The sequence below is a fragment of the Hippocampus guttulatus genome, chromosome 5 (assembly GCF_054856545.1).
Source record: "Hippocampus guttulatus isolate MCC_2025c chromosome 5, RoL_Hgut_1.0, whole genome shotgun sequence".
Classification (NCBI taxonomy): Eukaryota; Metazoa; Chordata; class Actinopteri; order Syngnathiformes; family Syngnathidae; genus Hippocampus; species Hippocampus guttulatus.
In genome coordinates this window covers 718,184-779,556 of record NC_141265.1, presented here as the reverse complement: position 1 = coordinate 779,556, position 61,373 = coordinate 718,184, and the positions used below count along the sequence as shown (strand labels likewise).

At 50.5% G+C, this 61,373-nt stretch overlaps 4 protein-coding genes across 6 annotated transcripts; 3 read left to right on the top strand and 1 right to left on the bottom strand.

The window, feature by feature from the left end:
* The first annotated feature begins 1,944 nt into the window (after positions 1 to 1,944).
* On the top strand, positions 1,945 to 13,597 carry znf608 (zinc finger protein 608). The gene is made up of 9 exons (XM_086111068.1): positions 1,945 to 3,897; positions 4,420 to 4,687; positions 5,047 to 5,134; positions 6,283 to 8,596; positions 9,661 to 10,099; positions 10,669 to 10,718; positions 10,824 to 10,974; positions 11,488 to 11,544; positions 12,002 to 13,597. Exons 1-9 carry the CDS (start codon positions 3,859 to 3,861, stop codon positions 12,019 to 12,021), a joined length of 3,426 nt encoding a protein of 1,141 aa, XP_085967194.1. The 5' UTR covers positions 1,945 to 3,858; the 3' UTR covers positions 12,022 to 13,597.
* Positions 13,598 to 13,721: 124 nt separating this feature from the next.
* On the top strand, positions 13,722 to 25,171 carry cep120 (centrosomal protein 120). 2 transcript variants are annotated; one of them, XM_086111072.1, is made up of 18 exons: positions 13,722 to 14,864; positions 15,463 to 15,619; positions 15,823 to 15,937; positions 16,006 to 16,150; positions 16,747 to 16,907; positions 17,028 to 17,447; positions 17,766 to 17,895; positions 17,971 to 18,133; positions 18,229 to 18,378; positions 18,507 to 18,692; positions 18,800 to 19,046; positions 19,143 to 19,232; positions 19,518 to 19,610; positions 19,699 to 19,860; positions 20,630 to 20,752; positions 20,854 to 20,952; positions 23,904 to 24,049; positions 24,654 to 25,171. In XM_086111072.1, exons 1-18 carry the CDS (start codon positions 14,816 to 14,818, stop codon positions 24,850 to 24,852), a joined length of 2,835 nt encoding a protein of 944 aa, XP_085967198.1. In that variant the 5' UTR covers positions 13,722 to 14,815; the 3' UTR covers positions 24,853 to 25,171. The 2 variants fall into 2 exon arrangements, with proteins under 2 accessions (XP_085967198.1, XP_085967199.1); XM_086111073.1 differs by lacking the exon at positions 13,722 to 14,864 and adding an exon at positions 14,897 to 15,363.
* A 517-nt stretch (positions 25,172 to 25,688) lies between these two features.
* On the bottom strand, positions 25,689 to 50,144 carry prdm6 (PR domain containing 6). Of its 2 annotated transcripts, XM_086111092.1 has the most exons (11): positions 50,006 to 50,144; positions 46,197 to 46,328; positions 44,626 to 44,774; positions 42,778 to 43,331; positions 38,824 to 38,975; positions 37,894 to 38,052; positions 35,570 to 35,697; positions 34,268 to 34,392; positions 33,785 to 34,145; positions 31,530 to 31,706; positions 25,689 to 27,363 (listed from the first exon to the last, which is right to left on the bottom strand). In XM_086111092.1, the coding sequence occupies exons 4-11, from the start codon at positions 43,316 to 43,318 to the stop codon at positions 27,240 to 27,242; spliced, it is 1,767 nt and encodes a 588-aa protein (XP_085967218.1). In that variant the 5' UTR covers positions 43,319 to 43,331; positions 44,626 to 44,774; positions 46,197 to 46,328; positions 50,006 to 50,144; the 3' UTR covers positions 25,689 to 27,239. The 2 variants fall into 2 exon arrangements, with proteins under 2 accessions (XP_085967218.1, XP_085967217.1); XM_086111091.1 differs by lacking the exons at positions 46,197 to 46,328; positions 50,006 to 50,144 and having other exon boundaries at positions 44,626 to 44,828.
* Positions 50,145 to 50,164: 20 nt separating this feature from the next.
* ppic (peptidylprolyl isomerase C) lies at positions 50,165 to 53,425 on the top strand. The gene is made up of 6 exons (XM_086111168.1): positions 50,165 to 50,311; positions 51,399 to 51,512; positions 51,599 to 51,692; positions 51,889 to 51,956; positions 52,206 to 52,322; positions 52,399 to 53,425. The coding sequence occupies exons 1-6, from the start codon at positions 50,207 to 50,209 to the stop codon at positions 52,525 to 52,527; spliced, it is 627 nt and encodes a 208-aa protein (XP_085967294.1). The 5' UTR covers positions 50,165 to 50,206; the 3' UTR covers positions 52,528 to 53,425.
* The last annotated feature ends 7,948 nt before the right edge of the window (positions 53,426 to 61,373 follow it).

Below are 61,373 nucleotides of genomic sequence, written 5' to 3'. Positions count from 1 at the left end.
TCGGATGACTTGACTGGACAAAGTCGCGGACTCACTGGCTGACCTCCGAACTGACTAAGCGACAGACCGACCACTTGTCTAACTGCACAAAGGAACTCGCTGCGACGACGAACGAAATGACTTACGAACGAGCCCAATGAACTCGCTCGTTTCGTGACATGACCAACTGAAGGAACAACTTAGTTAGCGCCATACGCGCTAACTAATAAGCTGCGGCTAGAGCGAAGGAACTTGCCGTCAGACTGACGAGCCGAGCGAATGTTTGCGATGTTTAAAGTTGACATGATCAATAGGTCAGCGTGTACGTCATCAATCGCCCTCTTCCTGTCCCACTTGCCTTATCGGCCATCAGTCATTGACGACTACACACGCAGTCCCCCGACCCCCCAATTTTCAAAAACATGCACGGCAGATTCGCGGAGCTAACTAAATTGTCCCGTGGTGTGATTGTCAGTGTGACCGTTTGTTTGTCAGCGCGTGGCCCGCAATCGGCCGGCAACCTGCTCGGGGTGTACCCGAAGACGGTTGCGGGAGGCTCCGGCACACCCGCGCCGTCCCCCTTGAGGCAAAGCGGCTCAAAGGAGGGATGACAAACGCGGACCAACGCTCGCGCGAGCGCTGCCTCAAAGGTGGCTGACGTCGCAGCCCCCGCTCGTGCGTTAGTTACGCCGCAGCGACCCCCGGTGGCGGACAGAGTTTCCTGCGTGGGGTGTCCTGACACAATCTGACCATCTCGAGCTGTAAAAACATGTAAGACGGGCGAAACTGGCCATTCTAAATCCGCGTACTGTACGTGAAGAAAAAAAACAACAACAACGGCGGTGTTTCCGCTTCATCTCCGAAAACGTTCGGCAATCGCCGTCCGGGAAGCCCCCCCTTTTGAAAGAGAGAGGCCGTTTCAGCCTTCGCAGACGGCGAGATTCGCTTCCATTCGCCAGACATGTTTGCGGATCGCGTGCGATTGCGCGCTCGGGACGGCGCCGTGCCTCCGAGAGTTACGGCAGGAAGTACGACAACGCGCCCGGTCGACTATCGGTAGCGTTGCCAAGCAACGCCGCCGAATCCCGCGCCGTCCCGTTTTGTCGCGCCGGCTGTTGGCTTCCCGCCATTCGTTGTCACTCTTTGGTCCTTCCAACAAAGTTGACGTTTCGAAAAGCGTTCGTTTGAGCAAATGGAAAATGAAGGACCTGAAAGCGCCGAAAACCCGATTGGACTTTTTCCGCAGCGAAAGTCGTGAGGAATTCGGACCTTCTCCTCCTCTTTCTCCGCCTCCTCGTCGGTCTTGCTTTCTCCTCGCATCTCCCTCCTCGGCCGAGCGAGCGCGCTGCTCTGAGAGCGTCTGGGAGGGGGGCGTGGGGGGTGGGGGGTGGCGTGGGGGAGAAAAAAAAAAAGATACACATTCGAAGAAGAAGGAGGAGGAGGAGGAGGAGGAGGGGGGCCGGGGAAGCCGAAGCCGCGCACCAGGACGCCCCGCACCTGCACGACGCCATCCATCCGATCACCCCCCCCCCCCTCACCCCACCCCCGTCCTTCCCTTCCGTCCGCGGATTGCGGCTTTTCGGCGCTCGGACGGCCGCATGACGACGTCGGCCGCGCGGCCAAGAAGCACCGAGGAGGAGCCCACACGGTCAGTATGAGAGGAGGAGGAAGAAGCCTGAGCTCGGGGGGGGGGGGGGGCTGTGAAGGCCACGGCAGAGGTGAGGCTTCCTCCTCCTCGTCCTCCTCACACGACGCTGTGCTATTGTTGTTTGGCACGTGCGCGCTTTGTCTGCGAGAGGAGGCTGCGTGTCCTTCGCTCTCCTTCCACGCCGCCTTCTTCTTTGCCTCACTTGACATCCTCGCGTGACGTCACGGCTCCAAAACCACAAGAAGGCGAAGCGGGAGGACGCGCGCGAGAGACGGAAAAGGGGGGTTGGGGTGGGGGGGGGGGGGGACGTCGTTCTTTTCATTCATTGACTGAGCGAGGAAGCAAAGATGGAGGAACACGCGTGGCGGGAATGACAAGTCGCAATTCGCGCAACAACACGGGACGCGGAAGAAAATCTTTTTGGGACGGTGTCGCCGTGCCGTTCTGGGGGCCGGCTGGGTCTCCGCTACACGTGTGAGCGCGCGCGCGCGCGTGTTTGTGTGCGTGTCCGGTGCTACTGTGTTTGTTTGTGTCCAGCACAAGTTTGTCTGTGGTGTGTTGTCTGCCAGTGGCGGAGGCGGACATTTTGGGTCTTGAGGTGAAGCCGCGACGCGAATCGGGGTGGCCCAAACGGTCCCGAACGCCGACTGGTGGTCCGCGCAAAAGAAAGTTCCAGTACTGCCTGTTGTCGCAATTGTGCGGGACGTTACTCGGTTTCAAAAGAGCCGTCCGCCTCTCGGCGGCGAAAAAGGGCAAACGTCACTTCTGGATGAAATCGGTCGGAAAGGAAAGCATGGAGTGAATGCCGCAAAGGAAACTAAACAAAACGGAAATCCAAGTTGATGGCAAACCTCAGCAAAAGACAAAGAAGACCCGGACTTCTTTTGCCTTCTCCCTCACCTCCTTTCAAGCATTTTTTTTGTTTTCGCTTGTCAAAGTTGGCGGCCATCTTTCTTTTCACGGAGCCCGGCGGGTAAAGCGAGCCTCGAAATTCAAAAACCGCATGACTCAACTTGTGTTTGGTGTCTGCAGGGCAGAGGCGGAACGCTTGAGCCTCTTTTGCCGCTGCGTCCTCCGTCCGCAACCCGGGTCCCCTTCCGTCATCGTCCTCCGTCCGTCCTCGTCCTTCATTTCAGACTTCCAAAGAGTTTTGACCAGTAGAGGTTTCAAACTAGGGCTTAGGGGGTTTAAGGCGATCACGCAAAACCCGAACCAGACACGGCAAGGGTGCCGTCACCGGTCCGGGAACGTTGCGGAAGCCGTACTCGGCTGCGCTGCCGGCTCCTCCCGCGGTCGGTTGCGCTCGTCCGTCCATGAAATGGCTCCGTGTGGAAACGGCGGAACAACAATTGCGCAAGGTCCACGGCGAACCGCGTTTGTCCATCATCTCATCTGTCGCCGGCTTGACGGGGGGCGGCCGAGGGGAGCGCTCGGCGGTGGCCGCGGCCACCTTTGGCCACCACGTAGCTCCGCCCCGTGGCGTCCGGCGTTTTTCGTTTTTTTCCGTTGCCTCCACGTGTGTGTTGCGTTCGGCGGCGCGTCGTGCCGGTGTCGTGGTTTTATTGCGGGTGCGTTCCAGCGGGAATCTCGGATCTGCTCTGATGATTGTGTGTTGTGACCGACGAGGCCTTTGCGTGGAGACCGTTGCGATTGTGCCCCGATGGCGGCGGGGTTGCGCGTTTCCCGTTGTGCCATCGTGACCCTCATTAAGATGGCGTTCTACTCTTGTTTCGTGTTCTGCTCATCGCGTTAGCGTCGTCTTGATTGCGCACGCGTTTGAGGAGCTATTCCGTCGTCCCTTTTAATGCCTTCAAAGTCATTTTCACTTCCCATACCCACGAGGGGTTGAACGCGGCTATAGAGGGAATACGCAAGAAAACACACGCGCACACGCACACGCACTCGCACGTCTGGTGTGTGACAATGAAAAGGAAGATGATGGCGGAACAAAAGGGAATGTCAGGACACCGCGCGGGGGGGGGGGGGGGGGGGAAGAAGGGAGGATGAGGAAGAGGAGGATTTGGGGCGCTGGGAGTGGGAAGAGGTTGATTGACGGGACGGGAAAGGCGATGAACGCAAACCGCAAGTGGATGAGAAATACATCGCTGAGCTATTATGTTGCTATGGTTACCGGGGCGGTGGGAATCATGACATTCCGATAACAAGCATTTGTAAACAGATCAACGGCGATAGGCGACGATCCTTTTCGATGAATCTCTTCACCATTTCAAATGGGCACTTTCCGAGAAAATCACGATGCCCCGTCAACGGTGATATTATTATTTTAACACTTAAATATCGCCAAATGTTGACATCGCAATGCTTGCCCGCACTCAGATATTGTGACGTTTTGATGTCATGGTCACCGATGTCGCAGTATTTTTCAATTGAGAATACTTTTAAACAGTCATTTGCCTAAACGATATTTTTTCGGTTATCACGATACAACGCTACCAGCACTACATTTTGATATCATGATATTTGGATACCACTATATTTGCTCTCATGATTTGGAATGTCACAGTGATTTGATATCATAATATTTTGCTCCAAGATACTTTTATACCTCGATAATTTGGTACCACGATGCTTTATATATTGCAATACACCGCCATGTTTTGATACATTTTCATGCTTGCGATGCAACCTTGATAGCATTTTTACATTGTGATATGATGATCTTGATATTAGGTCTCCATACAAGCCCGGAAACATGAAAAATGATGGTCGACTGTCGTGAGTGACCCAGTACTTTTGTCGAAACATCATGCATATGTTGCTGTGGCCTGCAGGTGGAGTCCATGTTCACTCCACCTGGCGGGGCCCCCACTCCGGGCCAAGCAGGGCCTGCCGGACCATCGCTGCCTTTGTCCACCACTTCCTTTGCACCTGCTTTGGCCCCGCCCAGTTGTAACGCCGTGAGGACGCGCTCCGTCGGCACCAACACGCAGGAAGTGGTCCCTCCGTCCATGCCCAACTCGGACGCCGACTTCTTGGGGCCCTGCCAGCCGGGTACCAGCGTCAACCTGGAGGGCATCGTGTGGCACGAGACCCAAGAAGGTGAGGCAACCCGTGCAACATCTGCGCTTGGAGACTGTTAATCAATCTATCAAACTTTATTTATATAGCACTCTTCATACATCACACTCTTTGAGCTCACAATACATTTTTGACATCCTTTCTTGTCACTATAAATTGATATCATGACCTTTTGATACCACAATAGCACAACAGCTTCATCTCATGGTTTGATATCACGATATCTTGATTCCTCGATTTCATGATCCTTTGTTATGATGACATTTCATATGGATGTACTTTGATATTTTATATCAATATCCTTTGATCTGACCATAATTTGATATCATGATACTTTCATATTGCAAAACTGTGTGTGTGTGTGTGTGTGTGTGTGTCAGGCGTGTTGGTGGTCAACGTGACGTGGAGGAAGAGAACCTATGTGGGAACACTGTTGGACTGCACCAAACTCGACTGGGCTCCTCCCAGGTGATGATGTCACATGTTTGTCAAAATGAGGTCAATGATTTTTAAAAATGGTCTCCCAATACTTTTGTCCAAACTTCATGATCTGTTCTTTTAATTGCACGTGTCAGTTTTGTTCAGAGTCAATATTTTCTTTCTTTTCAGGTGTCCCTTTATTTAATTTACGCTCCAATACCTTTGGCCAAAATGCCGCTCCCCCCCCCCCCCATTCCTTTTTCATTTCCTGTAGGTGTCCACATCCTATTGTCCAGACATCACTTTCCTTTGGTGTACCAATACTTTTGTCCAAAGTCCACACTAATTAATCTATATAATTGCCTTTTATTTGCGTTGACTGTGAGAAAGGTTAGTGTCTGATCTCAATTGTCACTGGTTGGTTGCTGCCGCCGGTCGGTAGCTGTTGCCATGGCGATGACAAATTCATCCGTGGTCTGAATTGCTTTGTGGACGTGCGGCACATAAATAGCATTACAACTCCACTTTGGTGATTGACGAGCACAATTAAAGTCGAGCGCAATGTCGATGAAAACAAACAACACCGAGATAGGATGACACCGGTCGGCTGAACAACAGTTTCTGCTTCTGTAGGTAGGTCGGAAGGGGAGGAGTTTGTTGGTAGGTAGTTCTGGCAGCTGGTCAAAAAAAAAAACTTGGGAGTTAACTATTTTTTCCACTTTTGGTTTGGTCAGTAGGAAAAGTCGTTGGGTCGTATTGTACTGTAGGTAGCTACTGTAAGCCTGTAATCATCTGGGGAGTATCGAGAGGGTGGGTAGGTAGGTAGGTTAGGGGCATGGGTTGTATTGGTAGCAGGTGGTGTAGTAAGGAAGGTTGGAAGGAAGGTAGGTCACGGTTGCATTGGTAGGAGCTGTTAAGTAGGTAGATAGATAATGCCTCCTAGATTAGGAGGCTGTCGGTAGCTAGGTAAGTATGAAGGGGTTGGATAGGTTGGAGTTTGTAGAGAGGTACAATGTAGGTAGGTAGGAGTTGGGTAGTTACGTAAGTAGGAAGCTACATTTTGGTAGAGAGGTAAACTGGTTGGTAGGAGTTGTCTAAATATGTAGCTTGAATGTGTAAAAATGGGTAGGTAGGTAGATATTATATGTAGGTAGTTGTTTGCATCGGTCTAAAATAATATGCTCCTGTTTCTTCAGGTTCTGCGAGTCTCCGTCCAGCGACCCAGAGATGGCAGGCGGGCGCGGCCGGGGGAAAAGGTTGCGTCTTGCTTTAGCAGAGCGACCCTGCGGGGATGCGCCGCCGCCGGTCAAAGTGCGAGGCCTGCCGCAACACCGTAGCCGGGGCGGGGGCGGCATGGCAGCCTCGTCGGTGCACAGCAAAGGTCGGCGTGGAAGCCTAAAACTCCTCGCCACCTGCAGAGCTTCTCCGCCGTTCTTCACCACCGAGGAAAGCAAACCTTCCGACCGAGCCTCCGTCCTCCCATCCGGCAAGCGGAAGAACAAACCGCCCGCTGACTTGGACCTCAGTCTCGTTTCCTCGGCGGACATTAAAAACGGGAATGGGAAGAGGATTCGAGCCAAATCCCGCAGCGCCCCGTGTACACCGCAGGGCAAGTCAGACCCCTCCTTCCTGGACCCAGGGGGTGGTTGCGCCTCCTCACCTCCACAGATCCTCATCGACTGCCCTCACCCCAACTGCACAAAGCGCTACAAGCACATCAATGGCCTGCGCTACCACCAGACGCATGCCCACCTGGAGGCAGAGGAGCAGAGGAATCCCGACACCGAGGAGCGACTGTCAGAGTGCGAGGACGCCATCTATGACCTTGCGGAGTCCAACAACAATGGCACTGCTGCCAACCCCTCGTCCAAAAAAGCCGCCCCGTTGTACAAGGTGACGACGGTGGGCTCGCCCAAGAACCGGCGGCTTCTCCTCAGCACCAAAACCAGAAGGAGCTCCCTACTGAAGGACGGCCTGATGGACGACCTCAGCAACCTCCCCATCATCTCCAATATGACGGTGGTTCTGGAGAACTGCATGGTGCCAGACCGTAGCACCACCGTGGAGATGCCCAAGCTGGAAGCCGAAGGTCTGATCGACAAGAAGATCCTCTCTGATAAGAACAAAAAAGCCAATGGTAAGGTAGATAAGCTATCCAAGTCGCGGGCCAACCGGCTAATTGCTCCAGCCCCCACGCCACCGAAGCTTGTCGCCATACCCGCTGCGGCGTATCCGATGGACAGTGTCCCCTCACAGCAGCCTTCCCCCGTGGCGGCTGTTGGCCTAACAAGCAAGAACTCGTCCTTGAAACCGATCAAGCCCAAGCTCAGCGCAGTCGTTCAACCCAGCCTGGTCAAAGCCACACTGCTGACCTGCAAAGAGACCCGCAAGAAAGAGAAGCGACGACTCAAGGACAAGCACAACCGCGACACGACCGCTCGGACGGCAAACGGTGACACCATTAAGGTGGAAGACGGTGCTTCTAAAATGGCCACCAAGGAGATCCCAGGTAGCCTCCTGAAGGAGCACCTGAGCAAGCAGGACGTGACTAATGGGCACAGCGAGAGCCAGGAAAGCAGAATGGCGAGTATCCGCGCCGAGGCCGACAAGGTCTACACCTTCACAGACAATGCCCCCAGCCCCTCCATAGGAAGTTCATCGCGACTTGATGCCCCCAGCGGTTGTCTGCTGTTGGGGGACAGCAACGACAACAGCCCCGCCTATTCCGACATCTCGGATGCGGGAGATGATGGCGTGTCCTCCGAAAATCGTCTGGATGGGCTCAGATCCAAGTCTGGCTCCTCCGTATCGTCTGAAGTCAACTTTAATGGTAACCATAGCAGCGCCAGGAAGACGCCGCCCACGGTGCCCGCCCCGCCTTCCACTAAAGAGCCCCTGTCCCCGTACTACCACAGCTTTGAGCCATACTACCTGCCGGGTTGCGTGAAGGCGGACAGGCAGAACATATACCACAAAATTTCCTCTCATGATTCAAAAAGTAAAGATCGAAAGGAGGAGGCTCACGGTGATGTCGACTTTACGGACTGTAAGAAAGGTGACGGGCCGGTTGCACCTTCTCAACTGCAGCTTGCCATGAGTCAGACCCAGACCGCCTTAGCCCAGTCGCTGTATTATGGACAGTACTCACGAGGACTTTACCTGGACCAGAAACTCCTAATGGCCTCTAAATGCTGCGAGCTAAAGCAGCGTGCAGAGCGGGGGCCAGCCGGGCGAGATAGTGACGGGGACATCAGACACACCGGCGGTGCTAAAGGTCCAGAAGGTGCTAAAGCCTGCTGTCCCAAAGCCATCCTGTCCTACTTGGAGGAGAGGGGGGAAAGAGGGCTGGCTTTGAAGGTGGACCAGCACCATGTCTCGACCAAAGACTGTGAGGACATCAAGTCACCTTCCTCCTCCTCCTCCTCCTCGTCCTCCTCCTCCTCTTCATCCTCATCGCACCACAACCCCAACACTCAGACAGATCTGGACTCAAACGTTTCCTATTCCAGCGTAAGTTTTTCCCTCTGTCTCTAACCGCCGTCCATACTGTTGTGCTTTCATGAACAATCGTTCATTCGATGTGTACAGACGCTCACGCCCAAGCTTGAGACCGACTAACTCGGCCGTTGTTTTGTTGCACGTGTCGTGTGATCACGGGTAAATGTCAATGGGCAACTTTTCCACGTGTTGCCATGTGCTGCCTGCACAGATTCTTAAGCGTCCCTTTGGACGTGCCAATGGGCACCCGCCATCATCCTCCTTGCGGTCAAAGCGCCTGACAGGTGGTCTCTGATCACGCAGTGTTTCCTCCATAGATCATTTCGAACAGTTTGTCGGGAATAAATGCCAGGGTACTTCCAGATGGCGGACAAATGAGTGGCTACCGCTGACCTGATCTAACGTAAAAACAGCAAAACCTGTGGGGGAGGTGATAAATACAGTGGATAACACAACTGTTTAAAGGATAACGACAAATAGGTCATCATACCAGAGTTCATCACTAGACAGCCTTGACTTGGCCAGACCTTCCTTGATCCTACGTCTGTATTTACACCACGTCCATGTTTGATGAAGTATAAGTTACAGATGCTGTTCCGTCTCGCCTTCTGGCACTTTACCTCGACAAACGTCTTTTGGCCGAGGCTTCACAGATTCAAACCAGAGCAATAAACCAGAAGGAAAAATCAAATCATCACCGAAACCATTTCCCCTGTTTTCCTAAAGGCTCTGCTTTGATCAAATGACACACAGTACACGGTTTTGTTTTGTTTTTGTTGTTTTTTTTTTTGTACTCGTGGCGCTGTCGAAGCTATTGCCGCCTGGAAGTACGGGTGACATTATCATGAAAAGGTCTATAGTGGTCATTCAGCAGAGGCGGGCAGAAAACCAGAGGTGCCAAAATCAGATCGTGATCCAAAAAACATAGATTTCTGTCTGACCTTGATGAAGGTCTTTGGTATTTGGTTCGGCTCCTGGACAAACATGTGGACTGACCTCAAATGACTCCCGCCCACCATTGTTAAAGCAGACTTATAGCCTGGCACCAGCACCAACACTTGTCCCCATCAATTTAGCCCCCAGACGGCTCCCTGTGGCCCCACCGCCTGGCTCACAGCAAATTCTCAGAGCTGCAGAGTCCTCTCGGCGAGGCGGCCGATGAGGGGGACACGGAGAGGTCAAAGGAGTGGGGGAGTACTACCGAGTCAGCCGGGCCCAAAGTGACCTCAGCGGGAGGAGGCATCGCTCGCGATGCTAAAAAAGTCCACGGACCGCTCAACCTGCCACCCGCCGCTGACCCGGACGACTCCGATGGCCTGGATGGGCTACAGGAGGAACCAATGAGGATCCTGTTGGGGGAGTCTCAAAGTGCACGTGCGGCGGTGTCCCCTCCAATGACCCCCCAGAAGCCCTACATGTACCAGCACTGCTCGTACCCGCCCTACCTGGCTATGTGTGAGAGCGGCGGGAGTTCCTATAGGGGGCCGTCACCCACCCTAGTCCACAACTACCCAGGTAAGGAACAAAACCGGACACGTCTGTCCATTTTCTTTCCGACCCAACTTGACCATTTTTCTGGCATCCGAGGTCATGTCAAATGTATAATAAGAGCCAAGACGGTCAGCCTGAAGAGTTTAGTTCCCAGCGCTCGTTTTCTCCAACCCCGTTCTTGCTCTACTGTGTCAAAGACGCCGAGATCAAATTAGGGGTTGAAGTTGATCTGACTTCGAAGGTAGGATGCAACGGTGTCAGTATTGCAGCTGTGTGAAAGGGAATTTTGGAAGTTCGGGACTGGGACCGGGATTGCGGTTTCAAGTTGTAACACCTGATACTTATTTCTGAGGTCGCTGATTCGTCTGAAAGACACCGACACCAAATTGGGGATGGTCGAGTCTTGATTTTCCCGGCTTCCGAGGTGGTATCTCTGGTGTAACAGAGGCAGAAATGTTGGCCGTGAGAAATGGAAAAGCTCGCCTGTGTCATGTTAACCACACAACACTTCACCAGTGGTGGCAGTCCTGTGTGAAAGGCATGATCCATTTTGGGGGGGGATGTGTACTGAACCTTGATATGCGTCCCCGAAGGCTTCCACTACCCTTTGTACGGCAAGACGGCGGGCCGGGAGGAGTCTGAGGTAAGATGTTTTTTTTAAATTTATTTTTTATTTTTTTAAGACGGTCATGGCAAAAATGAGAGAATATAAATGGATGTATATGTGTGTGTGTGTGTGTGCGCCTAGCCGAACGAAAAAGGTTCCCACGAGGCGGAGCGCGAAGTGGACCAAAGCGACCGAGGCCACACGACGTTGGGCCGACACCTGCACACACACCATCACACGCACCTGGGACTCGCGTACAACCTGGTGGCGGGACAGTACGACATCTACCCGGGTAGGCGCAGCACAACACAACGAAATACACGTCAATACGCAACATTCAACAAGTAAGTACACGCCACACTAGGTCGGGTTGCCACCTTGCAGATCTGACTGAGCGACAGAAAAGGTTCTCCGGCAAACTTGGCATTTTGCCACTGACGCCGCCAAGCCAAGTGTTTGCGCAGAACAGAGGAGAACACGAGGCAACCTTTCAGCACGCAACACAAAGCACAACAAAAACACCACACACAACGCTAATAAAGAAGTGTCACAACCCACAATGCAACACACACGCTAAGTATTACACTTAGGATAGTCGCGAGGCTGACCGTCATGCTGCATATCATTAGCGTTGCCAACGCGCTGACGACGGCGTTGAAATATTTGACGGATAATACTGTTTACATAGGTGGGAAATGGAAAGTGATACTATTTTGTGCTGCGCTGTGATCGGTTGATCTCCGTTTCGTGGGTGTAGCTTAGCAATTTTACAGTAAGATTTACTTGCTGCCATTTTGTGTTAAAGGTTTAAGCTCCAGGTCGCTGGTGCCTGGTCCACAGGTGGCAGGACGAACTGCGGCCGGTACGTTTCGCACACGCACACCTTCATCAATTGATCATTGTTTAATTATTAATCATTAGCTCTTAGCGCTGGCTAATGATGATTTGACCATAATTACTCCACGGTTGTTAGCATGTTGAACAAAATGCTGATGTACGCAGTGTTGTATAAATCATTTGTTGACCAAAATGCTAAATGTGCTCCCAAGGAAATCCTCATTGCTCCGATGGTCAAATAAACTAGGGATCGTGTGTTCATCTTCTTCACATTAATAAAGCTGTTTTTTATGGCTATTGTGACATATCGATGCTGGTTTCAGTAACCCGCCGACTGTATGTTGTTTCCTCTTTTGTCAATTCATGTGCGAGTGAGAGCTCGTGTACATAAAAAAATACAATAAAATAAAACCTACGTTGAGTGTATGCGCTCGTAATATATCTGTTGGATTATATAACATATCCTTGTCATGTTTCCACAGAGAGCGAAATGAAGAAGTAGTGACTTGGCAGAAGGAGAAAAAAAAAACAACAAGTATCATTTCTTACTAGCGCCACCTACAGTACGTACATTGTTTCGTACCACACCGGAAGTGGACTTTGGAGAAGGACAAGTGTATAGCGGTGTTTGGAAACGCACATTATTGTTCTGACTGAATGTACTGATGATGAAGATGATGACAATTATGCTCCGTTTGTATCGCTAACCGCTAACTCTACGTGTTGATTATATCGTCCTGCCGTATGTGAGCGTAGCCCTTCTCCTTCGCCCCGCTGTACATAGCGTTTCATAGTCATGCGCTCATTAGCGTGCACTCACCGCCACTGGATGTGCGGGAGGAGGGGGCGGGGCTTCCAGGGGATGCTGCGTTCAACAAAAGGGGGAATACTGATTTCCTATTACGAAAAGTGAGCTAATTGAGCGAGGTGGCGTTATGTCACGTTACAAAACAATGCCGATAGTATTTGGAAGAAAAAAAAAACGATGTATTTGAATTTACCTGACAAATAGAGGTCCTCACACCTCGGTGAGGCCTCGCCACTGCACTTCCAACCGTGCGGTACTTTGAATAAAGCAGTTCACTGGTACGGATTGCGTTAAATGTGACATTTCCGACTTCCCGGCAGCCCGTGAACGCACCATTAGATAGCGTCAGCATCCAAGAGTAGAGTAAAATAAGCTTTTATAAGTAACTTCGGTGTATCTTATGCCCATAAACAAGGGATCTTTTTTTTTTCCAGAGCGACATATTCCACCATAGTTTCAGCAAAGCTCCTGACGCCCATGGAGGAGTGTGCCCGCGATGAGCGTGCTCGGGAAGGTCCAACAAATGATCGACAATTTGTCGGTCACGCATTCTGATTGGTTGTTTTTCTTCGGCCGGTGTGGTTTCTTGCAAATCAAATTAGAGCTGAGTGAAATGTTCGGCCTCAGGACTGCATTTATAACGGCACATCTCGAGCAAAAGCGGCACACCTGAACTGGGACTCCCACAATCTTTTGCTGTTGCCCTAATCCCCCCCCCCCCCCAACCCCAACCCTAATGTGCACCCACCTCTTCCTCCAGTGAACTACCTGAGCCTGTGATGCTGGATTTCAAGTGGCCAATAGTGATATGAAATATAGGATGTGGTGCTGCTCTTCGACTTGAGCCCCCCCCCCACCCCTCTCCCTTTGCAGCCATACTCTCACGTCAATGATAATCTTTAAAAAGTAGCAAAATGTAATGAATCCAACTTGAAATGATCATGTCATGTGTTATGATGTTATGTGTCCTCCAGCAACAGCTCTGCCTCACTCCATGCAAACGACATACGTAGAAACTATGTCGTAATAATACATAACGGTACATACATGCTACTTGAACATGGTGATACGATGTCTGTTTACAAAATGCTACCACGGGGCACTGTTGTCGTCGTCATCCAGTGGCCGTGGTGTATCCAATGAATATAAATTCATATATTATAATTAATATTGCTCTGAAATCAACATAGAACCTGCTGTTGCTTTTTTTATACTGTATATGCCTTAATTCATATGTTTGGCAATCACGATTAAAGGATGTTTATGTGTGTGTGTGTGTGTGTGTGTGTGCGTGTATATATATATATATATATATATATATATATATATATATATATATATATGAAGAGAGAGAGAGAGAGGAGTGTTTTTTTCTACTCAAAGCATCTTAATCAAATTTGCGGATTTTTGCTTGCATCTCATCTAATTACAATAGTTATTGTTGTAATTGTTTCCAATGTTTAATTTTAGGATCCTGCAATTGGCTGGCAAACGTTCAGGGTTCAACGTTCATATTACAATATGTTCAAATGTTTTTACAAATCCAATACATCCTGTCAAATGTAAAATATCAACCAAATGAAAATGTCCTACATGGAAAAAATACTTCAGCAACATTCATTCAGTCATAATCCGAACCGCTTTTTCCTCACGAGGGATGCCGGCATGCCGGAGCCTCTCCCGGCTGTCTTCAGGCAGTAGGTGCAGGACACACTCAATTTGGTTGACGGGCAATCGCAAGGCACACATAGACAAGCAACCATTCACACTCACAGTCACACCTCTGGCCAATTTAGAGCGTTCAAACAACCTACCGTGCTTGTTTTTGGAAAGTGGGACGAAACCGAAGTACCCAAAGGTAACCCACGTAGGCACAGGGAGATCATGCCAACGCCACACCGGAAGGCCGGACGCCGGAATCGAACCTTTGACCTCCACACTGTGAGGCGGGCGTGCTAACCGGTCGATTCTTGTGTCGCCTATAGTAACTTTTTTTTTCTATTATGTTTGTTATATATTTGTATTTATTGTTACTTTTATAAGTCTTATTATTAACATTATTAAATCATGATTTTCAAACTTATAATGACTTAAAAACGACAAAAATAGCGTAAAAATATTTCAAGAAATAAATACATGTAAAAGAACAACTTTGTTAAATGTCTGACACATGTATGTGTATCATCGTAATATTATGTCTGCAGTTCCAACGCCAACCAGTTGAGGTCAACCTATCCCCGAGAGGCTCCACATCTAACTTCCGTCTCCAAAACCAAAAGGAGTGGCGCCAAAGCTTGACAACAAAGCGGCTTTTCCCTATTTGCAACGGGCGATCCCGAGAAGTTTTCTTTTCTTCACAAATCTCATCCTCAACGAGTTGTCCCCCCCCCCCACCCCGTTTTTTTCACACTCCCCTCGACAAATGCGGACTTTATAACGACAAAGTCTCGCGAGTGTTCCCAATCCTTCTGCCCGTCCAGATGTCAACATGGCTCGGAAGAGCGAGCAACTTCTCATCGTGTTATCCATCCTGGAAGGTGAGCGAGCGTCAATTGTCAGCGCCACTCCAACACTAACATTTGGAACCTGTTAAGGCACTTTTATCTTCTTCTTTTCTTGGTTTTGTATTAGTCGTGCGTCCTTCCTCGCGCGTTGCTTTAGCAAGCTAACGCGGCACAGCTAATAACTTGTTTCGAGTGTCAAAACTCTCATCCTAAAAATAAAATAAAAAACACGACGGACGGCAATTTATTACGACAAATATGAATATCGGCAGGACAATAAAGTTACAGTAATTTTAAAATTTTCACCAAAACCGCTGTCACCAGAATGAAATGGGTGGGGAAAAAAAGGAACACAACGGTCTTTAAATCGTCAATATGTTAAGACTTAAGAGAGTTACACCATTTTCAATAAATGACACGAATTTGTTAATATTCAATTAGTTAGACGCAATTGAGTTGACATATCCCTTTGTTGGCGCGGACAACTGGCTTCTCCCGGTGGACGGCTCTCCTGCGTCTCCCCCCATTTCAGGTTTGGCAACACACAATTGGGCAATGTGCTCTGTCATGGTCTTCGTCACGGTAAAAATTGGATTGGAACTTGTAACCGTAATTTGGACGTTGCGGACAGGTCGCGACTTCCCCAAGTGCCCTCGGCTCAGCCTGGAGGTTCAGGCGAGCTTCGACGGCGAGCAGCTCACCACCGACCCTGTGGAGCACCTGGACCAGCCGCGCTTCAGTACCGAGCTGGCCTGGGAGCTGGACCGCAAGATGCTGCACCAGCACAGGTGTGTGTGTGTTGGTGTCATGATTTGGTCTTGGGGGGGAAAATGGACTTGGTTGGAGGTCGAGATTGATGAGGAACAGGGTCGAGAATGAAATGGAGTCAGACGCCAGATTAAAGGCCTGATCTGAAACTGACAGTATATTGTGATGGAGACGTGACGGTCTGACGCCATAACGCCGTGACTAATCCCGTGAGCGTGTGCAGACTGCAGAGGACCCCCATCAAGATCCAGTGCTTCGCCGTGGACTCCAGCAGCGACAGCAGGGACAACGTGGGCTACATCGTGCTGGACCTCAGATCCGTTCAGGAAGTCCCGCAGGTCCGTCAATCGCCGTGGCGACCCGTCACCGCGCCCCGTCGCCCCCTTTGACGTCGGTTTCGCCGCAGGACCCTCGCTGGCACACGCTGCTGAGCAGCAAGTACACCAAGAAGAAGCCGTCGCTGCTCCTCAGCATGGTGCTGGAGAACGACGGCAAGGCCACGCCGCCGCCGACCGCTCCCCGAGCGCCCCGAGACAAGAAGGCTGTAAAAGGTGCTACTTCCTGTTTGTTGTCTTTTGTTAAGCCACGTCCCTCTTTTCTGTCCTGAAACGTCATTTTCGCTTTTGTGCGTGAAACGCCTTCAAGTGTGTATCCACTTGAAAAGGATGATGAAGGCGCCGTCGTGTGGCGTCTTTGTGCCAAGGAACTGTGTTGTAGTGTTGAGGAGCTCCATCGAATCAACAGTAATTGTTTGCGGCACCTCATTTGGGGGGGGGGGGGGGGTCGGTTGAAATTAGGAGTGCAATGAAGGATTGTGTTCATCATTTGTTTTGGTTTCGAATTACTTTTGCTCCCCCGCCTATGGCATTTTGCGCTGTGCATTAAATTTAAGCTACACAAACTTTGACGAGACAAAATGACTCGAAATAGACAATATGCGAACCGAGAGTGGCATGAAACAACTTGAAGCACTTGCTTGAATCCAAACTTGAGGTGGAACTAGGAATTTTTCGGACGGCAGCAGGGAAGAAGGCTTAAATGGACTTTTCTAGGGACAAAAGAAGCCATGAAGGGAACCCTTTTTGTTCAAGGAACTGCAAGCGGTAAAATGCTTTTGTCATCCCGTGTCCCGTACGCGACTCCCCAGCGCCTGACTGCGGACGCCCCCCCGCCCCGCAGCCGCTCCCGGACAAGCTGGAGGCGGTCCTGGTGCCCGAGCGGGGTTACCATCAGGTGGGACCCGACAACGTCGCCGGCGACATGTTTGTGCTGTCCGTCACCGTGGCCTTTGCCGCCAAGTTGGAACAGGTGAGAAGAATCCCGCGCTTGCGGCCGGCAACTTCCTGCCGCGTAATCGTGAGTGCGGTGACCTCTGAATGGTATTTGAACTTTGCCGCACTTGTCCGTTTGGGTCGCTCGTGTTCGCAGTTAATCCCCGGCGCGCTCAAGCCGTCATCGGAGGACGCCGGCTTCTTCTTCTTCTACACGCTGCTGGGCAACGACATCACCACCGAGCCCTTCCGGAACGTCCTGGCGCCGGACTTCCGGCCCGAGCGGGCCTCCTTGCGCATCCGCAGCAGCGCCGGCGCCGTGCGCGCCTTCCTGTCTCAGCAGCCCCCCTTGCGGATCCACCTGTGCCGCGGCACGCGCTCGCTGGGCGGCGCCGAGGTGCCGCTGGCCGCGCTGGCCGGGCTCCCCGTGGACCTGCGGGAGGGGGCGGCCACCGTGGAGGGCGTGTTCCTGCTGCGGCCCCCCGCCGGCGTCGGGCCGTCGCCGCCCGCCGACTTGCAGTCCAACGTCAGCGTGGCCGTGACGCTGCGCCGCGAGGACGTCGCGCCGCAGCTGCAGGTGAGCGACGCTCGCTAACGGTCAACCGAGGTTTTATCAAGTCGAGGAAGTTCAGAAGATCGACAGCGGTGCCTTTCGATACGAATGACCTGACTGCTCGATCCTTTTTTCTTTTCTTTTTTTTAATAATAATACCGCTCCCAGGTGGAAAGAGCAGCACGATTTTCACTGAATTGAAGCAAAAAAGGTGGCGAATTAAAATATATTTCTTGATCGTTTTTGGGCGCTGTAAAGTTTGCACAATGCAACTTTTCTTATTCCAAACACGTTTCCATTCATTTCAGTGTATGAAGACTTTGGTTGTCTTTCTGCATCCAGAATTTGCCCCTCCAGGAAGGACGCAAGACAAACTCGTTGACGGTCGTCGTGCCCTCCGCCGAGGACCAAATGGCCAGTTCCACTCCGCTCCGAAAGCCTCCTGACGTGATGCCGTCGCAGAACGGGCAAGGTCGGTCCCGCTCCATCTGCTGACCTCTCGGCGCCGCGACGCTCTGACCCCGACGCTCTGACCCCGACGCGGCAGACGCGGAGCCGAGTCAGGCCCGGGGCGACGGCGCCTCTTCCTCCGTCCTCGTCTTCGCCCCCAAAGCGTCCATCCCGCCGTGCGCGCATCGCTTCTGTTTCTCTCTGGATCTCTGCGGCCTCAGACAGACGGGACTCACGCACCCCGTGGCCGCTATCGTCAGGTGGGGGCGCCACGCCGCGCGCTTCGCAGCAGTTTCCCCTCCGATCAAGAAATACACGCTTGCGGAACGTCGCCGGTCTCGCGTGTCCCGGCCAGGTACTCGTACGAGTTCTTCGGCAGCGCGGCGCCCGTGACGACCGGCCGCCCGGTGGAGCTGCGCAGGAACGCCGACGTGTCTCCGCCGCACTCGTACTGCGCCTTTGACTTTGCCGCCGTGCCGCAGCAGCTGCAGGACACCTTCCTCAGGTCGTGACGCCACCGCGCGCGAACGCACGCGACGTCGCCAGCGAGCCGGCAGCGGTTCTGCTTCGCCGCCCTCGCGTGAGCAAAGCTGCTTTTTAGCGATCCGAATGTTTCTCCCGCGTATGCGCCAGAGTGCCTCTGGTGTTGGAGCTGTGGCACCGGGACGGCGACGGCGCCGCGGCTCTCCCGATTGGCCGAGCCTCGCTGCAGCTGTCCCGCCTGCTGGCCGCCGAGAGGAGCCGACACCCGACCGGCGTGAGGGAGGCGGCCTGGCGCCAATCTCACCGGGACCGAGTGCCCTTTTTCTCCACCCTCAGGTGCTTCCGCCACTTGACGTTCAGCGCGTCATCACCCCCCCGCCCCCACCGCGGCCCTCTGGCGGGCGTACAACTAAGCGCCGTCCGTCTTCTTCCCCGCGGGTTAGTTCCAACGAGAAAGTGGCCGAGTTGAGCTTCGTGGCCACGCTGGACGACTTCGGACTCGTGAACGCCGCCGACCTCCCCGTGTGCGATTCCGCACCGAAAGAGGAAGCGGGCGCGCTGCCGGCCGAGGCGCCGGCGCCCGCCCTGCCCGCGGGCCCGCCGCCGCCGGCCCGAGATACCGCCGAGTACCGCGCGGCCCTGGAACTGGAGATGTGGAAGGAGACTCAGGAGGATCTGTTCAATGATCAGGTCCGCATCCATTTTGTGGTCGCCTACCGTCCCAACCAGAAATTTCCGTCGCGCCGCATAAAAAGACGGACATGCGTCGTCGTTGTGCCCGCGCAGCTTCGGAGGAAGGAGTTCAGCCACATGCAGGCTCTGGCGGAGGAGTGGATGCGACGGGAGAGCGAGAGAGAAGCCTGGGTGAAGAAAAAGGTAGGGCCCACGCATTCCAGTGTCGCGAGTCACGGCAAAAAAAGAAAGAAAGAAATAAAGTCAAACCACTCGCAACTCCGGCGGTCCGAACTTTGGACATCTGGGAACGGAAAGGTGACGGGACAGACGCCGTCTGGAGAGTCGTTCACGCCTTCCCCGCTCCCTCGTCCTTTTCGTCACTCGCATGTTATTATTGAACTAAGTTCATGATGTCATCAGCACCAAACGATTTTGGGGAGCCAAACAAAAAAACCCCACATCTCATCGTGACTTGGTGTGCCGTAGGAAATGGAGTGCAGTCGTTTGGAGGAGCAGCTTCAGAAGACTCTGTCCGATCTGGAGACAAAGGAGAAAAATCTGGTGGAAGCCGAGCTGAAGGTGCTCCTTCACTCTGACGCGTCCTCGGCAATGTTTGCGACGCACCCCCCCCCCCCGTCCTCGCTGACATCTCGGCCGCCTCCTCAAGACACAAAGGCTGCAGCGGGACCTGCACGCCGAACACAAGCTGGGCCAGAAGGAAGCGCAGGAGACCGTCAAGAGGCTGCAGCTGGAGTGCGACCACCGGGTGGCGCTGGAGCGCGACAAAGTGCGCCTGATGGAGGAGGAGCGAACGCGGCTGCTCAAGCAGGTACCGCCGATACATCGCCCGTGGCAAACTCTCAAGGCCGTCGGCGTTTGGTTGCCCCCCGTCATGAAAACATAAAAATGCAGCTGCAGTGACGTCATCTGAAACGGTGACGACTGCCGTTTCCCTTCCGAACTTTGTCCTTAACTCATTCAGTACCAGCCAATTCTAGACCAAGTCTGAAAAGACGTTTAAAAGCGTCTTTGGGAGTAAATGAGTTCAGAGCCAAGAAGTGGCGCTGCCTCGCGCTCCGCTCGGTAAACAAACGCACCGCAGCTCAGCTTCTGACCAGCGGGACGTCGTGGCGAGCGCAAGGAAGCCGTCAACTTCAAACCACGTACATGCCGATCAGAGTTTTGGCCTTGGTGACACCGTAGCGATTAAATGCGCATCTAATCCAACACCCCCGCCCCCTCCCCAGGTTGCCGAGAGATTCAACCAGATGGCAGTAAAGCCTGACAGTGCTGGCCAAACTAAATAAAGCTCCTCCCTCTGACTTGGACATAGGGACCAAGATGGCGCCGAAGCCATAGCTTCAGATTAGATCGGGCTTTTGGCCTCCGCACAAAAGCAGGAAATAGGGGAGTTTTTCAGAAAATAATAGCACCACCCCCCCCAAATAAAAATGGCAAATAGTTAGATGCTTCGTGTGACCTTCAGTGCGGCCCACCAAGAAAACCAGTTTGACACCCCCAGTAGATGGTCATGTCATTATCTGGTCGTTGAGAAAGAAAATGTGCTGGGGTGGGGGGGGTGCGCACGTGTTCTTCAGATCACCGACGGCGAGAACCGCTCCAAGCAACTGGAAAAAGACTTCCATCACTTCAGGGAGCAACAGAGCGACAAGCCCCAAGCGCGCCTCCAATCCGAGATCAACATCCTGACTCTGGAGAAGGTAAGCGGGCGGGCGCGCGCCGCCGGGCGGGCCTGCGCCGCACGCCGACAAGGACGCCTGAGCGCGCGCGGCGGGTTGACTTAGCGGTTCTTGTCCACAAGGTGGAGCTGGAGAGGAAGCTGGAGGCCACCACCAAGTCCAAACTTCACTACAAGCAGCAGTGGGGACGCGCGCTGAAGGAGCTGGCTCGCTTCAAACAGGTACGACACAAGGTTTCCTTTCTTCTCGCTCCTCTGCCTGGACCTGGACACGCCCCCTTTCCCAAAGCCTCCGTCATCTCTGTCCTTCCCGCTGTCCCGCAACTCAACTTCCGCCAGGGCTCCCGGCCGCCCCCAAAATGTGATAAAACGTCCACCTCCGTCTGGAGATCTGCACCGCTGATTCCGCAACTCGCATGAACAAACTTTCCTGCCACAAGATGGCGACAACCCCCCCCCCCCCCCCCACACACACACACACACACTTCTCCCCCCTCCCGAAATCGAACCGCGACTGTGCTGGCTTTCACTGTTCCCTCCTTCCTCTCGCTCTCCATTTTTCACGTCGGACGCATTGTTTTAGTTTTGGTCATCTCGGAGCGCCGTCGCCGAGGTTGCGGCGGCAGGACGAATGTTGCTTTTCCACGCGGGAGGCGGCGGGATTGAACGCGCAGATGAAAGTCCGACCCGGAAAGCTTTTCAATCCCAAATATTGGGACAAGCGGCGCCAGTCCATCTTCCCCGAGCGCAAATATTGGGACAGTAACGAGGTCCGGCATCCATCTTGTTATTGTTCGGGCCCCCGCAGAATGTTCCCGCCGCCCGTTCTGACTTTTTAACGGCCAGAAAGTGTTGAAAGGAAACGTGTTTAGTCTTCTTTTATGGAGCTGACGGAGTGCTTGCACCAAGACCACACAAACATTCCAAAATCTTCCGCTGGCGATTTATCTTCTTCTGAGCACATTTCCTTTTTGTTTTGCCGATGAGTCGACTTCTGGGAAGGGCGCTAACGTCTCGTCGCGGAGACCGCGCGCCATCACCCGTCCTATTTCGGCGGCCATTTTCGGGTTCGACCGCCAGTGGGCCATCGGGGGGGAGCGAGGCCTTCTCTGCTGGCCCGAACGCGACCGCCAGCGTTTCCGACTTCCAAGCCGACGCGGGGCCGCCTTTGGCGTGCGCAACGCGTGACAAAAGCCGTCACGTATGAACTTGTGACTTGATGGATTCGCTTTCTGGTTTGGTCTGTGACATCGGTCAGAAAAGAGGTTGATCGTTAAGGAAAAGCAGATGTTTGCTAACGTCTCATTGACGTTTTTCCGCTCGCAGCCGTTGGTCCCGGTGGCCGATCTCAGTCCTAAAATGATGCATCGCTGCCATCTACTGGTGGTTGTGGGCCAGTCAAGTTAGCTTGAGGAAAGCCCGAAATTTCAATTGGAGCAGCGTCAGACCCGTCGATTCAAGATTAAGAAAAAAATACACAAAGTGAAAGAAAAGTGGGTTTCGTCACTATTCTTGCCTTCAGCGGGAATATTTGCTTCCTCAACCGCGCACATTTCAAATTCCTGTGGCCATTGTTCTCCCCCCACCCACCCATCTTCTGAACTTGTTCCAACCGACTTGGATGGGCGAAAACCCGTCCGTAGCGATGTAGGGCCATCAATGTATTTGGCAATCGGCACGGGATGAATTGGAGATGATGATTCCGAACGGCCGCACGTTTTGTCGCGGTACGGGCGTCGTCTCTTTGCCGTCTTAGTTGTGGTCAGCGTCGCTTCCGGTCGCCGCATCGCATCGGGAAGCTGCCATCGAAGGCACTGAAGGCGCGGCCCGCCACTTGGCTTGACCTCGGTGTCCGACAATGGGAATTAGTCCGAGGGGGGGGGGGGGGGCGGCGCCGCCGCTGTGAGATGAATGACTCGATGAGTTTTGGGAGCTTTTCTGCTGGCGGAGGACGTGACCTGGACTTGTCCTTGGCAGCGCGTCTCGCCAGCGTTTGTTATTCCAGCAATTAGCCCGAAGGCGCTGGCTAATCCAGACGGCCGCTCGCTCCCCGGGGAGCCACTTGTGTCAACACGCGTGTGCACGTGAAGCATGTTTTTCCTCCGTGCCCCGATCCCGCCGAGCTCCACTTTTCCCATCCACCGTCGGGCTGGTTTTTTTTTTTTTTTTTCCTTTCCTCTCCGCCACATGCTGAGAAACTTGCTTCTGTCCCGCCTTCACTGTCTGACTAGATCACCCCCCCCCCCTGAATATTATCAGAATATTTTTCTAAATTCAGTCCAGGCGTTTCCATTTCATGAAACCTGCAAAGTGATACAGCCGCACATCTTAATTGCGTGTTTGAGAAGATCAAAAGAAGTCGGTGATTTCTCGAAGCCGTTGGCGCGCCGCGACGTTGAGTTTGGTCAGCCAAAAGCCGACCGTGGAAGCCGACTTGACGCGTGAGGTCAAACGCCGAGGCTTTTATTAAAAGGCCGACTTTTGGAATTTATGCGTCGCGTCGGCATTCAAACGCAACGGAGCTTTTTTGTTTTTGCTTCGGTGATTAATGAGCGACTTGCCGAACGCCGAGCGAGCGAGACGACAGTTATATGGCTTGGAGGCGCACCCCCCCTCCCCATCTCGTCAGCCGGCGTGAGAATTCCTCAGCTCTCGCTGCATTTTTCTCACAGAGGTTTCCTGAAAAAAAGAAAAAAAAATTGTGTACAGTGAACCCTCGTTTATCGCAGGGATACATTCCAGACTCGCCCACAATAGATGTACACCCCCCCCCCCCCCCCGCCCCCAAAAAAGTGAATCCTACCTGATTTATGAAAAGACTCTTTTAAAGTCTTTCCTAGCGCCTGTTCTCATTCTCCCGCTGTCCAGAAAAACTCTCATGACATCACTTTGGAAATCAAGATGAAAAGGCTTCAGGAACAAAAAAAAGCGAACTGAAAGTGCGGCCGGCCTACGTTTATGAAATTAGAATTCAGTCCAGCGAAACGGTCGTTTGTTGTTATTTAGAGGTTTCTTTTCTGTCAATCGATATCACGCGTTAGCTTTCAGTCCTCAAACCTGCCTTACCCGAGCCGCTTCGTGCTCGCGGAAGATCGCCCGTCCTCGCTTGAAGCTGCTTTTGAGTCCCCTCGCCTCAAGCGCGGTCGACGGCCGCCCCGTGTTGACGTTTGCAGCGCGAGCAGGAGAACGCCGTGATGCGTCTGAAGAAGCAGCAGGCCGAGTTGGATGCCGTCCGGCTGCGCTACGTGGCGGCCGAGGAGAAGGAGGCGGTCCGGCAGGAGCGGCGGGAACTGGGAGACATCAGGAACCGCCTCAACGGGTGAGCGCAACTCGGTCCGCCTCCAGATGTTCGTACCGGCCCGGCTCGGAGCCCGCGGCCTCGCCGCGCCGTCGCGGCTCGAAAGCATCGCCGACACGGCGGCCATTTTTCTTCCGCGCACTATTTTGATCAAAGGTGGAGGTGGGAGTTCACCAGGGTTCCGTTCTGAGCCCCTTCTTATTCGCTATGGCGATGGTGTATAAAACTGCGGTGAGACCAGCCTTGCTGATTCGCTGTGGCCAAGAATCAGAAGGAAGATTTTTCTCCTTTCAAAAATTCCCTTTCCCCAAAATTCAACAGCTTCAATTCTTATGGAACAAATTCACATCCTTCCCCATTTGAAATTCACAACATTCAGTTCACCTTTTCAACTAGCCAAGAGTTCCCATTCATGCAGAATGTTCAGTGAAACCCCCCCCCCCCCCCCCCCCAAAAATATGATCATAAATTCCCGATGCCGATGACACAGTCAGCACACTTTCACATCAGCTTTCCCATCAGCTAGACGAAATGCGACCAAATAAATGTATGCTGCATGGCATAAAATAAAATAACTCCCCATTATTTCGGTCGTTTGCGACTTGTTCCTTATTTTTTCACTCAGGTTGAAGCAGCAGCAGGGCGACGTCGGCCCCGCTTCCTCGGCCCCGCTCCCCGGCGTGAGCCACAGCGCCGAGGAACACCTGAGCCGCCTTCTGGAGGAGCGCGACACGCTGCTCCGGACCGGCGTCTACGGCCACGACGACCGCATCATCGCCGAGCTGGACCGGCAGATTGGCGACGCCATGGCCGACGCCAGCTGACCGCCGGCCGCCGCGCGGGCAAGATCGGAGCGCAGCGGAAAAAGTCCCGGCGCGTTCGACGCAAAGCGTTAGCGGCCTTATGCTAAGCTAGGCTAACCCCATGTCGCGTGTCAATAATGGTGAGAGCTCTTATTTATTTCTAATGATGTGTTTGGCCGCCACGTGACTAGCTGTGAATGTGTTTTGAAAGGAGCCAGCGCAGTCGGCCGGCGCCGTAGCCCGACCCGAGACATTTTCTGATAAAACGCAAAAAGTCACTTTCTCTTCTCGATTTTTAGAATGAAATAAAAGGAGCATACCGTATGATGCTGAAATACCACTTATGTGTCTGGCCTCCCATCAAGTGTCATTCACCAAATTGTGGTGTCGCAATTTGACGCGTTCCACTCTTCTCCTGCACCGAGTTTCCGAGACATGACACGGACGCGATACTACATTAAAGCCAAAAGGTAAGCGGAGCTGCACCGCTTTTTACCAAAAAGACCGGGGGCCGCATTTGTATCGGCTGTACGTGCACCGTTTTCGATCCACGGATTGACCATTGAATGAATGAAGTGCCGCCTCGACCGGCGAAAACACAAGCCGATGTTTGCCGACGCTTGCTTCAACAGGTGTCGGTAAATACGGCAAGTGGCAACTTGCCCCACCCCCATTGCCGCGGCAACGACGGCAGCGCTCCGCGTTTGCACGCCAACGGACTAACCGAGCGATTCCGAGTGCGCCGTCGTTTATCGCGCGTCGATTTTGGACGCGGCGACATCGGAAAGCTTTTGCGACCACACGGTTGGAAATCTGAAATGACGACGTGACGAACAAAAACGATTCATCTTCACGAGTTGACAAAAATGGACTCCCTTTATTTGAACCTCGTTTTCTTCTTCAGGTCTCGCGTGTTTCATTTTTTAAAATCATGCAAACGTGAATGAGACATTGGGCGGACATGTTTTGTTTTCCCGCCTCAAGTACACAAACTCATCCGTCTCGTCTTCGCAGCAGCAAACTTTCTGTCCAACCTAAAGCGGGGCGCACGCGTTCGCGTTCACTTGATGGCTGATCACAGACTCAAACTAGGGCCCATTATCGGGATGTGTGGAACCTCCTTTTTTTTGGGCGGGGGGGGGGAGCAGATCAGGTAAGAAAAAAAAATCCCTCACCCCACTTGGTCTTTTTCCATCCCCCCACCACGAAAAATGAGGTCATTTTATGGGTATGTGTGTGCCCCGCTTTCGGACTTGGATGTCCCACATTATTGTTCATTCCATGAGTTTGGCACGTGAGACAAAAAAGAAAAAGAAATTTCAACAAAGCAATCCGTGATGTCAAAACGATTGGAAAACTTTGGTACAAAAACCACCAGTTGCACCCAAAACTTGGGATGATGCCAACGCGTGAAGCCGACGATGCGCTACGTTAAATAACTTCTCGAGTCAAAGTGCCGCCACAAGATAAATATTCTTTTTTTTTTTTCTCTTTTTAATTTTCCTTCGTTCATGACGTCCGTGACATTTCTTTTGGTTTCTGCCTCCTTTGGTGTGTGTGTGTTTCTTTGTCCGCTAAAGTTGGACAGTCTTTGGTTTGCTTGTGTGGTTGTCAAACCTTCCGTCGTATCGTCTGTGGTGGTGGTGGTGGGGGAGACAAGTCATACCTGCAGTGAGCCTCCTTGCCACAGGAGGGCGCTTCTCAAAGTGGTCTTCTCCCCGGACAGACCACAGAAGTTCAAGGAGAACATGAGGGGAACGCCGGTCTTTGGTCTTATTCTGATGCAATCTTGGAAGCACTTTGGGGTCACGCCGGCAAGTCGGCTTTGTCGGCAATTTTGCGAAACTTTGGCAGAAGTTGGCTTGACGATTGAGGATAACATTGATGGACCTTTGGTTGCGGGAACTTCGGCACAACTTGGGTAGGATGTGGACAGACATTGATTGGATCCGGGGAGAAATCTTGCTGATCTTTGGTAGAACGTCACTCTCACTTGGGTATCGCGTAGGAAAAAAAAAAAAACTCTTTGGTGTTACTGGTAAAAGTCTGGCACCGTTTTGGAAGAACTGGGGTAGACTTGAGGCAGACATTAGTAGTTCAAAAAAAAAAAAACGGGGGGGATACATTTTGTACAACTTTGGAAGAACTCCAGTAGAAGTTTAGGAGGGTGTTGGGACAAAATTGGGTGCTACAATTGAGGAAGGGCACGGGAAGAACTTTGAACCCGGCGAGAACGTCAGTAGTGGTTTGCGAGAGCTTTGGTAGAACATCAGTAGAACAGTGGCAGGAAGTTGGGCCAACTCCGTTAGCGCTTTGGTGGGGAGAACTTTGGTCGTGCTTTGGTACGTCGCCGTCAGCGGAGCGGCGGCGGAGGGAGGACGGCGGCTTCCGCCGGCTCGCGTCGGGTTCTAGTCCACCTCGATGGACTCGCCGCCCACCGATCCGTCGCCGTTGGGTTTACATTCGTTGGGTAATCTCTGGTGACGGCTCAGCTGGGTGGCCTGAGTGAAACTGCGCTCGCAACGCTCGCATCTGAACAACGGAGAGAAACAAAAAAACATCAGCCGTGTTGAAATCCAGTTTGAAATCTCCGACCTTGTCTCGAAGACCTGCTGAGAACCCAAACCCGATTCGGATTGCGACTGAGCGACCCTCACTCAAATTCGAAGGCCCCTAAATTCCCTGCCCGCAGGTTGAAAGCCCGAGCACGGCCTCTTAATTCTGGTTCCAAACGCCGGCCCGGCCGTGTGGAGTCCTCACACTGACTAGCATCCCCCCCCCCTCTTTTTTTTTTTTTTTTTTTTAAATCAACAAGGAAGTCAAGATGGCGCCTGAATAGGCAGCCGTCAGCAAGTGCTCTCATGAGCCTTGCTTTTTTTGTTGTTTTTGTGTTTGTTGCTACGTCGTGTGGACCTGATGTGGGCTTTTTTCAGCATTTTTTGGCCACGACATTCATCAAGGAGGAGACTCTGCTTGGTGGTTGCGCCTTCTCTGCAGCAGGGGTACACCAGCACTGTTTTTGACTGGGAGGAATGTCGGCGCCGTTTGACTGTCGTTGCTGGACAGTCCCGGGGCGCTTGTGTCTTGCGCCTGTAATGGGCACCATTTTTCACAGCCATTTTTCGGTGCTGTTGAACGGTCTGCGGCTGGATGGATGTAAGTCTTGAGGAGCCGAAGATGAGAAGAAAGGAGCGCCGATGCGGCTTGGAGTTTGAAGTGGATTACGTGGGACAGGAGAAGTGAAATCAACTCTTTTCGTCAATGGATGCTACAGCTTCGTGTTTGCTTTCAAAACTTAGCTTGTAGCAGACGTGTGCACATTTTCAGCAGTGATGTGTTCCTCGAGCCGGTCCTTGGCCTCGAGGACCGGCTCGAGGACCGAAGGGCGCAGTTTGGTCCTCGGCCAAGTTTTTTTATCCTGGACTTAAATTATCCTTAGAAGAGGATAGTTCGAGCGTGGGTTTTTTTCCCCTCTCCCTACCCAGCGTTTTCCTTTCTGAACTCTGACTGTAATTTCCCCATTGCGGGACAAATGAAGGGATATCTTATCTTATCTTATGTGGTGGTGTGGCTCAGGGGTAGAGAAACCATGTCCCAAACTAGCGGTTGGGTGTTCAATCCCCAGAGGTTGCAACCATATCCCTTCTTTCTTTGACCAACATGATAAGTAAGGCTTATTGAAGTCGTTTTTTGTATCGTAAGGCGTTTTTGGCCGAAAAAAACGACCATGTATAGTAAGGCATTTTTGGACGAAGTTTTTAGCCGAATAAAACGATTATGTGTAGTAAGGCGTTTTTAGCCCAAAAAAACTACCATGTATAGTAAGGCATTTTTGGAAGAAATTTTTAGCCGAAAAAAACGACCATGTATAGTAAGGCCTTTTTAGCCGAAAAAAACGACCATGTATAGTGAGGCGTTTTTGGACAAAATTTTTAGCCAAAAAAAACGACCATGTATAGTAAGGCCTTTTTAGCTGGAAAAAAACAACCAAGTATAGTAAGGCATTTTTAGCCGATAAAAACGACCATGTATAGTAAGGCCTTTTTAGCCCAAAAAAACGACCATGTATAGTAAGGCGTTTTTCGACGATAAAAACGACCATGTATAGTATATAGTAAGGACTTTTTGGACGAAAAAAACGACCATGTATGGTAAGGCGTTTTTAGCTGGAAAAAAACAACCAAGTATAGTCAGGCATTTTTAGCCGAAAAAAAAAAACACCATGTAAAGTAAGGCGTTTTCAGCCGAAAAAAACGACCATGTATAGTAAGGCGTTTTTAGCCGAAAAAAACGACCATGTATAGTAAGGCGTTTTTAGCTGAAAAAAACGACCATGTATAGTAAGGCGTTTTTAGCCCAAAAAAACGACCATGTATAGTAAGGCGTTTTAAGCCGAAAAAAAACGACCATGTATAGTAATGCGTTTTTAGCCGAAGAAAACGACCATGTATAGTAAGGCGTTTAGCCGAAAAAAACGACCATGTATAGTAAGGCGTTTTCAGCCGAAAAAAACGACCATGTATAGTAAGGCGTTTTTAGCGAGAAAAAAAACGACCATGTATAGTAAGGCGTTTTTAGCCCGAAAAAAAACGACATAGTATAGTAAGGCGTTTTCAGCCGAAAAAAAAATGACCATGTATAATAAGGCGTTTTTCGCCGAAAAAAACGACCAAGTATATTATAGTAAGGCGTTTTCAGCCGAAAAAAACGACCATGTATAGTAAGGCGTTTTCAGCCGAAAAAAACGACCAAAACGCCTTACTATACATGGTCGTTTTTTTCGGCTAAAAACGGCTCATCGTTCACTTCAAAGAGCCGGCTCTTTCTACCGGCTCGTTCGCGACCGACCCATCAATTGTGAAAATGTAGGTGATTGAACAGTCAGAGGTGCTGCCAAAAAGAACTCTTTTTGCACTGAAATACAGTGAAATCCTTGGCCTTGCCTCGGAAAATTTTCCAAGTCCTTGGCCTCGGCCACGACACTGATTTTCAGCATGACGTCTCTGGTCCACTGGTGAAAGGACACTTCGATCCTCTCCTCTTTCATCTACAACTGCTTCAGACAACAAAGTGTATGCAGAAAAGTGGTGAGGATTGCACGACTGTCTGTGTCCTATGTGTTGTGTCGTGTTATTTTGACCATTTCAAAATGGCGCCGCGAGAGTGGCTGCCTTTCCAGCAGCTCCTATATTTTGTTCTTCTACTTCTCACTTTCATAACTTTGCTGCCGTGAATCTGGAATTTCTCCACTGCGAGACTAATAAAGGTTTTCTCATCTTCCGTTCTTACGCAACGCGTGTGTTGCGCGTGCTTCTGTCGCTTGTGCGCTTTGTGATGCAAACGAGCGAGTGGATGGTTGACGGTCTTGCCATGACATCATCCCGTCCGTTACTCAGGGTTTCACGCACACGCGCACGTACGCGAGCAGTGTGTTGTCAAGCGTAATAGACGTTGACAGTACAAAGTGCGCGCGCGAGGTCAACGGAGCAGTCCGCTGAAATTGCTGCTGTGATCTTCACACACGCCCGCGTGCTCGTCAATAATCTATCAAGCCAGCTGCTGAGGGGAATTCCCATCGCACGCGCGCACACGCACAGAGTGTCACTCCCAATTGAGGGAGCCTTTTAAGTCTGACGTGTGCCCGCGCGCCGGCACGTGCGCGGACATGATCGATCGATCGGTGAGCCAAAAGTCAGATGCTCAGCGCGCGGCGAGGTTTTGAGTGGACGAATTGTGGTATTGAACATTTTTATCCTGGCATTGTTAAAAAAAAAAAATCTGTTGGATTTACTCCTGAAAATCAATTTGATCTTCTGTTTCCGTCGCGCCGCGACCGATTGTCAAGCTTGACTTTTGTCTTTTTTCCGCATCTTATTTCTCGCACGCGGGCGCGCCGGCCGTTCCGAACGCTCGGCGTCAAAGTCGTCGCGTCGGCCGGGCGACGCTTTTCGCGGGGCCGCCGACAGAAGTTGATTGACACCTCGCCGCGATCGGTCATCGACGGCGCCTCGCTCGGCGTGACCTCGGCGCCGTCCTCGCTAATTGCATCCGAGCGGCGGCGCGACGGCGGCCATTAGCGCGCCGCTAAATTCGATTTGGCCTGACGAGCGTACGCGAGCCGTTAACCGGCCGACGCAACTCGCGACTAAGCTTTCGCCTTTAAATTAGGGAGCGCGCGGTGGGGCGGGGTTTCAAGATAGGGTTCGGCTTTTCACTGGGGTTCCAATTAAGCTCGAAAGAGAAAGGTTCGGGGTTGTACTTCCAAATGGGGTGACGGCTTTAGGGTTTCAAAGCGCGGTTATGGGGGTTCCCATTTTGGTTGCGTTTCAAACCGGGGTTGGAGTTTGAAATTAGGGTTGAGGGCTTCAAACGGGGGTTTAGGTTTTCAAAAAGTGCTTTGGGATTTCAAAGTTGGATTAGGGTTCCAAATCAGGGTTAGGGTTTCAAACTAGGTTTGGGGCTTCACCATAGCGATTCAAACCGCCCGCGTTCGGATTTTCAATCAGGGTTTCAAATGCGGGCGAGAGTTTCAAAGTAAAATTCAAATCAGGGTTAAGGTTGTCAAACTCGGGTTCGGGTTTCAAACGAAGATTCCAGTTTCAGACTAGGTCCCCCCCCCCCCTCCCCTCATCATTTGCTCAGACTCGGCGTCCCGTTTGCAGCAAGTGAGATGAAGCGAGCCCGAAACGTCGACTTACTTGAAGGGCTTCTCGCCCGTGTGCGTGCGTATGTGGTTGTTGAGCGTGGTGGCGCCGGCAAAGGCGCGTCCGCAGTAGCCGCACTTGAAGGGCCGGTCGCTGGAGTGCGTCACCACGTGGTTGCGCAACTCCGACGGCTGCGAGAAGGACAGCGAGCAGTGGCCGCACTGGTACGGCCTTCGCCGGGCGGGAACGACCCGAGGAACAGAAGAGGAGAGAGGAGGCGCCGGTCAGTGACGCCCCATCGCAGGGGGGGGGGGGCGGCCCACAACTTCAAAGAGTGTCGTCGGTTTGGTTCGACTTTCTGCGGGTCGGTTCTCGTTCATTCTCGTGTTTGAGCTTGAAGTGATCGACGGCAAACGTGCTCCGACAGAGTCTTGCCTTTTCGTTTGGAACGGCCATCATCCTTTCGAGTCTCGGTCGGTCGGTCGGTCCCACTCAGGTTTTTTAACTTTGAAAGTCCCGGCCGGATTTGGGGTTTCAATTCGGATTTGGAAACCTGGCCCAGGGTTTGAAATAAGCCAAGATGAGGGTTTCCATTTGGAGTTTGAAACAAGTCTTGGGCTCCGTTGGCGGGGCTTCAAGTCAAGGTGAAAACCCGATCGTGCCGACGAGCTAGCATTGTCGCGAGCTACGCGAGCTAAGCAGCCGAGCTTCAAAGGAACGACTATGATCTTTGGCGCCCCCTTGTGGACACGCCAGCAACACAACTTTGGACGCGCACTATAAACACAAACGGACGCATTTTTGCAGAAAAATGCGCAAAGAAACGACGAGCTCACACAACACAAACATTTCCATGCATGTTAAAGAAAAGAAAAAAAAAACTTCTTTGGCAGCTTGGCACACCGCAGCGCGTGCGCTCGTTCGGCAGGCGGAGGCGCCGGACGGCTTTATTATTTCTTATTTATTCCTTTGCGCTTTTCTACGAGGCCGCCATCGATCGGGAATACTCGGAGTGATTGTCGGGGGCGACTTTTGGATTTATTTCTTCAAACGCGGCGCCGAGATGAAGGCCCGCGCTTCTTGTTTATTGCACAGCGGCGCATGACGACGTAGCGCCGAGCGACGGGCCGGCACGCCAACGCCGCGGCGAACACCCCCCCCCCCCCCCCCTCCAACACCGACGCAAAGCAAAGCTTGACGCGGCAAGAGAGAAAACCGAGCGCCTCAAACGTGGTTTGAAGGCGACGTCTCCGGCGGCGCTCGCGATGACGACACGCCGGCGCGCTCGGGAGCAGAGATGATAAATCGGCGCTCGCGCTCGATCGATACGCAATCAATCATCTGTCACATCTTCTTCCCGTCGTCCGCATCCTCGCGTACGCACGATTGATGAAAGCGGGACTCGCTCACGTGATGGTCACACGACCGAGTGCCGGGGGGAGGGGGGGGCGGGGTGGGGGGTGCTCGCATTGATTTTATCAGTTTTGGGGTTTTCCCGCGCCGTCGGGTGTCGAGTTTTGCCGCGGCCGTTTCAAGCGTCCGCCAGCTTTGCACGTCGGCGCACACTTTTTCATTTTCTCTTGCATTTATTGAAGCGGCGACACTGGCTCGACTGTCGCAACCGCGACTCCTCCGCCGCCGCCGCCGCTGTGATTTATCCACACACACACGCGTGTCCCCACACGTCGGCCCCGGTCCGCATGACAAAACTAAAATCTGCGCTTGCGGTATGTTGATGTCCGCCGTTGACCGCGTCTCGTCCGGTCAAGTCAATTCCGGTCCGGTCCAGTCTAGTGCGGAGTCGAGGCCGGCCGGGCCCTGGCTCGTCTCGCCGTTCCAGTCCGGTCCGCCATGTTGAGCCTGTTCTGGTCCCGCCACCCGCCCCCCGCCCCCCGCCTCTCTCTTCGTCTCGTCTGACCCAATCGAACCCCATCAAGTCTCTCCGCCGGTCCGGTTGAATGGACTCCAGACGCGCGGAGTCTTCCGCGGCGGCTCACAACGTCCCGTCTGTCCAAGTACTTTCAACTGTAGTCCGCTCGAGTCTTGTCCTCTAGTTTGGTCCGGCCCATCTCACCGCGTGCGGTCTCTTCTATTCTAATCCGCTCCGGTCCGGTCCGTCGGAGTCTACCGCGGCTCGTAGTCTACGTCAAGTCGACTCCGGTCCAGTCGAGCGACCCCGGCTCAGGTTTTTATTTTGCGGTCCGACGCGGTCGATCGTCGTCTAGCCCCGTCCGGCCCGGACTCGTCCGGTTCCCCCTCGCGGTCCGCTCCAGTTGAGAGGCGACTCGCGATGGCGTTTATCGACAGACCTGTCCGGGTTTTGCGGGCAGACGTGCATCTGCAGCAGGATCCTCTGCGTGAAGGTCTTGAAGCACTGGCCGCACTTCCACAGATGCCAGTCGCTGAACTCGCTGCTGAGCTGGCTGGTGGACGTGGGACTGGCCAGGACCCTTTGGTTCTTGGAGGACAGCTGGCCGAAGGACGACTCGGACGACAGGAACGGCGCGCCGCCCTTGTCCGCCGCCGAGAAACTTCTGCCGCACGCCATCTGAGGGAAGACCATGGAGCGCGCGGACGACGGCGCTTTGCCGCTTTTGCCGAAGGCCTGCTGCTGCTGCTGCGAGGACTCCTGACGAGACATCACCTCCGACACCGACGCCGGCACGTTCACTGCACGCACAAAAGAGCGACTTTTCAATCTCGGGACCCCGATGCGCCGAGGAGCCGGGCTCTGCGCGCGCCGTCGCGACGAATGAGAGCGCGGCGGAGGAAAGAACGATGAAGTCTCTCACGGTTTTCGTCCTGGGCGACGCACTGCAGCGGAATTCCGAAGAAGGAAGTGTACGAGTCGTTGTACCAAACGAGGAGCTCGCTTCCTCGCGGGATGTCCAGGCACGCCCGGTAGAAGATGCTCGACCTAAAAAGGGCACAAAAGGCAAATTGTCGAAGGAGCTGCGAAGACCCCATCGGGAAAAGCCGCCCTTCGGACGCCATCGCTCACGTTGCAAACGCTCAAGCGCTTCGTTTGACCACTGGGGGGGGGGGGGGGGCTCATGCTACATGATGTCTTTGGACCCCCTCCAGCCGCTTTCTGTGGAATGTTCTGTAAAGCGGCTGCTCTGTCACTCTCGGATTTGTTTGGAAGAAAAAAAGGTGTCGCGGTCAAGAGCGCGCGAGGCAGCGGGCGTGTTTCTTTTTCATACCTGACCGCCCGATGAGACGCTTTGATGTGCGACACCAGCCGGCTCGGTGCAGCAGCGAGCGCAGATGAAAAACGTCACCCCCCCCCTCATTCTTTCCTTTCATCTGATGTGAGGTCAGGGGGGTATGTTTGATTTACAGCCCGGCCCCTCCTGACTATGTTGGCCCCACCCGTCCCGGGTGCCCTGAGACGAAATAAAACACGCCTGACATAAGGCAACTTTTGACACCCTAAAAAAAAAAAAAAAAAAGTGATACATTTAGCATTCGCCACGTTAGCGATGAGGTCCAAACAAGTCCTGTCCAAAGTAGCGTCAGCGACGCTAACCTCTTACTAGCCTCAACTACTAAGAACATCGAAAGGAAAATAGACTCCAACAATCGCCGTTTCTCAAGATCAAGAACGCGCATGGCGAGTGCGGTGTTGTGAACGGGGCGACGATGGCCATCCTAAGAATGTACGAGCGTATTTGGCCGAGTCATCACATGACTCGAGTCCTCGCCGCCGCTGCCGTGTTAGCGACACGGAAGACATCTTGGGGTATTTTCCCGGCCACCTCCTGGTAAGCCGCCAAGCGACGCACCTTCGCTTGAAGATAGCGGACAAGAACGGCATTCGGGTATTCCGCGCGTCGATCCCGCGGACGTTGAGAAACGGCCCGTGTCGCGCGAAGGTCCAACGACCGAGATGCTCGAAAAAGCCAATTCTGTTCAAACTCGGCCGCACGAGAAGAGGAACGACGCGAGGCCAAGAGCGAAGCGGCCTCATCCGACGCCAGCTCAATTCTCAAAAAGGCGATCGCGTGAAGCCGGTTCAATTTTACGGGCGGCGGGTTCAGTCGGCCTTGACGACAAAAGCTAAGCGTTAGCATGTAGCACTAGCGGGTTTGTACCTGTACTGAACGACCATCATGTTCTGCTCTCCGCAGTGTCGGGCGCATCGGATGTACCTCATCCAGCTCGATTTGGCCGGATCGTTGCCGTCCAGGAAGTGACACAACGTTCCCTCGGAGTCGTAAATCTGAAAGACACGAGCGGCGCCCGTTCATTGGACGCTGCTTTGGCTTGACGTGGACGTCATATCGCTTTGGCGCCAAATGCCACCGCCCCGCATCGCGTTCGCGGCGATTCCACGCGGCCGCACACGCCCGCCCCGATTCCGAGCACCCCCCCCCCCCCCCCCCCGCCGCAATTATTTGGATCCAAGCGGGTTCTCTTTCACAAGTTGTTCACGGCCGATCAAAGCCGCCGGGACTGCACAAAGACATCATTTAGCGGAACGTCGCAAGGCAAAGTGTTTTGCGCACTTTCTTCTGTCTTCCTGCATTATCTTTGTTTGACTTCAAAGACCACACAGGCGCAGGCACGGGCGCCGTGCGCAAGCTCGATCCGGGATGACTTTGTTCACGCTAGCGTGCGCCCGTTCGCTCCGTTTATCAAGACGCGTCGGACGTGTGTTTGTGCGGCGAAAGCCACTAATGCAGTCGCGGTTATCAAAAGCCGAGTGTGAGATAGCCGCTTAGTGCGCTCACCTCGCGCTAAAACCCACTTAGCGCCGGGCGCCCGTCACGCAAGGGATGATAAAACACGCCCGAGATTTTCCGCACTTTGTCACGCCCGATAACGGCTTTGATTTCGGGAAGGCCCGAGCGGCGCCGGGCGCGACTTTGCACGACGGGCGCCGCTGTCGTGGTGGTTATAGAGTCCAAATGGTGTAAAAGTGTTTGTGAGGGAAGATCGATGATCCCGCGCTTGAGTTGTACACAAAATCAATCCCGGGCGCTAATTCTGCCGTTATCTGCTCTCTTCATCGGCGCAACTCCTCTTTCCTCGCACCGGCCGTCCCTGCTTGGCGCTTTTCCAGATGCCTCCCGGTCATCTTCCGTGACGAGAGATGGAGAACAAAACCAGGCCCTAGTGGTGTTCCTGGCTCGCACCCTATTCCAGTTTGCTCCGCGATCGGCGATCGCGATTGTTGCGTTCGGCCGCGTCGCTCGCTGCGCGGCGGGCCTTTGAAACGTCCGACGTGCGACGAGGAGACCAAAGCAAATGTAAATGCGGCGCGCTCGTTGACACGTGATGGCACCGCGGGAAACGCCAGAAGCCGAAGCGGCAAGCCGCCGCCGCCGTCGCGCTCTCGGCGAGCCGCCTCATCCATCAGCTCATCGGACGTCCCAAAATATTTGCACAAGTGCTCGCCGCGCTTTCTCACACTACAAGCCCGTGGGGGGCGGGGCCTGCACCGGGAAAGCAATCAGATGCCACCGCACGCACGCACGCACGCACGCACCTCAAGCCACTCGCGCACCTCCGATGTCGAATGACATGTGAGCCAAAGCGCTCCAAAAATAGGACGGCGGAGGAAGCCATTTTGCGGCAGCGTAACTGCGTTTTTTTTCTTTTCGCGGCGGCGCCACCTACGGCCCAAACGCGACGAGCCGGCCAACGCCAAAACGTTGTTTTCGGACCATCGCGAGCGGCCATAAGTAAAATCTCTTTGCGGACGCAGTGACGGCCGCGGCGATGATGTCATTGCGGTCGTTGAAGAACGCGGCGAAGGACGGCCCGGCCGGAAAATAAAAGCCTTTTACGACATTCCGACAGGCCTGGGAGGATTGCGGGAATGCTCCTCGCGGGCGTCGCGCTAGCAAAATATTTGGCCGCCTCGCTTTGCTTGGCGTGGCTTTGCTTTCTCTGCCGCCGTGACGGCCTCGTGACCGCGTCATCCCTTTCGGGGCCTGGAAGCGTGCGGCTTTCCGACGGGAATCTTCCGCTTCCCCGTTGAGCTTCCACTCGGGAAACGACGGCGGCGGCGACATCAAACCTCCGACGGTCTCGGCTAGACACGCATTGAGTCGGCGCCTCGTGTGGATGGGCTTGGAATTGGACTGAATCGGGCATGACCGCCAAGTTCAATGGAAAGAGTTTTTCTCCGGTTCTCCCGGTCTTCGCGCCGCAGGAAGACGATACCGTGCCCGCTTCAAACTACCCGGCAGACGCTGCGCGCTCACACCGGCTCAAAATCGGAGCTCGGGCCCGACTCACATTTTGCTCGCGTCCGATTTTGACCCGACTAAGCCGCCCCACGTCCGACTCCCACTGCGGAGTTCACACAATTCTTTTCACGCGACGTCCACCCCCGATGCCATTTAGTGTGCATCAAATTCGGATGTCGGCATCCTTCAATCGCGGCGTGCGCAAAACAGCAGCGGGTTACCTCCCACAAGTGCCGCGTGTTCCTGGAGGCTCCGCAACGGACTTTGTCCAGCGTGAGCAGGGTGCCCTGGAAGGGTCCGATCCAGGTACCCTGGGGGATTCTTTGGGCGGCGCAGATTCCGTACCCCAGGCCGGGTAGGGTACTGGTGCAGAGACACACCTACACGCGCACACACAAGTGATTGATGGATGAAGAGTTTCGAGAAGAAGACACTTGAAGTGGAGTTTTAGTTAGAGGTATCAAATGATCGCATTAATTAACGATTAATTAATCGCATCACATTTAGCACGTTATTTTTTTTAATCGCGTTAATCTATATTTTATTGCCTTTATTGTTTCTGTGGGTGGGTTGCTTTTTTCTAATAGCCCTTTTTATGTGTTGGCTTCCTATGTTCGAGTTTGCTGAGGGTGGGGAAACAACTTGGATATTGATTGGCAAGTTCAGTGTTGAGTACGCGTATTGCTCAGAAAATTGTTCTTACTGTTTTTGATATGTTAACCTAAGCACCTTTTAAGTTATTTTTATTTTTTAATTCTTTGGAGATTTACAAAAACTAACAAAACAGTAATATTCCCCCTCGTGGTCGAAACTGAAGGTTGCAGGTAGGACTTTGACTAGTCTCAAATACAGCAGAAAGTAAATGGCATCTGTCCAAGTCTGCTGAAAAACAATAAAATACGTTCTAATGCCACTCTTTCTTTTATCTTTTGATCTGCCTCAATAATTTAAACAAATTTAAAATGAAAATTGGGATTTTTCTCAGTCATTTTCAGATGAGATTAAAATATAGATTAATTACAGACCCTAATTAATTAACCGCACAAAAATTTTTAATTGCTTGACAGCACTAGTTTTAATTCCCAAATCCTAAAATTGGCAGCTCAAGTCAAGTCACGCTCTCCGTGGGGGGGGGGGGGGGGGGTGCTCACCTCTCGGGGCAGATCTCTGAGCCAGTCGGGAACGTCGGGAAGGGGGAGGGGCGCCGGGGCGGTGCCGCTGGTGCCCACAAGCCTCCGCAGGGAGTGAAGCGGTCCGTGCATGGGACACTCGCCGTTGCGGTTGTCGGCGCACATGTCGCAGCCTGCAAGAGGACGCTCAACGTGAGGGAACGTTGGGGAAACGCCGCGCCTCGGTCGGCCGGCGCGCTTTCGCGGCGCTTTCCCAAAGGCTCCGCGCGACCCGTTCTGAGTCGCGTTGGCGACGTCGAATTCATGCGGGGTTGACACCCGAGTCCCGTCGTCTGGCCCGCGCGGCGCTCACGTCCGCTTCATCTCCATTTCAAACCCGCTTCGCACCTCAGACAAGCAATTTTGCGGAAGGTTGACCTTCGACCCGAGTAACACCCAAGCCGTTTCAGACCTGGTTCACACCTCAGGTTCCCATTTAGTTTCTACCGAGTTCACATTCTTCCATCTGGTTGGTCCCGGCTTTCAACCGAGTGCGGACCGTGTCAAGATTGTGCCCACCAATGGGTCTTTTTTCGCTCCGACCTCACCTTCAGATTCGGACCCGGCAGACGAGGTGCACACCCGATTCACACTTGAGTTTACACCAGGGTCATACCGGGTTCAAACCTGGTCTGGTCAATTTCAGCGTTGCTTTCACAGCTAACTGGCGCCAAATCGGCAATCGGTTCAAAGTCCGAGTCAAAGCCGGTTTCCGCTGCTTTCGGCACCGCTCGAGTTGCATTTCAAGCTGGCTCACGACAGTCGGAAAACGGCTTCACACACCGCGCTCGCAACTATGCAGCTCAAGTTTTTTGCACCTGACTTGGGTCACGCTGTGTCAAATCGGCTCACACCCTGGTCCCGTCCCGCTGCCTTTGGGGGGGGGGGGGGGGGGGGGGCGTTGCCGCTGCTCTCACCGGCAGTTTCCGCACCCGTTTCAAATCTGTGTCGCGCTGCGTCCACGATGCTTTCACAAGTGATTTCATCGCGTCTGCTGCTGCTGCTGTTCTTTTAAATGAAGCTTGTTTTTTTTTTCCCTTCGGGGGAGGGAGGGGGGGTTGTTTTTTTTTAACATTTACAAGGTTCGCTTCGGCCGCACTGAAATCATTCCCGACATATTTGCGTCCCGAGCGCGGCGGGGTGAAACGCGTCAGTCGCAGCCTGACCAAGTGTGACACTAATTGACGTCAATAATTGACACGCCGATGATTATCTGGAGTTAAAAAACAACAAAAAAAAGTCCCAGCAGGAAGTCTCGCTTGTTTTCTCTCGTCTTTTTCCCAAATCGGAACGATCGGCGGCGCGGGAGGAGTGACGGCCGCCGACGGATGAAGTCGGCAAGTACGCGGCCGCTAAACGGGAACCGCGGCAAACAAACATTCCCACTTTGGGACGCCCGGGAAATTGGCGGAGTTGACGTCGCCCCCGCTCGCTTCTCACGACAATCGGGAGCTTGTCTCCATGTTGCCTAGCAACAACATCACACACACACACACACACACATTCTTAGGACATGAATAGAACTGCAAATGTTACGACGCACTTTGCGTGCGTGGTGGCGTCACTGCTCCAAAACGAAAGGACATTCTTTTGTATCCTATGACAAAGAAGATGCGACGTCGTGTTCGTGTGTCGATGGATAAACGATTGATTTTATGAATCCACAAATCAATTCAATTTGTGGAGATTAAAAAGAAAAAAAAAAAAAGACTCCCGTTGACAAATCCAGTTTTGCGTTGACTTGTTCGGCGGAGCGTTTTTTTCCCTTCCGGAGTTCGGCTCCATTTTTGCTCTTTGAAATGACAGAATTCATTTTGTGGTTTCAAGCGACTCACAATTCCTCGGGCCGGATTTTCAATGCGTTGTCAAGAAAAGGACATTCGCTTTTGAAGAAAGGCCCTTTCGTCATTGGCCAGCGAGCTTTGCTCATTGAAGGGCACAAACGCGCATGAAGGAAGGAAGGACGTTGGCGCTCGCAGCAAACAAGTCGCATCTGCTCAGTCAGAAAAGAAATCATCAAATGTGATTTGATGCCCGGCCACCGGTAAAAGTCGTTTCGAGGAGTTGACTACAAACTAACTGCGCTCTCCCATTTCTTGATTCAGAAATGACAGTTGTCGATTTTAACTGACAGACTCAAAATTGGCGAGGAAAGAAAAAAAAAAGGAACTTCCTCCACATGTTGAGGAAAATAAATTCAAATTTATTGACCGATAAATTGTTCGGCCAAGGATTAAATGCATTTTCTTTGTGTAAAAGATAAAGAGAAAAAAAAAACATTTGTTGACGAAGAAACGACATTTCTATCTGTAAAAAAAAACAACAACAACATCTTGATGGGGGGGGGGGGATGTCACCGTCGCTGACTAAGTGGAATTTCTCGTTGAAAAACATGTTTTGAGGGGGAAAAAAAATGACATTTTGGGGTTGCTGAGGAATAAATGCAGTTGGGGAGTTAGAATGAGAAAATGAACAAAATTGTTGTGATTCGAGATCGAGGGTTCAGACACCCCCAGCCCCCCCCCCCAAAACAAATTGTAGCATATCCAGGTGGAATGTGGCATGTCGATGCTGCGATGAAAAAAACTAATTATATCCAGTGTATATTATATGGACACACACACACACACACACACACACACACACACACACAAAACTGTTTATATATTAATAAGAGCTCCAAATAAAAAGTCAAGCTCATATTTTGCGTTGTGAGTTGGTACTTTTTAAATGACATCACAGTCTTACTTAGCATACATTTGGAGTCTTTTTTGTGTGTGTGTGTGTGAGAGGGAGAGAAAGCGACCGCTTTATTTACACACTAAACACTTCACTTTCAGACACACACGCGCACACACGCACACACATGGCCCCCCGGGACCTCCGTACGGTTGTGTTGGGATGATAAATAGCGTTGCGCTGGATCGATCCCCCTTCCCTTTTCGACCCCCTCATCTCCCCCAGCCTGCCACCCCCCCCCCCCGCCACCTCCCCACACCCCAAAACTATATGCAGCAATTAATTCCCGCTTGTCCCGCCATCCCTCATCGGCCCTGCCGCCGCGTATCGACGCAGATTACTGCTGATGAAGCGTTTTATCACACGCGCGCAGGCACGCACGCGCGCGCCTTCGTCACGTCGCTTCCGTGACAACTTTGAACACGGCCCGAGACGCGAGCGCAAACGCGCGCCAGGAAGAAAATCGTCTCCGTTCGGACACTCCGATTGCAAATTGGAAATGAGACGACATTTCAATGCGGAGACTTGAAGCGAGCCGATTTTCAGCGGCAAAAGTGCATCGAGGCGATTTGAAAAAGCATTCAATCGTGTGTGTGGATTTTATTTTATTTTTTTGAATGAATGACAAAAAGGATACGCTCGTGTTAAATCCGCACGTTCGACGGCGCATGAAATTTTGCTCATCGATCATTTGAAAGTGAAACGTGATTGTGATCCATCCCGGCTGGAGGTCGCTGACCTCTGACAGCCAAAAAGAATCCGCCCTCATTTTAAGCATTCGATTTCATTCATTTTTTTTTTTTTAAAGAATTCTCCTCCACCGATTGTAGTTTTTTTTCGTTCGTCGTTGCTTTGAATAAATATTGGGAGGCTGCAACATTTGCGGCGGTGCACTGAGCTTGAATTAAAGGGAAGAACATTTGGAATGACCTTCAACATTTTTTGGACGACTGTATTCAAATGGAAAGATTCTCTGACAATTAAAAAGATGCAGATATAAAATATTGATGAGTCCATTTGTCAAGGAACGAGGCGAACCATCGATAATTTGAGGCGTCAAATGTTTTGAAAATGAGAGGTTGATCGTAAAGACAAAAAAAAAAAAGATTTCATGTTAAAATGAAAAAGAAAGCAAATGACGGCTAAAAAAAACCAGATGTCTCGTTTCACACGTGCGGAAAAGTGCGGCGTACGTACGGTTGTTGACGTCGGCGTTGTGGCTGCTGACGGGTATGATCTCCATCCTCTGCTGTCCGTACAGGAAGTAGTCCAACTCCTCGGCGGTCAGCTTGGTCCCGCCCGCCGACGCCGACGCCGACGCGGCGGCCTTCCCGCCGTCTTCCTCGCCGCCGCTCTTGACGCTGGAGGACACCACCCCGACGCCCCCGCAGCGCCGCTCCTTCACTTGGAGGAGGCGTCCCGGCGCGGGGTTCTCGGCAGGGGGGGCCGCCACCCCCGCCGCCGGACCCCCGTGCCCCAACGGAGCCAGGGCCTGCCCGTAGAGCGCCATGTGCTGGGCGAGGGGATGTTGGGCCGCCGCCGCGCAGGAGGAGGACGCGGCGGCGGCGGGCCCCGAGGAGGAGGAGGAGGCGCAGTGCGGGGGTCCCGAGGGCGAGGGCAGCGGCGGCTTGAGCGGCGTGCGCGGGAAAAGCTGCTGCCAGTGATGAAGGTACGCCGACGCGTCCACCTTGAGGAAGGCCGACGCCCCGCTCGCCGATGCCTCGCCCGGCTTCAGCATGGCGCCACGCCGTCTGCACGGGAGGGGGGGGGGGGGGGGACAGCTGTCAATCGTGCGCGTCTCTCACGCGCATCGGTCGCGCCTTCCCTGGAGAAAAATCCATCTGGTGAATGACGTGCGACTCCCGTTTACCTTCTGACGTAACCGCGCACGCTGGTGGAGATTGTATTTCAATTTTGCATTTTGTCGACTTTCATGCGGGACGGCGCAATTTGCACATCAATGAGTCCATTTTACCGCACATCATAGCCAGCGAGAAGGAAAAAAAAAACACGACCCCCCCCCCCACCCCCACACACACACACGCTTTTTCATAAGAGTGAGGGCTCTCCAATCATAAAGAGCCCTCGTTTGATTGAGCGCACGGAAATGTCGGAGAGTTGCTTCAGCGGCGGCAAAGAGGTCGAGTCGAACTTAACGACGGCGTCAGAGCGTCACCGAATTCCAGGACGCATAAAACAGATTTTTGATTGAGGATGGAGCAATGGTGAAAAGGAGATCCGCGCACGCAATCGACATACCGGAAAGAGGCTAACTTCATGTCGGGGGGGTATCTGCAAAAAAATCAAGGAAATGAAAAGTGCTTGAGGGGACGTCATCTTGAATTGAAGAATCAAAGTTGAGTTTGGTGAAGTGAAGGTGAGTGGCAGGTGGGGGGGGGGAAAAAAAAGGCCCCATTCTCACGCTCGGGCTGCAATTAATTTAAAAAAAATGCTCCGGCTCAATTTCTTTTCAATCAATCGAGACGATCAATTTCTAATACGTCAAGATTTGAAATATGTCAAGATGAACATCCATGGACAGAATATGTTTTGCACGTCAAAATCGTCCCTCCTGTGCTACAAAAGCCGCAAACCGAGCAGCGCGCGTGCCGAGGCGCCGCGCGTTTCGGCAAAAACATTTCCACACGGGTGCAAATGCGATTTTTTTTTTTTTTTTAAAGGAGCGCACGAGGGTGTTGCACGCGATCCAACGACTTTTTAGGGGTCAACTTGTGAATCGCACGCATGCAAAAAAAAAAAAAAAAAAAAACAGCAACAACAATACAAAAAACAAGCAAACAAACAAACGGCAAAATGTCACAAAAGCGCGTCGCCGTGTTTGATTATTAAAACGTTGACGTGGTCTTTGAGTCGCGACGCCCGCAAAGTTTTTGCGGATGGAAGCAAAAAATATTTGACGTTGGCAGTCCAAAATAAAAATGAAGAAATGATGAAAAAGGGAGTTAAAAAAAAAAAAAAGAAAAAAGAAAAAGAAAGAATGCGTGAGAACAAGAATAATCATCATCATCCAAATAAGAAGCTTACCGGTGCGGTGAGGCTGCGCGCGTGTGTGCGGCTGAGGAGCGCTGACGGCCAACCTCGATTCTTCTTCTTCATGGAGGAAACTCGCACACACACACACACACACACACACACACACACACACTTTCTCCCTCCCTCTCTCGCGTCTCGACCTTAAAGAAGAGGAGGAGGAGGATGAAGAAAAGGAGGAAGATGATGTGTCCTGCTCGCCGCCGCAGCCAAAAAAAGCAGCACGTGACCACGGGCCGCACGCGCCCCGCCCCCCCCCCCCTCTCTTTCTTCCCTCGGACCTCTGACACACACGTTTTCCCTGGTGACGCGCAGTCTACATGTGAACTTTGAACTTGCACACTGACACACGAAACAAGGAAACTTGACTTTTTTTGTGCAAAAAAAAAAGAAAAAAAAGAAAAAAGTGGCTGGAGAATTTTTAAGGTTTTTTAAAAAAAGAACTCATTTGCATATCAGATCAGGGCCCTCCCACCAGGCAGACACCTGTCGGCCAACCCATTAAAAAATATATATACAGTATATATATACATTTTCGGAATCGGCATTAGCGGTTGGGCCCTATTTTTCAAAGAGTTAACTGGACTAACGAGTTTAATTCATGCGATGGTCAAGGTCGGAGCTGAAATGACTCAGACATAAATTAAGTTGCTACGTTCAGGTGAGTAGCACCCTCTGGTGGCATCATATGGTATGATACGTGTTTGTTATTTGACAAGCAGTTGACGCTGACGCCGTCAACACCCCCGCCCCCCCATTCCCCAATTCTTCCTGTTTGAGGCACCTTGTTTGCCGTGAAGATTATTACTATTATTACTTGCTGATTGTCATTATTAGCCCCACTAGTCTCGATTTCCTTAGCAACGCGCATATGTGTGTGTGTGTGTGTGTGTGTGTGTGTGTGTGTGTGTGTGCACGCAGACAAGACAGATTACAGCTGAGCTCATTGTGTTTTTGGGTCAGTCTTGTTATCCGCGACCCGTAGCTTGCTAGCCGTCTGCTATGAGGGCATGCACGCGCAGACACACACACACACACACACACACACACACACACACACACACACAGAGCACATCAGTCAGCGAGCGCAGGCGCGGATAAGGACGCGGGCTAAACGGCAGAACACGTAAAGGCATGCGTTGTTATGACTAGCGTCGGCGTGACAGCCGCCATCCGTCATTCTGGCGAGCGGCTCCGGATTGATAAGGAACAAAAACACAAACACGCCAGCGACTCCGCATGAACTCTCGCCGGCCCAAAAGACACTTTTTCACGTTTTTTTTTAAAACAAAAATACTGGCGAGCGGACAGGAGAGAGGGAGGGAGGTCACCCCTGGCGCGTCACTAGCAAATCACTTGAGCCGTCTAGATTTTAAACATACAAACACGTCACGATTAACACAACATGTGGAATCGTTGGCTGTTTTGAATGCTAATAAAGTAGTCCAAAAAAAAAAAATCAAAAGGATAAGTGTACTCGACATGTTTCCCTGAGGGATGCCATATTCACTAATCACTCAAATAAACACATCTGAAAAGAAGAAAAACAAAATAAAGAAACTCACCCATTTGTCACTTCATCCGGCTGTTATTTGACGACAATCCTGTGCGGAACAAAAACACGTGTTGTTGTTTCTCAGGTTGATGAAGTTGTACAGGACTTCAACGGTAACCGGGCTCCCCGCCAACAAAATGATCTTTAGGAAAGGATAGAAATAGCGTAGCAATTAACACAACACGCTAACAGAGAACGAGCCATGTAACACAAGTACTGTAACACCATCCATCAATCCCTTTTCTAATCCACTTCTCCTCAGTCCCGTCCCGGTCGTCTTTGGGCAGGAGGCGGGGGACACCCCAAACTGGTCGCCGGCCAATCGCAGGGAACGCAAAGCCCAACTACTGTTTGCGCTCGCTCAATTAACCTGCCGCGCATGTTTTTGAATGTGAGAGAAAAAGTGCTGCCCACTTTTGTGACCACTGTGAGATCATTTGACAGTAGACTTTATTAACGAGCATTCCAAAATAGCCATCTATTATTATTGTTTTTAAAATAAGGCGTTGATCATGGTGTCGTTTTTAATAAGTTGGCCGATGGTGGGTTTTTTCTGGAGGAGCAAAAAAAAAATGTTTTAAATTAAATAAATAGATCATTTTTAAAAAGCCATCGTGAGTGTGAAACAAACAAAAAATTAAAAACCAAAATAAGGCGTTGCTAATGGCGTCGTTTTTAATAAATTGTCCGATGGTTGTTTTTTTCTGAAGGAGCCAAAAAAAAGACAGCTTGTATGTGTGTGTGTGTGTGTGTTTATGTGAGTGTGTGTGTGCGTGTGTGTGTGCATAAAACATTAAAAAGAGACATAAATACAAATAACACAATAAGGCCTTGCTCATGGTGTAGTTGTTAATAAATTGCCCGATGGTTGTTTTTTTTTTTTTTTAATGAGCAACGAAACCTAAAGAAACAAAAATCCCAGAAAAGAAGCCCGCGCACGTGTGTGAAACAATATTTTACAAATAAATAAATAACAAATTCCTGCGGCAGCGTGGGGTGCGTGTTGTGTTGTTTTTGTGTTGTCTCGGAGGAAGCAGCGGGAGGAGAATTAGCTCTTTTCACGCATTGATTAATGACTTTTCCACAGCCCAGCGCATCGGCCGATCGATGAATTAACTGCCCAAATTCATCATTTTCTACAAGGAAAGCTAATTATTTGCACACAAAAACAACTTATTAACAAGCAAACACACACATGCACGCCGCTCCGATCTCGGTGTCAACTTGAACGCCCGCGCGCGCGAACTCCGCCCGGAAATAAAAGACCGTGACGCCTCCAATAACAACCAAAAACTGAAAACGTGAGATAAGAAAGTGGCTTTGAGTACCACACGAGTGACAAGAAAACAATTGCCGGAACACAATAAACACAAAGCTAATAACACGACGAGGAAAAAAAAGAAAAAAAAACCTAACGCGACTTTCGTCCGACATTGTAGCAAAAGTTACGACAAGCATGTAACACAAATGCATCACTTTCACCTCATCAACAAGGCCGATGAATTACAAGCACACAATGAATCTACACGACCACGAGCGTAACGCTCCGACATGTCAGCGCTCAAAGAACGAAGGTAAAACAACAACAGACGAAATAAATAGCGTTATGCAACTAACGTACTGTTAACACGCGTAACCTAATCCAACTAGCATGACAACAACTTGTAAAACATTCGAGAAATAGAAGTGGTGCCAGTTGCGCTCGCGCCGCTAACCAAACACAAGCAGCGCAACCAACTAATGAACTCACGGGAAAAAAAAATTCGGAACGCAACTCAATTTGAGGCAACGGAGGCTAACGGAAAACAAGCTAACGTAACAAATGTTACGACAGGACAAGTATCTTAAGTGAATGAGCACAACTAAGAACATAATAAGATGAGAAACATAAGAACACGTAACAAAGTGACAGACATCAATAAACGTAACAAGTGACAAAAGAAATGGAACAAACTCGCAGGAAAATGATCAATTTAACCTAAGCTAACAGAGAACAGCGACACACAACCAACGTTCAAACCAGTAGCGTAACTTGAGTTATGGAACACAACTAAAAGAAAACAACACAACACGAGTAACACGAGGCAAGCGATGGTCACATACGTCATGTAACAAACAACAAAACCAAATGAACATAAGCTAACAGAAAACAATTCGAGTGGCAAGGAAACACAAATAAGGTGACGAAGCAAAAGAAAGCAACTCACGTCAGCCACCTAACCTTATAACAGCGAACGCAAGTTGCGTAACACAACTCAAATGAACACGTGTAGCATAATGCAAGTCCCAGAAAACAGCTAACGTGACACGACGACGAACGCGCCACCGTGAACGTAACCACGCAATGGAACAAAACCAACCTAACAAACTAAACAAAAAAAAACAAAAGGCAACTACTGTAATGTTAAAACAACTCAAGCGATGCAACACGACTCCCCAAGAAACAATTAGAATTATCAAAGTGGCCTACTGCAACGTAACTTCACGCAGATAAACGTGACACCAGTAATAGAAAACAACGACCAAAAGACGGCAGCATTGAGATGACGCTTTTCAACATAACAAACTGGCAACAAATCTAACACAACTAACAGGGATACAATTAACGAGCGCGCGCGCGCATACATCACCAAGCTATGAATAAAGGTTGTGTGCGCGTGCGCACGTGGTTAAGGTCCTGTTTGACATTCAATTAAAACATTTACATTCCTGCTTAATTAATTCAGTGGACGGCGGCGAGAAAAGACAAATGGACGGGTCGCCTTGACAGGAGACCGATAAAACTACCCGCTCACACACGCACACGCAGAAAGTTGTGTGTGTGCGCGTGTGTGTGCGTGTCCGCCCGTTAAGGTCACCGCAGCCTGACTATTATAATTCATGCGCAATGACAGATATTCATCAGGGACTTTTACTCGCTTTTGCAGCTTTGCCTCCCTTGAATGCACCAAAAAATACATTAAACATAAAATTCATACAAATGCAACCATACCTTATATTCACTCATCGCTCAAACAGTATTAACTGCTCAAAAAAAATCGAATCAAATCAAATCAAATAAAAACACCGGTACTGCTTATTTAGAGCACTCTGAATAACCGAACGGTCCATGGCAACAAACGGTCAGAATAAAGCAAGAGTGCACTCAGAGCGCATTTTGGAACACAACCAAAACAAAAAATGGCAACATTTTTGCTAACGCTGAGCTAAGTGCTTGATGACTGAAAAGACCTCTGGAAAATTACCATCTCACACCTGCTCATATTTCAAGCGAGTTTGGTCATAGCCTAATCTCAGACCGTGATTTTACGTACTAAAGTTTCGCAGGGTCACTAGTATTTTCAAAAAAAAAAGATTCCTGAGGCATGGTTGCCTCCCACAATGCAACTTTTGCTCACGTTGGTAGAAACCTACAAAATGCAAATGCTCGGCGAAGTGTCCGTCGACAAAATGGACATCAGGAATAGAACCGTGATGATGTTAACTCATTCACTCCCAAAGACGTTTTTAAACGTCTTTTCAGACTCGGCGTCGAATTGGCTGGTACTGAATGAGTTAATCATCATTAATAATGCTATCGCTAAGCTACGTGCCTGACGACCCATTGCGCAAGGCAGCGTGATGACGTCTTCAGCAGGGAAGCTAATGCTAAGCTACCTGATCTGCAACAGAATCAACATGTCAATGTGCTATTTGTCATTAACATGAGCAAATGCTTAAGTGTTTCACCGTTTGTTTGGGCTTCAAATTACACCTGTTGAAGTACTTCATAAGAGTTTATAATAACTTTCATGTCAATAATTGTCCGAATCTTCTCACCTTTTTCCTTCTTTCCCTGCCTCACTTCGGTGGGCGGAGCTTCCATTCCGCTCGGCTGAGAGGAGGATGAGGAGGAGAAGGAGCAGAGGGGGGGGTTGCTTTCTGATGACGTTTCCGCCAATGACGCCGAGATTCTCGGCCATCCTCTCATCTGAACGCCGCCGCAGAGATTCCGCCTCCTCGGTGACCGGAAGGAACTAAATGGAGCCTCGCTCGCTGCTGCTCCTGCTGCTTCTGGACGCCTCTTGCCTCCACTCGGTGACGGCTTCACGGAGCGGAGTCAGAGGACCCAAAGTCACGGAGAAGGTACGTGTTAGCATAAGTGTGTTCGTGTTGTTAGCATGCACGGAATTTGTGTGTGTGTGGGGGGGGGGGGGGGGGGGGGTGCGCGTGCGCACGCTTATTTATTTTCTCTCGCGTGCGCGCCTTGCGTCACACGTGTGCCGGCAGGCTTTCCCGCCAACTCACGTGCTCCACTTGATTCTCGCGACAACGACCGAGATATGACGTGTTTACCTCCACTAGAGAGCTGAAATATGACGAATAGTTGTCGGATAGCGTGCATCATTACATTAACGAAGTACGAGACGTACGGTTCAATTAATGCGTAGCCTACAACGAGTATTCGGATTTACACTGTGTATGTCATGGGTGTCAAACCCATCTTTGCCGTGGGCCACATTTTAGTTGCCGTTTCCCTTGGAGGGCCATTTTGGGTGAAATCATATAAAGAAGTTGTGGCGGACACTCGGACCATGCTTCTCACCCAGCAGGCATACAGTAGGGGGGCGTGTTCATGTGAATGTCTCTGGCGTCAATTTGTAATTTTTCAGATCCACTCGTTGGCAGTGGTGGAATAAAGACGCGTTTACAGTCGGTCGGGTGTGCTCCTTTTGACTTGTCATGAGGTGTTTGGCAACAAGAAAATGCTAACAATATCTCTCTTATTTATTACATATGAGAACTTGAATTTTTGGTCCATATTTTAGCAAGCATCATGGAAGTTGCCATGTTTGATTTGCCTTTGCGGGCCGCATGAAATGATGTCGCGGGCCAGATCTGATCCCCGGGCCTTGACTTTGACACCTTTGGCGTATGTAGTTAGCGGTAAATGGACATGTCAACGAGCTCATCTACTTTTGCTTGCAGTCATCAGCCTCTTTGAGTGGGTGGCCTCGCAAGCGCTAAATCTAAAAAATAAAAATAAAAAAGGTTCTTTTTTTCCAAAAACAGTGGTAAATAAAAGAAATAACTATTTTTTTCCTTTTTACTACAAAAGGTGTAACACTACACAAATTTATATACACAATTGTGGTTTGACTGTATTTACTGTATGTACATTTGGTGCCTATGACGGCGTTGATGGATTGACAGCAACTGCGCGCGTGTGCAGGTGTTTTTTGACATCACGGTGGCGGGTCACGAGGTGGGCCGCATCGTCATCGGCCTCTTTGGAGAGGTGGTGCCGCTCACTGTCAATAATTTTGTTGCCCTCGCAACCGGAGAGGTAAGACCGCGGACCACGGGTGTTCCTATTCACTCCAATGTTGGAAGTGTGTGTGTGTGTTTGTGCGCATGTGTATTTATTTGTAGAAAGGCTACGGCTACAAAGGCACAAAGTTCCACCGGGTCATCAAAGACTTTATGATCCAAGGAGGTGATTTTACTGCTGGAGACGGAACCGGAGGTACCACCACCACCACCGCTGTCATGCTACGTGCTGAAACTACCAAAATATTATTTTTTTTATTTTAGTTCTTGCTTGCAGCATCGCTCTACTGTGGGATGATGCTAACGCTAAGCTACTTGTGGCTAAATATTTGTCCGTACGTGGTGATAACCCGATGGCGGTCAAGCTAATGTACGCACTCGTCATTGTACAGGTCACAGCATCTACGGGGCAACGTTTCCTGATGAGAATTTTAAACTGAAGCACAGTTCAGCGGGATGGGTACGTTATTCGCAACACTTTTTTTTTTTTTTTTTGAAACCATTTTTACAGTACTTATCTAGCTTCTCTTGAGAAACCAAAATCTTTTTGCTTGTAACAATGGGTTTAATTCTGGCTTCTGATTTCGCTCGGTCAGCAAAATTGAACCTGCTAACATTTTGGGCTAAAAGACGTCAATAGCGTAGCCACTTTCTAAAAATAGAATTTATAAACGACTTACCATTTTGCATAAATAATTTTTATGTATAGGTGAGCATGGCGAATGCCGGCGCGGATACCAACGGCTCACAGTTCTTCATCTTGGCCACCAAGGCGCCCTGGCTGGATGGGAAACACGTGGTTTTTGGAAAAGTCCTGGACGGCATGGTGCGTCCAAACATATTCTTTACACTATGTCGTAGAAATAATTGCAATTAAAAAGCATCATGATGTAATTTGACAGTCTGTGGTACACACCGTCGAACTCCAAGACACCAACGACAGAAACCTGCCGTACACCGACTGCGTCGTGGTCAACAGCGGACGGATCGCCGTCAAACAACCCTTTGCCGTCGACGCGGACGGCCGGTAGATCATCAAGAATCTTCGTTCTCTTTGGAAGACTCTTGAAGAAGAAAGAAATAAAGTTGGCACATTATTCGCTTGTTAGCGGGCTAGCGGCAGCATGACAGCAATTGTTTTCTTTTTTAAATCACGCGAGATTTAAACCTTGTAAATGTTTTATTTAATGTTCCATAACATAGAATGTAGCGAAACAAAATGTAAAATGGAATATGATCTTAGAGTGTCCATTTTAAACTATAAACTAACTTATAAATTGTTCATTTGTTAGCACAATAACGATACGTTGCTCGCACCGGTTTTACTGTGAAACTATTTAGTAAAAGGTCCCAAATTTACACTTACATCTTGTTAGCGAGCTACCATTCTAGCAAGGGTTTTTGTCATCAAAATCCTTTGGTTGACCTTATACTCAACACCCCAAAAAAATGTTTTTAAATTTGAAAATGATCTTCAAAGTGCCAAATTGACACATTCTTTATTTGCTAGCGAGCTGGCATGGTAGCAATACTTATGGATTTATCTTTCAACATGATCAATGCACAAACAACGTTCAATTTGAAGGTGAACAATCTGTCAGTGTAAAAAAAAAAAAAAAAAAAGGTAGAGTTGGTGCTATGATGGGAACAGCTGCATGTGCTGTCTTTGCTATGCATTCACAATCTTAAAAAATGGAAAACTATGCAAACTGGACCAACAAAAATGCAAAGACAAATTCATATCACATGAAATATGTTTACACAAAACGATGCTAATATGTTAGCATCTCGCTTCACAGTGCTGCTTGTCTAGCCACTATCATACTGTGAATATGATGTCATCAATCGATCACACGTTCCAATGTTCCAGCATGCTTTTATTACCAATATTATTGTTTTTGTTTCCAATAAATGTCAGTGCCAAACTAACCGCTTCCTTGTTGTTTAATGTTATTGTTAAACGGCTGGTTTTAATGAATGGGGGAGCGGGGGGTGGGGGGGTGGGTGGTAGCATTTCTATGGAAACAAAAGGCTGCATGTTTAGCAAAAAAAAAAAGAAGAAAAAAAAAGCATTTCTACTCCTAATTGACAGATGGTGTTAGCGGCCAGCCGCATTCGTGCTAATGACAGCGGCGGCGTAAAGGTTTTGGCGCGGGGGTTTCGGTGGTGGGAGGGGGCTGACAGTCAGCGTGACACCGGAAGGCACTAATGAGCACATTTGTTTTGGTGCCGGACAGACAAAACGCTACCCTGCTAGTGCACGTAAGCGAAGGGGGGGAGACAAAAGGTCAAGAAAACAAACAGAAAAGCTCAGGAGGAAACAAGAAAATACATCGGCACAACTCAAATGTCAACAAGTACGCAAATCGTGAAAGTAGCAACATTTATACAACTGACACAAAAACAACACAAAAGCTAATCACATTCCTTACAAATACAACAGCTCCTGTTTTCTTTTGTTGTTGTTTTTTTTTTTCTTAAGCGGGTTAGCTTTTACATTTCAAGTTAGCATTCAATAGGCAGTAGCACTGACAGGAGCAATTGGCAGGTTAGCCGTTACCTGCTACCTGCTAACCCTTAGATCTATGGTGTCATTTAACATTTATTTGATAGGTGAGTTTTTAGTTTTAAGTTAGAGTTTATTATGTTTGCACCAGCTCTCCAGGGAGCATTTAGCGGGTGTACATTAGCACTCAAGACGGCACTTAGCAGATGGGCTCTTTTCTCATTTTTCAGCTGAGTTTTAGCGCAGGTGTGTTGAGCTGCTCCTTTCAAGCCAGAATGTAGCATAAACTGTCCAGATGTCAGTAAAACAGGAGCAATTTGCTTTAGCAAATGCCCCCTCATTTGTCAGGTTAGCTGTTAAATTAGCATTTGAACCAGTTGAGCATTAGCTCTGAGGCTGGCCTATTTTAACTTCTCAAGGGAGTATTGAGCATGTTATCTTTTAGCGCTCAAAGTTGCATTTCTAAGATGAGCATGAGTTAGTAGCGTAGAATAGAGCTTTTTTTTTTTTTGGTAGCCATCAAGGTAGTATTTACCAGCTTAGCTTTAGCTCTCAAAGAGCCTGTAAAGTGAATTACGAGATGCCTTTTTGCCGTATTTGTACGCTGGTGGTGTTAGCAGTTCACGGGGTTAGCGCTTAGCATTTAGCGGCGTTGGCGTGCTGTGTTGATGATGTGTTCTTGTTGACCTTTAGACAACACTGTCCCAACACACACACAGACACACACCTGCTCACATGTGTGTGTGGTTAGTTGGTAATGAGTCCTGTCATCCTTGCGCGGATTCTCTGGCTCGCTTCTTCTTTCGCTTCGCGGCCGTTGATCCTGACAACGCGAAGGAGAAGAAGCCTTCATCGCCGTCTTCCTCCTCCTCTTCTTCCCGTCCCTCTTTCCGCCATCTCTTTCTCCTGCTTTCACTTCTCTTTCTTCTCCTCTTCGCCACTTCCTCTTTCTCCCCTCTTGTTGCTCTTTGCCTCTTTGACTTTTTTCTCCGCCGCCTCCTCTTTTTCTCGTCCTTTCCCCGCTCTTCCGCTTGGTCCTCTTGACCTCTCACTCCACCTCCTTTTCCTCCCCCTTGTCTTCCTCTCCCCTTCACACCTCTTTTAATTTCTTACTCCTCATCTTCTTCATCTCACACTCCTTTTCCTCCTTTTTTCTCCCCTCGCACCCTTCATCCTTCATGTCCTCATATTCCTCTTTGTTTCCTCTTCTTCCTTCCCTCCTCTTCCTTCCTCCACCTCTTGGTTTTTTCCCCTCTTCCATTTTTTTCTTCCTCTGACTCCTCATCCTTTCGCTTCTCTCCCTTTTTTTTCCCTTCAGCCACCTCTTGGCTTGGCTTTTCCCTCCACCCCTCCTCTCCCTTTCTTTCTCCGCTGCCTGCTCTGCTTCTTCCTCCTCCCCATGGACCATTTAAGAAGCTCGCCGTCTCTTTGCTCTCAGCCATCCTTTTCCGTTTCTTCCTCACCGTCTTTGTTAGCACATCTGCCAAAACATCGACAACTTCCTGTGCGGCGTCGTCCTCCTTCTTCTGCCCGATGCCGGCCTTTTTTATTTTCTTACTTTCTGTCTTTCGTCTTCTTCCCTTTTCTTCTCCTCACCTGCACGTCAATATGAGAAACGTCGAGAACGCGAGAAACGAGTCGGACGGTGCGCTGAACACGAATAGAAACTTTTAGTGGGGACGGGAAACTGAACCACTGGCCGTATTCCCACGCACTGACGCCATTAGTAGCTGTTAGCATAACTTGCATTTTGTAAGCGACCACACCGTTGCCGGCACGGCCGTGTCACAGCATTAGCACGGGTGCTGGTTTCTAGTCTGCCTCTCCGGGCGGTATGAGCGGCTACGTTGGCAGCGTCATTAGCGGGTAATGAGGTGCTAATTGCGCAGCTGTCCATTTGCGTTCACGGGCGCATCCCTCACGAGGCAGAGCGTCACCGGCACGCGGTTTACCGCCCTTTTCACGACGTGCCAGTAGCCAGCTAATTCTCTGCCTGCTTGCTGTGCCATGGACTCATTTTGCTGTATTTTATACTCCAGGAAGCACAATGTGGCCACAATGGAAAGTGATTCTTGTGGCTAACGAAGAGCAACTAATAAATACAAACAATGTTTTGTTAGTTGTTAACGGACAACAGTGCTTACAAATAGTGACACGAACAAATGCTAACAGCAAGAAATTGATAGTTGGTGTATTATAATGCTATTGGATAGACCTGCTATCAGAGGGTGGCAAAAATAGAAAGCGCTGGCTCGCGGCGTTAGTGGCTACTGATACTAACCGCTATTACTACAGTGAATGGCTCGCGATACTTTTGGCGGTTAACAAAACAGCGAACCATTTAAGATGCCAATAATGTTTGCGATGCTAAAAGCAAGAGAGGATGATGCTAACGATGCCTGTGGCTCATAGCTACTATTATGAACAGTTAGAGATGAAGCGTTGGGGGCTCGCTGAACAGCTAACGTCTTAATTGGGTGCCCCCACCAACCTGGTTTCTGGTTCTGTTGACAGTTAGCGAGAGGCTAACAATGCTAGCAGCTACCACTGCAAACAGCTTGGGGTGCTATTGGTGGCGATTTCTGACAAATCGTGATGCTTCTAATGCTACCAGCTCGAGATAATCATGCTAATGGCATGATTTGATGCCATTAAATCAGAGGTAAGAACGGAAAGTGATGCTAATGGCTAACTGCTACCATTACAAACAGTTTGATATGTGACGTTAGCGTCCATTCTTACACAGACAGCTATAGCCACTCTCTGTGTAACGTTAGCAGTCATCAGTTCAGGTAGGGCAGTTGGTTCACTTGTGCTTGCGATGCTAGCAGCAACAAACAATAATATACGATGGCGAGCAATGTTATCAGCAGATAGCAAAAGTCGGTTGCCAACAATGACTGATGTTAGCATTCGCATCCACACTGGTACAAACTGCACGTTGATAGCCTACGTCTCTTCGTTAGCGGCTATTTTAGGGGGTAATGTGTGGCTAATTGCGCCGCCGTCCGTTTGTGTTTTCGCATGCATCCCTCATGCCGCCGCATGTTTAACGCCGCCTTAACGACATACCATTAGCCTGCTAATTCTCTGTGCTTTTGCTTGGGTGAGGACTAATTTTTCTACATTTTGTGTCATCAGTCGGGCTCTGTTGGGCAGCGGGGTAGGAGGTGCGAGGGCAGGGGGGCGGCCGGCGCGGGGGGTTGGGGCTACTGGTGCGCCAGGGAAATCGTTAGTGCTCCTTCTCTTTAAATTGGGGAGGTGGACGGCAGGTGAACATCGCATTGATCGGCCTCTCAAGGCCTCCCCACCGCCCCCCCCATCCCTCACCGACAATTGCCTGCCCTTTACACACGCACACGCACACCCAACAACTTCACCGGCAATTGGCAAAGCGGCGGTGGGCGCGCCCACCGCCTCCTCCTCTGCACATTTACAAGTGCGAGCGTTGTAGCTGTCCATCAGGTTAACAGCCAGCATCATGAGCACAAAACACAAATATTGAGGAGGGGAGAGGGTGTCACCGGCGGTTGGCGGTAGGAGGGGGGGGGGGGGGGGTGTCTCTGGGACATAGTCAGTGGGTGGTGCGGGGAACCGCAAGGCGGGGGCGCGGAGTAAACATGCTGATGATTTCCCTGGAGTTTGCTTCAAGAGGGCGAGAGACGGCAGGAGTCGCGGAGAGAGAAAGAGAGAGCAGATGCTGTCCTGTCACCGTCGGCAACCGTAACCGCGGTGACGCCTCCTCCGCCTCCTCACAACAACAGCGAGCGGGATGCAAGAGAAAAATCGAAAGTCTGACACACACACACACACGCACACATTCTCAGAGGGCCTCTCGGACGCCTCTCATCGTCCAATTAGAGTCCTCACGGAGACGACAGCACTTCCTGTCTCGCTCAGCGCCGAATTGTTTGCACTTTTTCATCCCGCTGATCCCGACGGAGGCCAAAACATCTCTCTGTCTGTCTGTCTGTGAGCTTGCAGTACTTTTCATCGCTTCCGCACTTCACTGGCATAGTTGACAAAATGCAGGCTTAAATTTAAATGTCCGATACGGTCCAAAATAATTCTGTAGCTGTCACTGCTGGTGTCGGGGTCCACTCAAAACACCCCATTGATGTAAAAATGATGAAAATTGGCGTCTGTGGTTTTCACAAGTCAGCGATGTATTTTACTCTCATATTTGCTTTTTACGACTTTACAAAATGTGATCATATCAACATTTTCATGTAGTCCACAATGAATGTGTTTGTTGACACATTAGTACAACCTATCTTGTTTATCTTCAGCATTCCTACATTAGTATCTGTCATACTACCTATTGCATTCATTGTTGTTTGCTTTTACCGCATACTTTTATGTACATTGATTGAATATTCACTTCATTATGTTTTCAGATTGACATGTTGTCAGAAAGAAAGGTCTGTTCAACGTTTTGTGTCACGGTGCTCAATGAAATTTTATATATCCAAAGTACTAGTGGTATCGGTACTCGGTAGCGGTGAGGACTGAAAGAGTGAATACTCGTACTGGTATTAGAAAAAAAAAAAGTGGTCTGAAATTTTGAATATAAATACACTTGATGAGTTTGTCGCGATGTGATTAACTTAGCGAGGCACAAACTTAGCTAGCTTATTGGCTATCTGGTGCTAACCTGTGCTAGTAGCTTCATCATTCCAGTCTTCTTGCGCCCGCCGCGTCTTCTTCATCCCTCAGAAAGTAATTAAAGGCAAGAAGAGCAGAAGAAGATCGGCGGCAGACGTATTCAGGCCGGGTCAACCTCATTCTGGACAAAAAAAATGGGGGGAAAAAAACCACTTCCTGCTTCCCGTCACATCTATGAATTTGGGGGCAGGCGGGCTTGTTTGAGCTGGCCAAACACGGATGCCGTCACGACGTCATCTGGATCCAATCAAACGCTTGCGATGCAACCTCGCTGCCGCATTCACGATTCAGCCAACGTCACAAGCGACGTTGTGAGTGACAACGCAACACAACCATGAGCACGACTCAACGCAAACAACACCCGAACCGACATTTCAACCGGCAAAACAACCGGCTCGCCGGGCGACGACAAAACGTAGACCCCAAAAAGACGACAAAAAGTAAAAACACAACTGACGTTACAACCGACGGGCGAACCGAAAACACCACCACCAAGGTAAGCAACATCACGACAACTGCTCAAGTGACACGACCACTATCACAACGAACAATGCATCTGAGAACACAACGGCCAACGCAACCGTCGGGCTGAGTAACTGACAGCATGACAGACTGGCATTGTGACCATCAACACAAAACGGCAACACATTGATCAAGATCACACAACCCACATCAAATTTGAAAGACGACAATGGTTTGCTGAAACCTTTTTCATAATCGAGAAAAGTCCAATTTTTCCATCAAAAAGGAACATTTTGATAAAATACCGGATCCAACCCTTCCCAGGGGCACTCAAGGCATGCCTCAGGGCTCCATCTTGGGGACCCTGATAATGTCCCTTCTCTGCATCGTATAAATTTACAAGTAGGAGGTATCTCATTCAATTATGTTTTGGAAAAAATATGGCAAGTTTTAAGCATTTTTTTTTTAAAAATTGTGCCATAATTATGGCTTTTTAGTGTAGATTTCAAACTTTTTTGTTGTAGTACAACGACCTTTGCTTTAGATTGTTGAATATACAGTAACTCCCTTTTAAATTCTAATCAGAGTCAATCTGCTGATGTCAACGAGGGCCGGCCCTGTGGCCCCGTGAGGATGAATTTGAACCGAGACCGGTTCAAGGGTTCAACTTAAATAGTCTCGTTGCTTCCACGTTGCTTCCCGCGCAACCCATTTGTCAAGGTCCCGGCCAGATTACATTGACATGGCAACAGAAAAGAGGCTGAAGTCGAAAAAATGATTCTTAATGCGTCTCGATCAACATTGAAAGCCTCGCTTGCCTTGACCGCTCACCACTTGTGTGCGTGCGTGTGTTGGTCCCCGCCTGTCAATCAGCCGCTGATGAAGGTCAAGCACACATTCAGCTCTTTTCTTCTTCTTTTTTGCCAACGAACCCCCCCCCCCCCGCCCCGCCTTCACTTATGTCGGCGTGCGTGAATGACTTTTGGGGGTTTGCTTGTGTTTGATGTTTAAAACGCTGGCAAATCGATACGTTCACACATGACGAGACGAGCTGGACACCAAACTAATGAACACGTGCGCAGGAAGAGCGAGAGGGAGACAACCGATGCGTCTCCTCCTCTCTTTTTCTCGTCTTCCGCGGAGTTCATTTCTCTTCTCTTCCCTTCATCTTTTTTTCTCCTTCTCTCGGCCTCGGTCATAAATAGCTCAAATTATACTTAATATTTGAGGTGGCATATGAGAAATGATATTTTTGAACAGGATTCCCCCTCCCCCAGCTTGAAACACGAAATGCTTGCATTTTCTATTATTATATAAATGACTTGTATTAATTGTGTATTTTGTTTGGAAAAAGGTCAAGAAAGTCTTTTTTTTTTTTTTAAATCAGTTTTTGTTGACAACAATTGATACCCAACTATAAAAATGTACATTATCCGTTGTTGGCCATGGATAGAATTGAATTCATCAATAACACATAAAACAAACTCCCATGTGAATAATGATGAATTCTTTTATAGATGAGAAAGATTAAAATATTGTCTTTGCTCATTTGCAGATGACGATTCCCATATCAGGACTCGGGTTCCCGTCACTTCCAGCAGCCAAATGATGATGGGATTTACAATCACAAAAAAAGGGATCAATCAGATTGTTCTATTATGAGAGCAAATGTAACGCTCGTAATTTCTTATTGGACATTTTAAAATGATTTCTCTGTGGTCATCATTCCTCATCAACCCATTTTCTGTCTAATGGGGGGAAAAAAAAAGCTACGAAAAGTTACTTTTATTTTTCTCATTATTTTTGAACATGCCACTTCCGGGATTGTGCGCGTCTTATTTTAGTGCACACGAAATGTCGATGACAAATTGCCCGAGAGCACACACGTTTGCCCCATATTGCAGGTGCGTGAGTGCGTGCGGACAAAGGATGTGTCGTGGTCGTCGGGGCTTTTAATTTGGCGGGGAGGGAGGAAGGAAGATACAGAGATGACAAATAGAACAGGAAGTGATGAACTCTTTGACAAATGAACCCAATCAGCCGAATCTATCAGACACACACACACACACACACACACAAATATACACACACGCGTGCGCGCTCGCATGATGAAAAATAACTAGTTTGAGCTAGCAAAGCCACTAGCATGAGTGTGTCATAGGCCACACGCGCACACATCCATCTTGTGTGTGTGTGTGGGGGCGGGGGGGGGGGGGGGGTAGTCAAGTGCACATGGGGTGAAGG

Bases quoted from the DNA above. Each gene is read 5' to 3' on its own strand.
- ppic (XM_086111168.1), top strand. From the start codon at position 50,207: ATGGAGCCTCGCTCGCTGCTGCTCCTGCTGCTTCTGGACGCCTCTTGC. The intron at 51,693-51,888 runs GTACCACCACCA...GTCATTGTACAG, and splicing joins TGCTGGAGACGGAACCGGAG to GTCACAGCATCTACGGGGCA. The intron at 52,323-52,398 runs GTGCGTCCAAAC...GTAATTTGACAG, and splicing joins GAAAAGTCCTGGACGGCATG to TCTGTGGTACACACCGTCGA.
- cep120 (XM_086111072.1), top strand. From the start codon at position 14,816: ATGGCTCGGAAGAGCGAGCAACTTCTCATCGTGTTATCCATCCTGGAA. The intron at 15,620-15,822 runs GTGTGTGTGTGT...GAGCGTGTGCAG, and splicing joins AAGATGCTGCACCAGCACAG to ACTGCAGAGGACCCCCATCA. The intron at 19,611-19,698 runs GTGCTCCTTCAC...CGCCTCCTCAAG, and splicing joins TGGTGGAAGCCGAGCTGAAG to ACACAAAGGCTGCAGCGGGA.
- prdm6 (XM_086111091.1), bottom strand. From the start codon at position 44,697: ATGAAGAAGAAGAATCGAGGTTGGCCGTCAGCGCTCCTCAGCCGCACA. The intron at 38,976-42,777 runs GTACGTACGCCG...GTCCTCTTGCAG, and splicing joins CAACGCCGACGTCAACAACC to GCTGCGACATGTGCGCCGAC. The intron at 35,698-37,893 runs GTAACCCGCTGC...CGTGTCTTTCAG, and splicing joins ACACGCGGCACTTGTGGGAG to ATTTACGACTCCGAGGGAAC.
- znf608 (XM_086111068.1), top strand. From the start codon at position 3,859: ATGGGCACTTTCCGAGAAAATCACGATGCCCCGTCAACG. The intron at 4,688-5,046 runs GTGAGGCAACCC...TGTGTGTGTCAG, and splicing joins GTGGCACGAGACCCAAGAAG to GCGTGTTGGTGGTCAACGTG. The intron at 10,100-10,668 runs GTAAGGAACAAA...GCGTCCCCGAAG, and splicing joins CCTAGTCCACAACTACCCAG to GCTTCCACTACCCTTTGTAC.